Source organism: Balaenoptera borealis, assembly GCF_965194805.1.
Source record: "Balaenoptera borealis genome assembly, chromosome: 1".
NCBI classification, from domain to species: domain Eukaryota; kingdom Metazoa; phylum Chordata; class Mammalia; order Artiodactyla; family Balaenopteridae; genus Balaenoptera; species Balaenoptera borealis.
In genome coordinates, this window is record NC_138860.1 from 109484238 (window position 1) to 109556326 (window position 72089).

Below are 72089 nucleotides of genomic sequence, written 5' to 3' on the forward strand. Positions count from 1 at the left end.
GGCTAGTTCCTTTCCTTCATAAAACCACCTTTTCTTTGTCAGTAAATCCAATAAATTTTGAGGCAGCAGGACTTTTCATTGGTTAGGTACTACAATAAAATAAGAAAAACAAAGTCATTTTAAGACACTTTTGGTACAAGACTATCTTTTGCTAAATTCAGAAAATCTAGTCTATCCAAACCATAATTTGATAATATTAGCCCCCAGGGATTATGTGTAGTTGTATCAGTATAATTTCAGCTTTTGAGGTTTGTATGTGCAAAAGCATAAGAGAAAGCAAAACAAACAGCAGACGAATGCAGTTGATTTGTTACTGAAAGGCTGAAGGGAATTCCAACATGAAGTCAAAATGCTGTTTAATAAGGAGCAGATACAGAGAAATACATCTTGGAAGTTTAAAAAATAGTGAGGTTGACTTTAAAAGTGCAACCTGAAGCCATGTTTTAGAAGATGACTCAGCTAGCAATTGGTCTCTGCAGTGGTGGCTGAGGACCGCATTCAGCGTGTTCCTGTCTGTGAATGCGTGATTTCTTCTCAGGTTAGCGACTAAAGTTAATTAAAAACAATCCTGGGTCTGACTGAGGAAAAACAAAATCAAAACCAAAAACAACTTTTTGCTTTCTCCATTGGAAGCCTGAAAATGAAGTTCATTAAAAAAGTTGTTTTGAGAGTGAACAAGTTTGGGATTCTTCCCAAAGTCTCCTGCAAATGTGAATGTCTAAGTATATATTTGTAATGTGTATGCAAAATTCTGGGCAACAGATTTTGAGATTTATTGCAAGTCCCCAAACATGCCTGATAAATGATCTAACCACACACAACTAGAAATATAATTAAAATCAAAATTTATACAAATGCTTTGTGGACTCCTGCCTGATAAAAATAAAAATACCAGTGACTATTCAACTGGAGTTTCAGTTTGTAGAAGGGTTCTTCATTCATCACATGATATGATTCCTAGTAGAGTCCTGTGAAATAGATAGGGCAGGTTATATAATCTCTACTGTGATGAGAGGGTAAAAATAGCTGAGATTTACTGAAGATCAATTATAAGCCAGATATTGTTTAAACATTTTGCACATATTAACTCATTTATTCCTCTCCAATGCCTTCTGAAATAGATACTACTGGGCCATTTTGCAGATAAAGAAATGAATACACAGAGACCTTGAGCATCTTACCCAAGATTATATGGCCAGCAGTGGTAGAGCTGGGATTCAAGTTGAGGAAAAATTACTACCCCATTTTGCAGATGAGAAACCTGAGGCTTAGGAAGGCTAAAAGCTAAAAAAAAGTTCCCCAAAGTAAAAAACCTGGTAGATGACAGAGCAGAAATTTAAACAAGGTCAGTTTTACTCTAAAATCTTAGCTTTTAATCACTTTATTACAAAGTTTACTTTAAACCCTGGTTTCTCACTTTTTGATTTGTTGCCAGGATATTTAAGCTAATGGGTTCCTTAATCCTGGCCACTATATACAAAAGATATATTGGCTTCTTTCTCCTACTACATGATTTTAATGTCTATTTTTATTTTGCAGCTTTAATATATGCAGATAAATGGCTTTTAATTAGGATATTTTGAAAAGGTTGAGGAGGCTATAGGCATGGATGGAGGAGTATAAGATGCAAGTATATAGAAATGTACCAGAATCACTGGGGAAACATTTTCAAAATGCAGTGTCAGCTGAAGCCTCTGAACAGATCTACTATATCAGAGCAGAATGGGGTGAGGGCTTTCAGTAGGAAGAAGCCTAGGCCTGTGCAATTACAGAAAGCTTCCATAACTGAATATGATATTGTCTCTAATCTGGTTGAAAACTGCAAGACGTCCCCTCTCCACACCTCCACAAGCTGTGTCATGTTTTTCTTGGAAAAATTTTCATACTGTAGATATTACCTGATGATTACCTCTATGTGGATAATGCACTTTACCTCTAATTTGTGGGCAGCATTATCATGCTCTCTTTGGTCTTTTATAATCTGTAGGATATTTTTTTTCTTACTGTGACCAAGATTAAGATAGGTCTTCTCCTTTACACTTCTCTCTATTAACTGTATCTACTTTGGGTTCATTATTTCTGTGTGTTGAGCTCTTTTCATTATGGATTTGGTAATCAATATATTAACTATCTATTCCCCTATTTGTGTCATATGTAAATTTGAAAAGCAGATCTTAATAAGCTGATGATTAAACAAAAAATGAACCAAGTAGGACAAATGTGAAAATTTGTGGACAAAGCCTTCTCTCTGGAAGAATACCAACTAGCAACATCTATCCATAGTCTATGGATGTGGTTGTTTAATCACCTATTAAAATTTCTGACCATCCTATTACCTAGTAATGTTTAATCACACAGGTTTTGAGTCAGACAGACACAGGTTCAAATCCTGGCCCACTGTTTTGGCTATGGACAAGTTATACAACATTTTTGAAACTTTGTTTCCCCCACTGAAAAGTGAGGATAATAATACTAATCTCAAAAAATTGAGATTTTTACATATATGTTACCTATATGTTTAAAACATATATGTAAAATCTCTCCCCTAGAGTAGTGCTTGGCATATAGTAATTATTCAACAAATGATAGCTATTATTATTGATATTATTATCTATGAGACTACTGTGAGAGAATTTGATCAATATACATGTCTTTCTATACCAGACGAAGATCTCATCAAAAAAATAGTGAGGTGTGTTTGGTTTAGTGTACTCGGTGGACCACTGATGATCTATTAACATTTATGTCTCTTATTCTTGAATTAATCTACTATACAGTTTTAATCTCTTCATGTTTCTCAGTTTGTAAAACTGTTGTCTGAGTTTCTTATGTTTCCGTATACACTGAAGTCGAATGAAAGCTAGCTTTTCTTAATCCTAGTGTTCGGTACACCCCAAGGACTGTTTTCTCTTGCTGAGAACCCAGAAGTAAATAAGTTGAGGAGGTGGGCTTTCATTCATGCCTTTATGTGTGAAACGTCAACTTGGCTTTAGTTATCTTTAGCCGCCACTTTCTAAAAGTTCTCCAAAAGTTTGTTTCCTCACTGAGTTAAATAAAATGAGCTAGAAAGTTTTAAATGCTGGTACAGAGTCAAAAGGAATAAACTGAAAGATTTTGTGGCGGGTAAGAAAGGGAATTATGAGATATGATTGATATTTTTTATTCAATAACTGATTTTGCACAGTTATGTTTTGTTGTGGATGACAGGTTAGAGTGATATTAAAGATTTATTTTAGATTAAATAAGATTTTGTTGCTTCTGACTAAAGAGTAGACATAGTGAAGGGTGTTCATGTGATCCCCAGAGGAAGTTTGAATGGGTTTCGGAGACTGACAAGAGAGAACTTTCCAGATGTAAGTTTATAAGCAGGAATCCTTGACTAACAGTTTTATTTCTCTTTTGTAGTTTCTCAAATAACCTTAGCTCTAAGATGTCTAATAACCCCAAGAAAATATGTCCTGGTTTGTTCTGTGCACTCTGTCACATTTTAGGCACTTCAGACTTCAGGAGCAAGGTTCAGTAATTTTAAAACTCAATGCCGTGACATAGAAAACCACTGGCATTATTAACTTTCAAATCAATGAATAGAGGAGAAGAATGTTTTAACAAAAGAGCTAATGGCTATTTTCTTTAACCTATGGTTGGAATAATTAAATAGTATGGCCTTTTCCTGGGACACTAAAAGTAAAATGGAGGGCCTGACTTTTTATATCTGAGTTCTGTAGAGGATCTCGTTGGCCAATTGGTAATAGATGTCAGTTTTATTCTTTTCTTAAATAGTTGTTCTTCATGGCAGGAATGTTATGACCCTTATTATTTAACATTTATGTAGCACTGGCAATAGACTCGGCTTTGCACTGAATATCATAGAGCAGGAATTATCCCTTCCCAGTGGGCATAGTATAAAAACAAGGTAAGCAAAACCCCAATATTAAGAGATAATTATCTATGACAGGAGGCAAAGGTAGACTACTACACAAGTACTCTGCTCTTTCCCAAGGCATCTTAATAAACAAAAATGGGTAGGAGAGGGCCCATGCCTGGTGCTGTCATCAAGAATGCTGGTAAGCCAGCCCCCTAAAGCTTAGTTAAAAAACACAGCTGAATTAAACACAAAGAGAAACCCACGGACTTGTGGATGTAACTGTGCCTTCAGTGAAGCTTTATCTCAGTAACACGATGATTTAAAAGCAGATATGATTTTCCTAACATGGCTATGGTTCCGACCACCCAGCTCTTTTGCTCCTCTGTGATTTTGAATGAATTGTTGATAAGGAATACTTCAAAGGTGTGCAAAAAATTCTTTTACACTTAACATTTATAAAACAATGACGTTGATGGAGGGAGAAAGAAAACCCCTGTCAATATTTTTCTGAGACTAAACAATAACAAAGTGCCTTGAGGATTCATTTTAATGAGAAAAACTAGGGTGGCTCCATGGAAGTCTTGAGACAGGTCGTGTACACTAGGAAATTAATTATTGCTTGGCAGCGAGGCAAATGTATGCGGCTTATGGTGGCATTGCGGAAAATACATATTCTCTTAATCAGCAATGCTGGCTTGTTTCCTCAACGGTAACATCAAACTTGAAATGCATGAAGTCTCATATTTTTAAGAAAGGATTTCAAAACAAAGGGCTCGCTTGGCTTTTCTGAATATGGTTTTCAGGTTACTGTTTGCACAAGGTTTTCTCCAGGTAAGGTACAGCTGATCCCTGAGTCTTGTCCACACTCAGAGAACAGGGCTATGATTACCGACAGCATTTTCCCTAAGCCTGACTCTGATCTGTGCTGGAGGAGACGTTGACTTTCGTGATGGTTTTATGGATCGACGGTTCAGGTGGTTCTCCAGATAGCTCTGCTGGGTTCCTGGGCCATGTTTGCAAGTCAAAGCTGCGTCTCCTCCCCTAGGTGGAATTTCTCAGCTCAAAGGTTCACTTCTTAGCTGTCTCCAGCGCATGCAGTTGGCAGCTGACGGGGCAGCGCTACTAATGAAACCGAGTCTTCTAGGAGGCAGGTGATAAGAGACGCTGGGATTTTAACAGGGTAATGAATTAATTCACAAACTCACTGAGCACAAATGATAACTTTGGTACAATTTCCAGTTACAATTAGGAGGCGATTGCATTGTTTTACGGGATAAAGGTATTAGTTTTGATTCTTGTAATGTAATGTGTACCATACTGGTATCTTTGAGGAAAAGCCAGGCTCTGGATGTGTGAATTTGCCCGTGACCAACTCCTAAAATGGATGCAAATTAAAATGAGTGATTTCTGTGATAGCAAAGTGTGCTGTAGCATAGCTTCTGTACCCAGATCCCTAACAGGGGGCTGGCAGAGGCTCAGAATTTCATTTTGCCTGAACTTTTTATCCAAAAGCAGCATAACCAACCCTTCTCCAAGTGTATCCCAAACTTTTATTATATTTTGAATGAATTCAGGGTGAACATACAATCTTTATTTTGTACTTCAACCTTGTAACTATTTCAGTGACTCCCTTCAAAATCGACAGATTTGAGACAACTTCTAACTCCTGAGTTCATTATGAAAAGGGAATCATCCATATTTTCTCTATTGTTTCTGGTGTTTCCCCCCAGAATGTTTCTAGTAGAAAAAAGAAAATTTTAAATCTCAGAGACAATTCTCAGAAAAACAAGTTCTCCTTTTTTCAGGGTTTGATTGGCATTATCAATAGTATTTTCAAAAAAGGAAATTGTGAGTTTGCTCGTTAACAAATGAGTATGTATGCTAATTTCTGTTTTAGAATTATTTTCTTTGATTTTTCTCTTTCAGATTGTTAAACTACTAAAGGTAATCGATAAAAATCTATTGTTTGTACCTGTAGAATGCTCAGATAAGTACTAGGTATACATGCTAATTAAAAAATATCAGTTGATGATAATAGAGGTGATAGATATAATGATAAAATTTTCTTTCAGATGACTGACTTACACGGAAATGATATATTCATTCAATACAATGAATATGCAATGTGATTTAATAAATATTCATTGGACACCTGTGCTAAGCCCTAGAGATATTAAGATGAGAAAGCTTCAGTATTGGTTACTTACCGTGGTAGATTGTATTGTTCTCAAATATTCACTCCCCTTCCCGTAAGGGGTTTAGACATCCCCAGGTGGGGAGGTATGTACCTCGTAGCATGTCCCCTGGGAGAGGAATATACTTCTCTATCCCTTGGCTGTGCGACTGATTAGCCAATGGTGCTTGAGTGGACACCATGCAAGCTACACCTGAGAGGAAGATTTAAGAAGCATTGTATTTTTCCGTCGTCACCCTTGCCCTTTTCTCTTTGCTGCGAGAATGGCAGGTCTCAACAAAGAGCTTCTCCTAACTTGAAACATAACCCTAACCCTAATCTGAGTCCTGGAATGAGAAGACTGAACAAAGCCACAACAGCTGACCTGCAGCTGCCAACATGTAACATGTTTGTTTGTTGTTGTAAGTCACTGAGATTTTGGAAGTTCTTTATTCACCACAGTGAAACAAGCTGAAACACCTTGCATGGAGTTCAACTACAGTACGTTAATTCTAAGGCATGAAAAGTTCACATTGTCTGCTTAGCAATTCAGGACCAAAAGCAGAGACTAATTCTAGTCCAAGAACCCTGCAAGCTGTAGTTATGTGTAACAGCCTTAGGATGGATTGTGGGCAGATTACATCTGGGTTAATCCAACCAAGTTTGCCTCCTGTTAAATTTTAGTACAATAATTGTGCAGCTCTCCTCATTGAGTTTAGTTCATTGAAAGAGATAACTCTGTCATAATTTAATTGTCCTAGATGTACTGACCTGGTCCAAGTCAATTGGTAGCTCAAGGTCAAAGCTTCCATGTTTATCCAGTGGAATGAAAATGAAGGCTTTCTCAGGACAATTAACATGTCAAGGTTCTCCATCCCTGATATGCTGTTGCCTCTCAGTATGTGTTAGAGATCAACAAACACTTGTAACTATTTTTCTTCTCCTTGGATCTAGGTTAACATGGGTAGAGAGAATTCTTATCTAACCTACAGTAAGAGAAGGCATGTGTGTTTGTTGGGAGCAAGGGTGAGAGAGGGAGTGAGAGCAAGAGAGAAAGAGAGAGAGAATTAAGAGTTTCACCAAGGATCTTGCCTATGTACCTGCACGTACCAGCTACCAAGTGAAAATCTCATGATATTAAGAAGAAAAAAAAAAAAAAACCCCAAGGTCATTTAACATTTATTTTTGTTGATTCTTTTCAGGATATATTTTCCTACATGTCCTTTGCCAACTGCCTTTCTTTAGAAAGTGCCAGGACCCACGCTCGGGTGGGCATCACCGTGCTGCCCCGTGTTCGGTTCTCCTCCCCTCCCATGACTCATGCACATTCTATTCCCACCCCCTTGCAGCTGAGTGGCTCATGTAATTGGTTCCAGCCCCAGGACCCGAACAGGGTGATGCCCGTCAGTCACAGGCTGAGGCTCGGCTCCCTGGCTCTCTCTTCTCTGCCACGGTCATCCTGGGAGACACATGCTGAGAGGCCAGTGCCACCAGATGGCATCTGAACAGATCCTTGACTCACTGCTTGGACCTGCAAGGGAATTTTGTGAGCAAGAAATAAGGTTATATAATTTATATGTTATTACAGCATACTCTGGGCCAACATACGTTTTCTGAACACTTCTCATTCTTTGCCTTGGAACTAGATTTTTTTTTTTAATCATCTTCCAAAGTCTGACCTTCCTCCCTTTTTTCCTCTCTATCTTCCTTTCTTATTGCCTACATTCCAAAACTATTTATGGAACATGAACCCTATGCCAGGATCTGTCCTGGAATTATGATGATAAACAGTTGAGGCATAGATCCTGCCTTGTGGAATTAGAGGGGAGTGAGAATTTTTTTGTTCCTTTACCTGTACCAGGCACTCTACCAAACTATCTCATTTAATCCGTATAACCACACTACAAGCTAGAAACTATTACTATGCCTAATCTATTGATAAAGAAACTGACCTTCAGAGAAGTCAGTCACAGGGCCCAAATCAGACAGACAGTGAAGGGCTGAGTTGGGCTACAACCTTGAGCTGCTTGTTGCCAAAGCCTTGGTGATGAAATACGGGACTATCGCAAGGGATAACTTTTGCTTCTCTGGAGAGTTTGGTGCACACTCGTTATAATTGTTAATACATAGATCTGTCAGAAGTAGAGATTTCTCCCCTCTTTGGGCAAGAGTATGTGCTTTAATGTTTTGATCATAATGAAAAGGGTGTCAAGAGACTGAAGCAGTCAGAGCTCCACCTCCCTCCCTGGCTGGCTGAACAATGCCAGATATTCTGATATTACCCTCAGTGCATTTATCCCTCTGCTGAAGGCGGGAGTCCTCACCCGAGTGGACGGCCTCAGGACCCACTGCTGGTGTAGCTTGTGAGATGATGTGCGTGGACACAAAGGGGGTTCTCTCACAGTCTATTCAAGCCCCTGTGAGGACAACTGGGCAATACTGCCAACAAAGGAAGGGGCAGTAAGAATCCCCTTTCCTGGGGAAGACCTGTGGACCAATGACAACAGCTAATCACAACTTTACAAACATACTATTTGGAACGAAAGGGAGAGTTTTCCTTCAATTCATTTATTGTTTTGTTTTCCCAAAGGAGCTAGCAGGATTTTGAAAGAAATCAAGTTTAAGTAAGGATTTGTGAGGTCACTGCCTGTGCCTCACTGCTGACAGATAGCTTATCTTGTTGGAAGAGGCAAGGAAACTTTGGCATCTTGCTTAAGAACACTTGACATGAAGGAGTGTCTGTTAATCTCATTTGCTTCCCCTGAGCAGTGGCATCAGAGGTGGTCCCTCTCGGGTACGCAGGACGCCCGAGTCGCTGAGAGCTGGTTTCTCAAAGTGTGGGCGGTTGAACACACACGTGGGACACACCTGGAGTCATTACTACAGAGACAGGTTCCAAATCCCACTGCAGACCCACTGAATCCGAAGCTCGGAGGGGGGATGGAACTCTGAGCGCTGCAGCAAGTGCCCAGGGGATCGTCCCACGCACACCAACGCTGGGCAGCAGTGGGCTGGAGCTCACAGCTGCCTCCCGGCTGGTGCTAAGCGCAGGCCTTGCTGACATTTACCCTTTTATTCCTGTCCCCTCCCCCCACCATTTTTAATAGCCTTATGGAGCTCCGAACAATAACTTCTCTATTAAAGATGACCCACTCAGGATGGAATAAATGCTTTCTTTTTAGGGCAGATTACAGAAATACAACCTTCGAGAAACCACAGCTTTCTCTATTGCTCTGCATTATGCGTTTTGGAATAAAATTTCTCTCCTTGAGAGAAATTTCACTTTCACCCTAAAAAAGCTTCCTTTAAACATTAAAAAAATAAGATCTGCTGCTTTGTGCCTCAGTAGTACCTCCTGCAGCACCTGTGCAGACACCCCGAAAGCCCACTAGAGGAAAGTGAAATTGGGGCCCATTTTACCCACCCTTCATTGCTGTTTCATTACTATGGTTCCTTTTTTCAGGTTTCCTTTCCCTGCATCATTTTTATTCTTTCTTTCAATCACCTTCCTACACTCTCTTTCTACATTTATTTTAAGCAAATATTTAGGTTTTGGGGCTGAAAGTCTCCTCAGACCATTTACAGTGAACCCCATGACACAGAAGGATTAGTAAGAAGGAGGAGGAAGGGAAAGCAAGGCTCTCCCTGGTGAATTTGAGGAAGACTGGGTTTGCTAGAAGAAATGTAATGATTGGAACTCACATTCCTGTGGGACGCTTGGCAAGAAAACATCATGTCAAATGTGTAGCGGGTGACTTACCCAACGTTACAGGAAGAAGAGAGCACAAAGAACCCCCAAACCCAACACCCTCTTACATAGCAGCGAGCTACGTAGGCTTTGAATTATTTTATTGAACAGCATTAAGTGCTTTCCTGTTGGAAAATGAGGAACTTATTAATTATTTTAAGTTTGAAGTAATTAAGCCAGGCGCTGTCAGGCTGACACAGTTTTCTCAGCAGGCGGCTGGATTCTACTAGCACAGTGAAAGATTTTTCTAGTCCTATATGCTGAGCTAGAGGTGAGCCAGTTGGTAAATATGTGACACCTTTTAATTATACCTTGTTGCAAGCTGGAGCTTGTCTTGTGAATTATTTGATCATTTGTGGCTCTCTCATGAAAGAGAAGCTATTGGTGAATCTTCCTAGGAAAAGGGTGGGGATAAGAATGGAGGAGTGTCTGGGTGCATGGAAAGGAGGAAAAGCAACACTGTACTAGGGCCTTTAAGAGATTATTTCAGGACCTGCCGATGACCTTCTAGCATACGTTCTGGAAAGGTCGTTGTCTCAGTTGGCAGATCACGCTACTATATATAAAACAGATAACTAATAAGGACCTACTGTATAGCACAGGGAACTTTACTCAATACTCTGTAATGGCCTATATGGGAAAAGAATCTAAAAAAGAGTGGATATACGTATATGTATAGCTGATTCACTTTGCTGTACACCGGAAACTAATACAACATTGTGAATCAACTATAGTCCAATAAATATAAAAAAAAAAAAAGAACGCTGATAGTGCTGAGTAAATAGGTTTTGTAGCTGGTCCAGTCAGGCCTGGGTGGTAGGAAAGACTGAAAAACATTTTCTCTTCACCTTCTCTCTAGGCTTTTCCTATAAGCTTTATTGGCCACCAGATGCCCAGCTAGATTCCAGGCGCATGATGGAGAGCTTTGGAGCTCACATTTGCTCCAAAGAAGAGTAGGAAAATGGAAGATGGAAAAAACGGGCCGAGAAGGAAATGTTGGCAGTGGTAGAGATAGACTCTTGCATACCTGCAAAAGTTTTCCAAGTTATTTTTTTTTTAAGGCTAAAATTCAAAGTTTTCCTTTCATAGCAATATGCTTCCAACCCTTCCTTGCATTACTTTGTTAACAGTCTGAACAAATTGGTCTTTAACGGTCCTACCCAGTGCCTCCCAAAACTGGCATCTCCGTATCCAACACCAAGTTCAAACCAGTGCCTGCCTGTCCATCAGCCCTCTGTGTAACAGAGCACGTTTGTAGCCTAGGGTTGCAATATGTTGCCCATTTATCTCCTGTCCTCCAAAGTTCAGGAAATTTTATTTTCTGGCCTCAAAGCTTATTTGTTCTTACTCTGCACCTCCTGCTGGATAACTGGCTGATTTAATAATGACATTTGTACTAATGTGTTGATCCAGTCACTCATTTATTTAATCACCATTAATTGACTGCCTACTTTATACCACTGAGGAAACTGCACAAGACAAACATGGCCTTTCCCTCCTGGAACTTATCAATTCATGTGAGAGAAATCCTTCCTGGTTCCCATATGTAGAGAGCTTGAAGCTCAATCCTCAAATTCATGAGGGAGAGAAATATTATATATTTTTTTCATATTTTAATGCTCCTCTCTCTCTTTTTATTATTGAAGTATAGTCGATGTATAATATATACATCGTGCACAATATAGTGATACTGTACACAATATAGTGACAGGTGTACAATATAGTGATTCACAATTTTTAAAGGTTATACTCCATTTACAGTTATTATAAAATATTTGCTATATTCTCCCTGTTGTACAACATATATTGTAGCTTATTTTATACATAATAGTTTGTACATCTTAAACCTCTACCCCTATATTTCCCCTCCCCCCTTCCTTCTCCTCACCGATAACCATTGGTTTGTTCTCTAGATCTGTGAGTCTGCTTCTTTTCTGTTCTATTCACTAGTTTGTTGTATTTTTTAGATTCCATGAATAAATAATCTCATACAGTATTTGTCTTTCTCGGTCTGACTTATTTCTCTTAGCATAATGTCCTCCAAGGCCATCCATGTTGCTGCAAATGGCAAAATTTCATCCTTTTTTATGGTTGAGTAGCATTAAGTTTTAAAAAAAGCCATTTAAGTTCAAATTCAAGCCTCTGTGTTGCTGGCCTAGTGGAAAATTCAGTCTATTATAAGTGAATTTTTTCTAACGGTCTATACCGTTTCTACACAGAGAGAGGAACCTAGACTGGCCCCCCTGCATTCCCTGTGATCCAGAGCTTTCTCTACAGAATGGAGCCCCCATAGTAGCTAGTATGGTGGGAAGATGGGGAGGGCACAGCCGTGGAAGCAAAAGATTCAATCTCTTGCCACCATTTGGTTGGGAACAGGGGGCGGGTGGGGGGGAAGAGGGCACAAAGGCAACCTCAGCAGTGAGCGGGTGAGGGTTACAGTGAGGGCCTATAATGGGGTGACTGCAGGCTGGGGGTGCACTGTTGGGGACACCCACGTAGAACCTCTAAGTTCAGTGTCTGTGAAGATTGGGGTGCACTAGCCCTGGAGTCTTATAAACAGGGCCAGGGCAAGGGAGTGGCGCTTCCTGAGAACACTTTCTGAGGGAACTCACAGGGGGCCCTGAGGGCTGAGGAGCCCAGCTCAGAGGCAGGGCAGGAATGGGGTGCAGGAGGAGGGCATCCGGAGGAGAGACGGGGGCTGAGAGGCCCTGGGAGCCCTGTTCTCTCACAGGCTGGGGCCTCCGAGGCTCAGAGACTAGCAGGGCAGGCTGAGGGAGGGAAGTGGCCAGCTGGCAGGGGTCTGAGGGTGGGGGAGGCGGCTGCTGGAGGACCAGTACTCTACAATCAGTGCTCCAAAGACATAGACCAAGAAAGATGCACGCACGTGCACACACACACACACACACACACAGGGTCTCTTGGAACCCCCCATGCCCATCCTTTTCCTCAATGGGGACACGTAGCAAACAGTTTTACCCAATTCCCAGGAAAAGAGCCCCAGCTGCAGCTCCGGCCTGGTCATCTAAGCACATACCAAGCTCCCTGTCCTCTACTCAGGCACAGCTTGAAGGCCACTGTCCAGCTTGTTCAATTCCTGCCTTTCTCCCAGGCGCTTTAAGGCCTGCCCTTGGTCCCCTGGGCTGCCCAGCCCCGCCCCCTGGAGAAAGCAGGAGTTGGGGGGAGTGATAAAACCGCAGAGAAGGGGATGGTCATGGTCTTCAGCAAGGCACTTGGGTAGGGGTGGCGGAGGCATGGCTGAGGTGGGGAGAAGAGCGGTGCAGCCTCTGCGGAGGCCCCACCTCCTCGGGCCGGTCAGTCCTCAGCCCCTGGCCCAGCAGCCTCCTTCTAGGCCCAGCAGGGCCTCCTTCCTTTTCACACCATCAGCGAGATGACGACATGGTGGTACCGGAACAAAGGAGAGGAGGCAGCACCTGGTAAAGGCCGAGGAGCAGAGGCAGAGGCCCAAGTGCGTGACGCAGAGCAGGTTAGAGCGCCTGAAAGAGCAGCAAGGGGCTGACGACAAGAAGATGAAGATCGTGGAACTGAGCCACAAAAGGATGGTAATCGAATGACAATCCAAGAACTCTTAACCGAAGGCACGCAGCACGAATCGCCAAACAGCTCTGGAGTGTCCGATTCGTTATCAGTGACTACTACGTCATTTTCATTTCTGCATTATGTACAGAAAAAAGAACACTCACTACCACTGAAGCAGAAAGTCCTGCATTGTTCAATGCAGCAAAATAAATGTAGCCATCATACTTACAATCAAAATTTGTGAACGCCAAAACTCTGGTGTTATAGCTCTATTTCAGCTGAAGAAAAAGTACCCTTATATTTTGGAAGGCAATATTAACAAACAGCATTTTTTAAACAGCAAAATTTAGTTACCTTTTCTTTGTTACTTTTTACAAAGAGTTTAAATTAAGAAATTTTTTAAAATTAAGCATACTTTCACAGAATAATTTGCTTAAACTATATGCATATAAAAAAGTTAAACATGCTTTTTATTCTGCCTAAAATACAAATGCAACTGCCAATGTATATTTTGAATGGAACCCTATTTTATAACGTTAGCATGCTGAATGTGTTTTATGAGTGATCATTAATATAGCATTTAGGTCAAGATTTCAACTCAAACCCACCAAACTCTTTGGTCAAAAATTTAATACTCATAACCAGACCAGCAGTGTTCAGAGTTGGGCTATACATATAAGCATTTTTATTGTTAAGTTTCCTAAGAGAGTGTAAAAGTTTTAACAGAAAGTGAAATATTGTGCAGCTTTATGGAAGTTTAAAGCCTATTTGCAAGCATTGCTGCCTGTTGGAAGAATTTGTATGTATAGGAAATACATACAAATATTGTGGATAGAGACAGTTTATGTCTCATTGCGGTAAACCTTTGCTTTACAGATTTGAAGGTACAGACTTTTACAAGCAAGTTCACGAAGTCATGTTTGATTATAAACATCAAGCAAAATGAAGTTAAATTATTTTCCATTTGATATGTTTTATGGTGATTCCTCATTTTGTAGCAGTGCCTGTAAAATAAACACCTCTTGCAACGTTAAAATTGAAAAAAATTTAATCCATGATGGGTTTGCTTTCTTGACCCTGTGGAGATGCCCACAGCTATTGGGCATCCTAGGTGAATTTGACCTTGGTTGGGCTCTGCCAAAGACTAATGAACTGAAGGAAGAGATAGCCCCTTGCCCTATACTCTTGCCTTTCCATTAGAGCATCCTTTGTTATTATTAAAATTTTTTTTGAAGTCTATTTGAAAAATTACTTATTACATAAAACAAAGATGCAACGTATGTAAAATATTAAAAGGAAGCTATGCTAAAAAGAAACTTAGAATAATGACTTTTCTGATATAAACATATATTTTGGAAATGTGAAACACAGAACTTTATGAACAAAGCCAGTCACCAAATAACAAGTTTATTTTAATGTAGTACTTTTGGAATCAGTTTAGTACTGAATAAACAGTGTATGTGTATAACAATACGTAAATTGAACAATTAGCACAGGGAATCCTAGTATTAAGGAAACTTTAAAAGGCCAAAATGTTAACTAATGCCTTGTCAAAGAAAATTTGTTCCTCTCAAAACTTTTTTTATGGTGTGTGTGTGTGTGTGTGTGTGTGTGTATGTGTGTGTGTTTGTCTTCAATAAAGACCAGAAATAGAACTAGACAAAAAAATATGTTCTTATATGTAGAATTTTACACAATTCACATGTTGATATTTTGCCTTTTCCTAGGGCAAAAACAGATTCTCCCCAGAAACCTCTTGCACAAACATACTGATCATCCAAAGTCAAGGATGTTTGAGAATCTATCTGGTAAAGATGGAAATTTAAACAATAGTACATGAAAATACATTAGGTGTTGCTTCATATAATAAAATGCACTCATTTTTCCCTGAAAAGGAGAAGGAATCTGAACTTTTTTAAAATTATAAATTTCATAGTTGTAAAATGGGTGTATTTTGTCACCCATTTTACAAGAAGTGCTCTCAGGAGCCAGAGGGAAAGGGATTTTGTAAGATTCCAAGTTCCATGGAGCTGCTCTCTGGGCAACAGTCTGAAGTGGTACCATGAAGATGGCTCTCATCTCATCCACCTGATCTCTTCTTCAATCACATGGTTTACTGTGCATCTACTACATGCCAGCCCTGTGAGGTGCCTGATTTATAGGGTAGAAATTTGCTAAGATAAGTGGTGGAAGGTGGCGAATGACTCAGATTGATACAAGTGTAAGATGACTGTTTACTATGATGTTGCAGAGGTGTAGGAGGAATAAAATTAAGAAGATGTGATGAAGCCTGTCAGGGACATTCTAAAATGGTCAGACTCCGTCCACCCCACCCCACATAAGCCCTGCAATGGAAGAACCTCTGGCAAGTGTGAGTAAAAGACAAACAAGATCAGAGTTGTGTTGAGGAAGACAGCTCTACTGGAATGAACAGAGACAAGAATTCCTGTGGGAGAATACAATAAGCCCAGAGGAGGAATTCAAGTCAGTTCTGAAAGCCTCAAGAGAGAAATTATTGGGTTCTTCCCAAATCAGAGTCCATAAATTGATATCCATTCTGCCTCTGCCCCAGACTAGCCTGTGCTTATGGAATTTGCACACTTAAGAAAATATATCTGAACTCATGGCAGGAAGAAGCCGCTTTCTCTGAAGGAAAAAATCATGCTGCATGAACCCAAGATGCTGAATAGGGCATATATTAAACTCTATAGAAAATCCTATATGAATTTCAAAGATATTTATTTCTGTATTATCTGTGTAAAACATCGTACTGGGTATTTTTCTTTGTTGTTTATCTCTATTTGGGGTCCGTATTTCCTTTTAACAAACTAAATTACTAGAACATAAGCAGTGTAGAAGGGGTAGAAAAAGTCAATTTGTAGGAAAAGCCATTTTCTCTTAAATCTGAATTTTGTGCGCTGCAGAACATTGGTAACTAGTAATCTATATTTCATTCAACACGTTAAGTCCCAATTTCTCCGGAAACTATTAATGCGGATTTATAGAACCTTCAAGATAGAACCACCCCAACCTTACAAATGCCCTTAAATCCAGGCATGTATTGGTCACCCCTCAGGGGCAACATTTACAACCTTTCCACACTTTTCACTAACAAGGTAGCATCCTAGCATATTTTATATTTCCAAACTGTTAGAAATAAATAGACTTTTGGCTCAGCATTGTTTGTTGAAAACTGACCTAGGCACCCATCAATTTCAGTACAATCGCCTTTGCTAGAAAAGTGGGCAGGATAGCTGTGAACATTGTGAAGCTAACTTTGGTTTACATTTTGAAAGTCTTTTGAAGGCGCAGTTGTCTGAAGAGCAACATCTCTTTCCGTTTTTGTCTCAGGGAGGCTGTCACTGAGTGTACTACCTGCCTTTCTGCGGGTGGATGCATTCGTGTCTTTCATAAGGACTCCACATTCGTATCACTGAACTGTGTGTTTCTGTCTCAGCCAGAGAGCTCAAGGACAGCTTTGAATTGGGTGCATCATGTAATAGACTAAAAAGCAAGAACAACAATAAAAAGACCTTTGTAATTTCAACTGGGAGAAAATAGGCATTTGCAATGAAATTAAATGTTTGGTTTAGCTTGGCCCCTAGGGGATAGTAATGTTCATTTTCATGTTGAATTGGTAGGCTTTGCTTAAAGGAGGGGCAGAACCACATGACCCTGGAGACTAAATTACCTCTTAGCTTTGGAAATGGAGTTTACCTCGAGCCAGAATTGAGATGAATTTGTGGTGAGTTGACAAAAAATCTGGAAACATTTGCTCACTTGGTACCAGGAGTACAGATAGGCAGAGGAGCCAAATTCAGATGAATTATCTCCCATTCCTAGTAAATTCAGAAAAAAAATCATTATTTAATTAGCATGAGTTCAATGCAAGGGTTTGCTATTCCTTTGATGCCTAAAACTAAAGAATAATTTCCTTTTCTTTTATAAACAAGAACAACGTTAAACAAACAAACAAACAGGTGTCCACCTAGGAACACCAAGGCAGGCAGAAGAGAAAGGGCACCATTTGGCCCTGTGTGCAACAGCTCTGTACAAGCTCTGTGTTGCCTGCCGTCTTTCACCCCAATGGAAATGATTCCGTTTGCTTGCGATTATAGACTCCTATTGATTTCCAATTTTCACCAGGCATGTTCAAGTCTCTTGGGCTCTGGGTGCTTGTAGATTCTTATTAGTCTTGCAGTGAGGAAACAATGTGGTAATGTAATTGGCACCGTGTAGCAATATGAGATTCCTATTCTACTTTCAATTTTGTCCTTTATTGCAGTATCTTAATTATATATCTTGCCATATATATTTAGAATTACATATGTACATAAAATTCTATTGGTTATGATTCCTTGGAAAACCCTGTATATACACACACGTATTTAGCACCAGTGGACTCAGTGAATTCTCAAAGAGCAGACTATATTTTAATAGAAGCCTGTGCTTATCTATGGAATCCCCCCAAATCAACATAGTATCCTGAATAGATTGGGTTGTATCATCTTACTGTTTTAGCTTGCTTTGACTTCCATCTCTAGAGTAATAATGGATTCACGATTACACTGCAGCTGCTGTCTCAAGAGCTACTTATATGGGGGAATCTGCATTCAGCAAGTGTTTATTTTATGTAGTGGAGTGCCACCCAAACAGTTCTGAGCTCTTACCAAAAAGTCATCCAGAAAGCACACTTCACAAACTCTAGTGTGTAACATGCAATTACTTTCTTTTTATCATAAAATATCCGAGTAATACTTTTATTTGATCTGGGGAAAGGACTTTCTACCAATTCTAATTTTTCCTTTAGGATGTGTGTTCGTGTTCTAAATCTTAACTTACCAGTACAGATTGTGAGGTTTGATGAGTGTTAAACTGTAGAGCCATAATAAAAGTCAAAGTGATTTGTCAAAATTTGGAGGAAGTGTAGATGGCTACGTTTCAATTTGTGTCTGCAAAGAGTAGGTAGTAGTAATTGCTTTAGCGGGATGACCAGGATGAAAGACAGTAAAAAAAAAAAATCGTAATTTCTTCTTTATGAGATTGTTACAGAGTCAGTGCTTTGAGTGGCACCTCCCCACACAATCGCTGGTGTATTGTGCTGAAGCTTCACTAGAGAAAGTGCATGCTTTCATCTGGCCTCTGCAGGGCACATGCTCTGTTACATGAAGAGCATGACAAATCTGTATAGTTTCCAATCTCTTCTTCTATTTTCATTTCCACAATCTTAGAGGAAAAAAGCTCTGATAAAAATAAATGTAGCTGTATTGTAATCTTCATGTAGTCTTGCGGTTAAAGAAAGAAAAGTAAATATAAAAAAACCTCTGTGTTTTAGTTGGGAACACAAATAAAATGATTTATTTGCTTCTGCATATACCCTTTATTTTTACTTTCTAATCATTCTACTGAGACTGGATTTCACTAGAGTCCCCAAGGTAATGGGGCCTGGTGACTAATCCACTGAGCCGTACAAACCCCATCTGCTTACTCACTTTGACATTTTAATAATATCCCATTTGGACCTTTGTTCAATTTTGCTTTGTGTGCTACATCTTTGTGTTAACATTATATCTGAAATAATTTACTATAATGAATACTATCAAAGCTCCCTAATTAAAACACACGGAAAGTTTGTGTTTTTTTTGTATGTCAACTATGTATACTTTCCACAGGAAATGTACCCACTAAAATTTGTCATATAGACCATCAAATTGTCCTCTTAATTATTGTTCATTGTGTATTTTACCTGGAATAAAGGAAAAATATGTCATTAAGAAAGCAACATCCTATTTTATTTCCATCTTACTCAGAAATTCCTGTATGGAGTGTTTTTCTCTGTAAATACCATAATAGATTATTCTAATGGTACAACAGAGTAGGATAGCTTCAGACAACATTGCTGATGACAGAAGTAATGTTAAATGCTGACTTGTTTTGTTTTATAAATATGTGATTTCTTCAAATGAAGATTGATTATGACCTAGTATTTACATACATAAATCATACATATTGTGACAGACTTGTAACATGCTGTATGTGTTGCCCTCCAGGAGCTTGATTGTATTCAGCATATGCCACAGTCAAAAGCTTATTAATTATTATTGATTAATTCATATACTCCCTTTCACTCATACCAAAATATTGAGGAATATTATAGAAGGAAGAAGGAAGACTTAAACACGCATTAGAAGATCCCCCAAATATTTACGCAAATCTTCATAGGACACTAAACACACAAAAATCCTATAATTTAACCTAGATTTTGTAGCAGGCACAGATGGTAAAGCAAGTGATAAATCATTTGCAGGATGTTAAGCTGCAAACAGAAAGTTAAGCATGATCCAGACTGTAAAGCAATGTAGGAGTCCAAGTGTGAAAAGATTTAAATAATAGAACAGTAACACGCAACACATTTTCTCTCTTTTCCAAGTAATCTCAGTAGCATCAGAGTTTACCAATGACTGCTGCTCTAATAAAATAATTATATTTATAGAGTGCTCTTCAGAAGGTAATACCATTTTACACATGTTATATCTCATTTAATCTTCTTGAAAACACTATGAGATCAGTATAGAAGTTCAGAGAGGTTAAGTGGGTTGTGCAATATTACACATCCAGTAAGTAGTGGAGCAGAGTCTCAATTCAAGCGTGTGACCCCAAACCTAGTGCTCTAAGTTTCATCTCCATGGAAAGCTGGGAAACACCGCGTGCTGTGCCTTCATCCCGGAGCTGATTCATTCATTTCAGCCATCTTTTACAATGTATATTAACAGCCATGGTGTTAATGACCATCCAGTGATCTATATCAGTCACTTAGAGAGTAAATAAATATATTTACTCTGCGAAGTTCATTGGTTCTGCCACATATTAATAATCTATACAGGAAAAATGAGGTAGAGAGTTGAGATACTAATCAGACATCATAATAACTGAAGAGATGGCTCACCTGTACCATGGAGAGGTAATGCTGTAGAGAGAAAAGGACGCAGGCTTTAGAGTTGCAAAAATCCAGGTTCTTACCATGAATTTTCCATATATGAGCACAATTTGAGCAAAGTAATTAATTTCTACAAGTTTTAGCTGCCTTAAAAACAATTTTTTTAAAGGATTAAAAATATGTAGGGTTACTGTCACATAATGGGCATTCCATAAGAGTTATCATTACCATGAGTATAATTTAGACAGTGTATCTAAGCACCACATTGACTTCAACTAGGAACTTCCAGGGGACATAATTTTAAGAATTAAATAAAGAATGAAACCACTGGTATCAATTTGCTAAATATTTAAAATACTTGAAGACTGGCTATTAATCACATTGTTTTCTAGTTAATATGAGTAAACATTTATGATTCATATCTAAAATTATACTTAAAGGAGAAGGAAAATTACTAAGAATTTAAAGGTCAGGAGTAAAATATGGTCAGTTCCACAGAATATATCATTTCATAATATCTGAGTACAAAAAGATGTGATGGCTTTTACCTCTGGAAAAAGGGGGAGATCAATTTATATTTGACATTATCAGCATATCAATGATAAATAAAATCTAAAAAATTAAAAAACATCAGTGGGTACCCAAATATCTAAAAGGTGCCAACTCATAATATTGAAAAATCCTAACACAAGATCATAGAACAGGAGAACTCAAATAAGCAAAGAAGAGAAAAACAGCTATTAGAACCGTAAGAGCTGCTTTATTTATATATATTTAATTTTGAAATTTAAGGGTGGCCAATTGATAGCAAAACATCCTACTATGATGAAAGTTTTAGTTCCCTCAAGAGAAGACTCCAGATGGTTAACTATTGATAAATCATTCAACTTTGTGACTATATTTTCACCAGATGTTTTTAATGGTATAACTTCTGAATGAGTTTTACTCTATCTGGGTTGAACTGTGTCCACCAAATTGTGAGTATGTAAGCAGAGAAAAATTGGGCTCCACAGTTTGAATCTAATATGTAAAGATTGACTGGGCCAGTAGGTGATCTTCCCTAGTTAAATTCTTCATTAACTTTTTTCATATAATAGAGGCAACCAATGGGCAATTTAAATTAGATGAAAAAATCCAAGATATCAGGGAATATGAGATATTGTTTGCTATTAGATAAGAAAAGAAAGAGAAAGAAGTCTATGAATAAAACCCAATGGGAAAAGTTCAGAGAGACCAGATGTCTGTCTGACCTCAACAATAAGAGCAAAGACAGTATCCTCAGAGAGCACAGGAAAATAACAAATGAAAAAGATGAAAAAGACAAAGAACCAGAAATGTAACTCTGGAATCACAACAGGAGAAATTATCCAGAGTTTCATCAGTATATCTGTTCCAATGCAGAAAATTCACCAGGCAAATAGACTGGTAGAGATAAAAGAAATACTCCTAAATTCCAAAGATGATTTAAGCTTAACCAAATTTTGAAAAAAATTGTTGTGAGTACAGCTGAAAGCTTCAATAAAAGAACCAACAGAATGTTTCTCCTTTGCAAAGATGGTTATAAACTAAAAAGAGATTTGAAGAGTATTCAAGTCAACACAAGTCTAGACTGTCAATAACCCCCAGATCCCAAAAGATGATTTCCAGTCTGGCATGCAAGAAGCTTGGAAGTTGCCATTTCATCCTAACAACAAGTAAAAGCTAAACATAATGAAAATTCAACTCTTCTTAGATCCATAAGATAAGTAAAGTCACAGGGCAAACTGCTGTCCCCCTCCAGTTGAGAGACTGAAAGGCAAGCACATAGAATCAGAACTTACCAACACAGAAACTTACGAGCAGCAACCTCACGGGAACTAGTACCACCAGGGTAGGGAAACCTAAAATGTAATCAATGAATTGCTGAAGGCTCAGTGTGGACAACTTCTGAGAGTTAAAAACTCCAGGAGGATTCAGTCATAAGGGGGTCCCCACACTTCTGTGAGTTTTACCTTTACAAGCTTGACCTTTTGTGAGTTTTACCTTTAGAAGTTCTCACAGTGAATATCGGAGAAAAATATCCTTGTGCTTCTGGCAGGGGGAGGGGTAAAGGAACCATCTTGAGATATGTCAGAGCATTCTGTTCTTCATAACAAGATCTGTCCTTAGATGGCGGGGGGCGAGGCTGGTGTGACTCTGGGGCAGCAACATCTTTCTTGCCAAGATCTCACCACACTGGATGTTACCAGGTTGACTCCACTCTCGCACGAAGTTATCAGCAGACAAGCCACAATTAATATAGGTACACTTGGTCACATTGCCCATGGAAAATCTACCATTGTAAAAGCTATTTCTGGAGTTCACACTGTCAGATTCAAAAATGAACTAGAAAGAAATATTATGATCAAGCTTGGATAGGCTAATGCCAAGATTTACAAACTTAATGAGGCAAACTGTCTTCATCAGAATGTTACAGATCTTGTGGAAGTAGTATACCTGATGAGTTTCCTATCGACATTCCAGGGACCAAAGGGAACTTCAGACTAGTCAGACATGTTTCCTTTGTTGATTGTCCTGGCCATGATATTTTGATGGCTACTGTGCTGAATGTTGCAGCAGTGATGGATGCAGCTCTTCTGTTAGTAGCTGGTAATGAATCCTGTCCTCAACCTCAGACTTCTGAACACCTGGCTGCCATAGAAATTATGAAGCTGAAACATATTTTGATTCTGCAGAATGAAATTGATTTGGTAAAAGAAAGTCAGGCTACAGAACAGTATGAACAGATCCTTGCATTTGTACAAGGTACAGTAGCAGGAGGACCTCCTATTATTCCAATTTCTGCTCAGCTGAAATATAATACTGAAGTTGTCTGTGAGTATATCATTAAGAAAATTCCAGTACCTCTAAGAGACTTTACTTCAGAACCCCGACTTACTGTTATTAGGTCCTTTGATGTCACCAAACCTGGCTGTGAGTTTGATGACCTTAAAGGTGGTGTGGCTAGTAGTAGTATTTTAAAAGGAGTATTAAAGGTGGGCCAGGAGATAGAAGTCAGACCTGGTATTGTTTCCAAAGATAGCAAAGGAAAACTCATGTGTAAACCAATCTTTTCCAAAATTGTATTACTTTAGAGGAACAAAATGATCTTCAGTATGCTGCTCCAGGGGGTCTTATTGGAGTTGGAAGAAAATTTCACCCTACTTTGTGTTGGGCTGACAGAATGGTGGGGCAGGTACTTGGTGCAGTTGGAGCTTTACCAGAGATCGTCACAGAATTGGAAATTTCCTATTTCCTATTTAGACGACTTCTTGGTGTACACATGGAAGGAGACAAAAAAACAGCAAAGGGTCAAAAGCTGTCTAAGAATGAAGTGCTTATGGTGAACATAGGATCCCTTTCAACAGGAGGAAGAGTTGGGGCAGTCAAGGCTGATTTGGGTAAAATCGTTCTCACCAATCCTGTGTGCACAGAAGTGGGAGAAAAAAATAGCCCTTAGCCAGAGAGTTGAGAAACACTGGCGTTTAATTGGTTGGGGTCAGATAAGAAGAGGAGTAACAATCAAGCCACCAGTAGATGATGACTGAAGATTATCAGTCAAATAATACGTTTGGATGAAGTCAGAATTTCTCTTAACAACCTAGGGGTATAATTTCAAAGCAATACTGGGGATACAGCTCATTTCCTTAGTAGAAGCCATAAGGTTGTTTTCATTTTCTTCTGACGAAAATTAGCCTCTTCTACTAAAATAAAAAATAGGGTCTATAATAAATGTCAGAATTGGCACATTGAGGGATTTAATCCACATTTTAGCAGTAATTGATCATTAAACAGTGTCACATTTGTGCATCAATTCATGTTTGAAATGAAACTGCTATTACAACCAGACTTTGCTATAGCATACATACCACTGAACCTGTTTGAAATAAAGTTTTTCTCTTATTTTTTCATGAAAAAAAAAAAAAAAAAAAGGAAAATTATTTAGCCAGAGCCTAACCTGCTGGGGTTTTATTAGTGCCTAACTGACTTGGGAAAAGGAAAATACACAACTCCAGCCTTCTTTAGCCATCCTGTCTCACTTAAGAAGTGGAAGGAGGAGGAGAACTGAAAAATATGCAAGCAGAGAGATAGAAGTTTAAGAAAAAAAGCCAAAAATGAATGCTACAGATAAAAAATAATGTAACAGATGTGAATAATGCTTTTGATAGGTTTACTAGTAGACTGGACATGACTGAGGAAAGACTCTGAGCTTGAAGCTATCTCAGTAAAAACTTCCAAAACTGAAAAGCAAAGATGAAAAAAAAGACTGAAAAAAATCAGAACAGAATATCCAAGGACTCTGGGACGACTACAAAAGGTGTAACATAGGCATAATGGGAATTCCAAAAGGAGAAGAAAGAAAAATAAAACCAGAAGAAACATTTGAAACAATAATAGCCGAGAAGTACCCTAGATTAATGTCAGATACCAAACCACAGATCCAGGAAGCTCAGAGAACACCAAGCAGAAAAATTACCAGAAATACTACACCTGGGCAAAACATTTTCCAATGACAGAAAATCAAAGGTAAAGAAAAAGTCCTTAAAGAAGACAGATGGGGGACAAAAACCTTACCTGTAGAGGAGAAAAGATAAGAATTACATCTAACTTATCCTCAGAAACCACACAAGCAAAGAGTGTGGAGTGAAATATTTAAAGTGTTGAGAAAAGACACCACCAACCTAAGATTCTGTACCCTGCAAAATTACCCTACAAAAGTGAAGGAGCAATAAAACCTTTCTCAGACAAACAATCCTCAGATGCCTAGGTTAATTTGTCACATAGCAAGGTCAAATAATTGAAACATGAGTAGTGAAGTAATGTCCTAAAAAAGTCTAAGAAGATGAAAGATGGATAATCTTAGCCCAGTTTCTCAAAATGTTAGCTGCATTGGCAATATTTCAAAGTATAGTAAAATCTTAATTGAGCAATAGGTTCAGTTAACAAAAGTCACCTATCAACTTTTACAAGAAGAAAGGAACTTTCAAGCAAATAAGCTCCTATAGGAATATATACATACTTATATATAGAATCTGATTTCAGTATGCATTTGGACCAATCAGCTTGTTCTACTTTATCTTGGGGTAGGCAGCCCCAGACTGTCAAGTTCCAATGTTCATCTCTTAGTTGATTGTTTGAAAGTCAGAATGTATTTTTCAATAGCATCAGTATGATAAATGATAGCTTGTATATCAAGCCCACAAAAGACCAGGACAGATTTGATATGCTATACATTTATAGTAAAAAGAAAATTATAGAGTTGCAATACCAATAGTTAAAATATAAATTAAGGGGCTTCCCTGGTGGTGCAGTGGTTGAGGGTCTGCCTGCCAATGCAGGGGACACGGGTTCGAGCCCTGGTCTGGGAGGATCCCACATGCCGCGGAGCAACTGGGCCTGTGAGCCACAACTACTGAGCCTGCGCGTCTGGAGCCTGTGCTCCGCAACAAGAGAGGTCGCGATAGTGAGAGGCCCACGCACCGCGATGAGGAGTGGCCCCCGCTCGCCACAACTGGAGAAAGCCCTCACGCAGAAACACAGCCAAAAATAAAAATAATAAATAAGTAATAAATTAAAAAATATATATATAAATTAAGTAAAGGCAATAGTCATCATCTATGAGTTGCCATATTAACACACTTGTCCCCTTTAAGAGTTTCCACCAATGTCCAAAGTCCTTCTAACATCCTAGAAATCAACAACACTTTGAAAGTTTAGTCATATTTATTATGGCAGAATACTAGTTTCAGATAAAATGTATGAGACAGCAGGATTGCATATTTCATGAGATGTGAATTCTCTTTATAGTACAATGGTGTCTATTCAATAATCAATAATCAAATATGCAGTCTATTTGTACCATTTTAGTATTTTAAAATTCTATGAAATCTTATTTTGGTACCTTTGCTTTATAGAAAGATTATTGTTCATATTTATAATTTATTTGATTGTAAGTCCTTCATTAAGAATATGGCATCCAAATCACAACATTATTCCTAAGCTTCTTTATAACTCAGTTTCCAGAAATGCATTGTGGCAAATAAGATAAAATAAAATAAAAAGGAAGTTCCATGTAGTTAATTTGGAGTTTAAAGAGATAGTTGACCAGGAAGCTGTTGATATACATAAAGAGGTTTTTGTTTTTTTTGAAGTACTCTTTAGAGTTCTTGATATGTTATTGTACATATAGATCTATAAAAAGGAGGCTATAATAGTCATCATTTCCAAGAATGAATTGACTCCAGAACATCCCCTCACTTTATTTTTCATGAAAACACTTTGGAAAATTACCATTTTGAAACAGAAGGAAGAAAGGTAGATATTATAAAAGACTATGGAGGAAGAAAAGATTAGTTAGGGAGGAAGGAATGAATTGTGAAAGACTAGTTGGTTTTAGGGAACAGAAAAGACAGAGTCAGTTGAGGCAGGATGGCTTTAGAGTTAGGCCTGAGTTTGAAACACACTTCTAGCCCTTTCTAGGTGTGTAAACTTTATCAGGTTACATAATCTTTCCAGGCCTCAGTTTCCTCATCTACAAAACAGAGAAATAACAATAATAACGACCTTACAGGATATTTTTTTTTTTAAAGCTCCTGAGGACAGGAATTGTACCTTTTTTTAAAAATTAATTAATTAATTTCTTTTTATATTTATTTTTGGCTGTGTTGGGTCTTCGTTTCTGTGCGAGGGCTTTCTCTAGTTGTGGCAGGTGGGGGCCACTCTTCATCGCGGTGCGCGGGCCTCTCACTATCGCGGCCTCTCTTGTTGCGGAGCACAGGCTCCAGTCACGCAGGCTCAGTAGTTGTGGCTCACAGGCCTAGTTGCTCTGCGGCATGTGGGATCTTCCCAGACCAGGGCTCGAACCCGTGTCCCCTGCATTGGCAGGCAGATTCTCAACCACTGCATCACCAGGGAAGCCCTTAGAGGATATTTTTGAAGACTAAAGTTTAAATGATTGGAAACCAAAAAAGGAGAGTCTTGATCTGGAGTTGAATTATTTGGAATGTTTATTAATGAGGAGCTAGGAGAAGCAAAAGAAGCCCAGCATATATCTTGGGTATACACAGTGGGTCCCCCGTGAAAGCAAGATCTGCAGTAGTGGGGAGGAGAGAGCAAAGACAGTTCCATTTGTTAGATAGACAGATCCTCCTGAAAAACACAAGAAAAACGTTGGACTGTATATGTATATTGCTATGGGCTGTTTAATATTTAACAGCTGGCTTTCTAGAAAAAAAGCACCCTAATTTATTGTATTTGTCAAATTTCATGGTGTTAACACTCCCATCATAGCTGCTTTCAAAGTACCAACGTGATGTCACTGAATGCATACCTGGGAAGAGATGTTAAGAGATGTTAAGAATTCAATCTTGAGAGCAGTAGAAGTCAGCTCCAGCATACCACTGTGTGTGTGTGTGTGTGTGTGTGTGTGTGTGTGTGTGTGTGTGTGTAACATATATATGTGACATTAAATACATGGAAGTACTGATAAAATGGTATAAATGATCAGACTAAAATATAAATAAAATTAAGCACTGTTGCTGCTTTGAGGTCATTTGCTGAAAGTGGTGACTTTGAGCTTTGAACTATGTGGTCGCCTGAGCTTGGGAAATAACAGAATAAGCCTTAGGCTCATACAAGGTGGGGAGTCTAATTAAAGAGCATATCTACATAAAGGGACTCTAAGAGCTAGATCTTCACTGTAATCAGAAGTAATTCCACCTTCCTCCAGCCTCTGGGGACTGAATGGAAATTTGTCATCCAACTAATCAGATCAGGAGAAAAAAAAATTGCTTCTGAGAAGTTTTAACCACTAGCTAGCTCTCAAATGTATTGGTAGCCCACACAAGTGGTTCTGTAAATCTAAACACTCTGTAAGTCTAAAGTACCCTTACAAATGTGGCACCAAAAATGCAGATTATCTCTGGGGGAGTGCACCTTCATCCCAGAAACAATTTTGAAAGAAAAATGGGCATTTTATAAAAAAACATTAAGTTCAGAAGGAAATACGCACTGTGCATGAAACCCATGGAAAAAGCATAAAGCAGAAACAGGTCCCCAGAAACTTCAAATATTAGAATAGAAAACTAATATGGTTATTATGTTTAAGGAAGTAAAAGACAGGGACTTCTCTGGTGGCACAATGGTCAAGGGCCAGTGCAGGGGACAGGGGTTCAAGCCCTGGTCTGGGAAGATCACACATGCCACGGAGCAACTAGGCCTGTGTGCCACAACTGCTGAGCCCGCGTGGCGCACCACAATGAAGAGTAGCCCCCACTCGTCACAACTAGAGAAAGCCTGCACACAGCAATGAAGACCCAATGAAGCCAAAAATAAATAAATAAAAATAAATAAATTTATAAAAAAAAAAAAGAAGTAAAAGACAAATTTAAAGAAATGTTCCAGGAAACAGAAAACAAGGAATTACCAACCACATTTTAAAATCAATCAAATAGAATTTATAAAATTAAAAAAATATATTATAAATGACTGCATATTATAGTTTAACATGTATAAAAATTCACTGGGTTGCATGTCAAAACAGTTTCCTGGACCCTACTCTCATAGATTCTGACTTAGTTGGTTTGAAGTCAGGCCCAAGAACTGTCATATCTAACAAGCTCCCAGGTGATACCAGTGCTGCTTCTCTGAAAACTACACTTTGAGTAACACTGCAGTGAATACAAACACCCAGTGGATGCATTTGATAGCAGCTTGTATTAGCTAAAGAGAGAATTAATAAGTTGGAATGTAGATCAGAAGAAATATCCAGACTGCTTCCAGGAAATATATACAGATGGAAAACATAAAAGAAAGATAAAGAACCATGGAGAATAGAATGTGAGAAAAATAAAATGTAACAGAGGCCATATCTGAAGAGAATAATGATAGAAGATTTTTCAGAAGTGTTGAAAGATACAATTCACAAATTCAAGGAGTCAAATAAATCTCAAGTAAGATAAATTTAATAATAAATAAATAAAAAAGGAAAGGGAACAAGGTTTGTCCCTCAGCCAGCAAAGTGATTGGTTGGCTCCCTTGCTTGTGAGGGCTGTAAATGAAAAGAGACAAAGTGCAGCAATATGGGAACACTTCTCAGGAGCTGGTCCAGGATTCCTTCAGGTGCAGCTTTGCATCATGAGACAGTTCAAGAATCTCAGAGAGCTGGGGTATTGCTTTTCCTCTGATCTTAGCAGAAACAGGGAAAGGAACTGTGTGTTCCTTCAATTTGTTCTACAGAATCTGGGGTTGGAGATTGTGTCTTGTTTATAAAAGATGTTGTGAGAAGATATTCATTTGTCTCTGGAATCACACTTGAACCTGGTAGTAGAGTGTTATTCATTTTCCGAAAGGTCCTATGTTGTGTATGATCAGAATTTGGTGAAGCCATAATTTAGGGGAGCTGCCTGGATATTTTCTTCCTTCTGTGAACTTGTTCCAGGTCTGGACTGGCCAGTATGGATTGGCATTCAGAGGCACTGAAGGAAGATCTGTCTTAAATTTGCTGTATGTTAAAAGGCTGCGTCGTCTAAAGGAAAGTGAATTGCTTTATTTCATAGACATTTTCAATAATAAGTAACAAAACAGAAGGATTTTCTGTTAACCCTCACTAGGTGGGAAAATTACATTAATAGAAAATTCCATTCTCTGAGGCACTCCTGTTAACCTAGATTTTCACTATAATTTGCCTGAGTATTTATCTATTTATCATCAAAGGACTAGAAAATTGTGTTAGTTATAAATAAATGGAAGCAACTGGAAACTCCCAGAGAAAATTCTCTCCTCATCCCTTATTAATTTTAGTAAATTAATTTTATATCAGAATAAAATCTATTTTGGAGATCTCATAGGATAATAAAAATATTACTTAACTGGATTATTATAACTCATTGAAAAGTATCAGTCTGTCAATCTTTTGTTAAATAAAGATTTATTGGTTGTTGGAGACTAACTATTTGCTGGATAGAGTTGACCCTTGAACAACAGGGGTTTGAAAGGTGTGGGCCCACTTATACGTGGATTTTTTTCAATATACGTAGTATAGTACTATACAATCCACAGTTGGTTGTATCCTGGAGGTGGAACCACAGATAACAGAAGGCCAACCATAAAGTTATACGAAGATTTTCAAATATGTGGAGAGTGGGCACCACTAAGCTCCATGTGTTTCAAGGGTCAACTGTGGGAAGTGCTGGGGATATAAAGATAAAGAAAAGAGTAGATTTCTGCATCTACTGTGTACAGTTATAACTGTGTTGTTATAATGGATCCCAGACTACTCCTTCTGCCATCATCAACTATAAAACTGACAGAACATATGAGGCAACTATTTCCAGGCGTTGGATAACAGCAGGCACAACACTGTAACCCTGGAGGACAAAGGAAATAAGAGATGAAACTCACCACTGTCCAGACAATTTTCTGATAATGGTGCAGAGAGCTGGTATCTGAGAAAATTGTGGTGGCAAGTCACTGAGCTAAAGAGGTTGAGATCAAAGTTTGAGTCAACTTAAGTGGCTGGATTCTGCAGAATGAGGCATCAAAGTTAGGGAACTATGCAGAATGGAGGCTCCAGAATTCTCTGTGTGGTGTCCCCTATGAATTTGTGGCTGAGGATTGGGCTATAGATGTGTAGGGTGAAACTACTTAACAACTTAAGACTCATTTAGAGAGTAGAGCAGGGACACTAGATGACGGGCATCTGTGGGAAGAACAGTGCCAGGGAACATTGAAATTCTGGCCTGTCAGAGTGGAAAAATCATCTTAACACCTTGATAACACTTTCACATGATGTTGAGACACAGGAAAGGCCAGACCTTAGGGGTAAGGGCCACAACCTAAAGTAAGGCTCACCCTAAACCCTCCCTAACAAAGTCTAAAGATTAAATCCAAGAGATCTGCATAGAAGACAGAGTTTGGATATTGATACATTTGGGAAACACATTGAACTTTGCATAGATCTCGATAACAAAACATAAAACCCAATCACTCCAGTACACAGGGACCAGCCAGCAATTGAACTGTCTGGTGACACAAGAATTTATACTCATCCTAAGAAGACGACAGAAGAGAGTCTCTGCAATGTATTAGCAACAATGTCCAGTATTCAATAAAGAAATGACTAGACATACAAAGAAATAGGAAATTATGATTCATATTCGAGAAGCAATGCAGTGGGTAGAAAGTAACCCTGAGATGTGCCAGTTATTGGGCATATAAGACAAGGATTTAAAGGTAAACAATCCAAGTTCCTGCTCCCGAAGTCATTATAATTTGGCAAGGGAAGCAGATATGTAAAGAAAACAGTGAAGTGTGAGATGAGCAATACTAAAATTTTGTGGTTGGTAGTATAGTTCCAGCACAAAAAAGGTAATGATCGAACCTTTGCAGTGGATTCGAAGAGTTCACAAAGCATCTGAAATGGATATTAAAGGTTAAGTAGAAGGTTGCAAGGCTGTGGAGGAGGAATAAGTGCAGTACTGACTGAAAAACAGAAGAAAAGTATGTGAAGGCATGCTGGCTTGAAACAGCGGCCCTGCAAGCATAGCAGTGGTTAAGAACATGGTATAAGAAGAAGAATAATACCTACTTCTTGGGGTTGTTGTGAAGATGAAATGATAAGAACTTAATAACATTAGTTGTTATCTTGGGAAATTGCTTAGTGAGTTTTGGAAGAAGCCATGTACATCAGTATGGCTATAGTATACATATAGGAAGAAAAGACTTAAAGCCTACTATGGGGCCAAAGCTAAATGAAATAGAAGATGTGAAGGCTTCAGCAGTGTTAGTGCTCAATTAGCTCAGGGCAAATCAGCTTTTATGGGTTCACTCTGGAGAGGCAAAGCCAGAACAAAAAATGAATCGAGTACATTGTATGAGGCCCACAGGAATGACTATGGGCAGAGGGCAGTTATCCTTTCCCCAATGCAATAATGTCGATTCTTCTCTACGTGAAAGACTAATAGACAAAATCGGGGTCACTATCCAAAGAGCTTAACGTTCAAAGAGATAGTCGCAAATAGCAGTTGCATATGAGAAATAAGGTCAACACGAGTAAAACTGCCAATTAGCTCAATATAAACCAGATTAAATGTACCCTTGAGGATATAAACTGGATGCTACATTAAGAAATATAAGTATGATCAAGAAAGTAATGACTGTTAAAAATTGAAGTACAAGTGTCACCAAATTCCCCTGGTGGGTGAAATAGCAATGTATCCTCCTTTCTCCTAGAAAAAGTTTTTAGATAATTTCCTAAAGTGACACTTCGGTATTAAGATTTTTATTTTTACTTAGTTGCTTTAATGCCTAAGCCACAGAACTTGACTAACAGTAACATAACATTCAATTACAAGTGTTCCTATTCCAAACATATACTCAGCTTCTCCCCATCCATCAAACCTTGATTGAATGCCAGGGCACGGCATCATGTCCTGAGACATTTGATATTTGTCAAACAGGAGAGAAAATGAATCCCTGAGATATGGGCTTCCCTTAAAAAATGACTTGTTCAAATTTAGAGACCATCTGGAGAAGGACTAGCCTTTTTATCTACACCCCCACTTGTTCATTCATCAACTCCTCTCCCTGTGCTGTGAGGGATTAAAATAAGTAAATAAATGAAAGGAGTTCTAGCCTCTGTCCTTAAAGAACGCCTGGTCTTCAGTTAAGCTCCTGACAGTACAAGGTAGAAATGAACAGTTTGATTGATGGTTAATAGTTAGTGTACTCCAAAATATACCAACATCTCAATTAAAAACAGCTGAATCTATTATATTAGTCATGAAATAATAACCTCAAAACCAAAACTATTTATTCATGTTGAACAACGGCCAGCTCATTGCTGATAACAACAGATATATGTATATCTATATATACATATATATGCAAATAGGAGAGGAATGGTAAGGTTACAGATTTAACAGCTTAATCTACGTATGCTAGAAATAGTTAAATAGCAAAACCTTAGTCTCCGTAAGGCAAGGAGTTCTTTGATATGGTTACACAGGAAGTATCACAGAATCAATGACTTTTGCACAATGAGAAAACAATTTCAGGTAGAATTCAGCTTGGAAAGTTTTCTCTATCCATCCAAAAGCCAGGACTGGTTATAAAGCCCTTTCTGTTGCCACAATACTCTGAGAGAGACAGTAAGAAGTGCAACACAGAAAGAAAGAGATGTTGCTCTAAAGTGCTAGGGTAGAATTCAAAATCATGTCAGATTCATTCCAAGCTCATACTCTTCCTCTGTACTTTCCTTTGGGGAAAAGACCATGGGCTCAGAAAGGCATGAGGTTGAATCCTGGGCTTTGAGCAAATTCCCTAATCTTTCTGCCTTTCATTTCCTTCATCTTTAAAATTTTACTCTTCAGCAAAGTACTAGGTATGTGGATGCACTTAATAAATATTTGTTGAATGAATGAATAAAACAAATAATAGCTAATTGTGAAGTTGTGACAATTAAAAGAAATACTATTTCATTTTTATTTACATAATGCTTTGCACATAGCAGGTGCCAAATAATTGCTCCTTTCTCTTATTCCTTAGGGGAGGAAGCCACACCTTATACTTCTTTTGATTAATCATAGTAGCTAGCATAGTAGTAGAACAATAAAATATATCTTTACGGGTTATTTAATAGTACTCATTTTCTGTAACAGTAATTAGAACCTGAGGATTTATGTCAGGCTAATGTACGTCAAGAATATTATAGTAATCTAGGCAAGCAGTCAGCAAACCGCAGACCTGCAGGCGATATCTGCAGATGTGTTTGATTTGGTCACGCACAGAAAAATGGTACATATTTAAATATCTTTAGAAGGAATATGTATTCCAGTTCTGCTGTAGCCCCTATAATTTCCTACTATCTTACAGACTAAGTTCATGAGCAGTTCATTTCTCTCACCTTTCTGGCTGTCTTAGGCATTTATGTATCTCAGTTTAAGCCTAAAGTAAAAGTATTAAAAATTGCACTAGAGAAATGGAGATATCTCCTTTAAATAAAGCACAGATGGAGAAAAGTTTCTTTTTTTTTAAATTTAATTTTATTTATATTTTTATACAGCAGGTTCTTATTAGTCACCCATTTTATACACATCAGTGTATACATGTCAATCTCAATCGCCCAATTCATCACACCACCACCCCCACCCCCCACCGCTTTCCCCCCCTTGGTGTCCATACGTTTGTTCTCTACATCTGTGTCTCTATTTCTGCCCTGTAAACCGGTTCATCGGTACCATTTTCTAGGTCTTACATATATGCGTTAATATATGATATTTGTTTTTCTCTTTCTGACTTACTTCACTCTGTATGACCATCTCTAGATGCATCCACGTCTCTACAAATGACCCAATTTCGCTCCTTTTTATGGCTGAGTAATATTCCATTGTATATATGTACCACATCTTCTTTATTCATTCGTCTGTCAATGGGCATTTAGGTTGCTTCTATGACCTAGCTATTGTAAATGGTGCTGTAATGAACATTAGGGTGCATGTGTCTTTTGAGTTATGGTTTTCTCTGGGTATATGCCCAGTAGTGGGATTGCTGGGTCATATGGTAATTCTATTTTTAGTTTTTTAAGGAACCTCCATACTATTCTCCATAGTGGCTGTATCAATTTACATTCCCACTAACAGTGCAAGAGGGTTCCCTTTTCTCCACACCCTCTCCAGCATTTGTTGTTTGTAGATTTTCTGATGATACCCATTCTAACCGGTGTGAGGTAATACCTCATTGTAGTTTTGATTTGCCTTTCTCTAACAATTAGTGATGTTGAGCAGCTTTTCATGTGCTTCTTGGCCATCTGTATGTCTTCTTTGGAGAAATGTCTATTTAGGTCTTCTGCCCATCTTTGGATTGGGTTGTTTGTTTTTTTAATATTGAGCTGCACAAGCTGTTTATATATTTTGAAGATTAATCCTTTGTCCGTTGATTCAGTTGTAAATATTTTCTCCCATTCTGAGGGTTGTCTTTTTGTCTTGTTTATGGATTCCTTTGTTGTGCAAAAGCTTTTAAGTTTCATTAGGTCCCATTTGTTTATGTTTGTTTTTATTTCTATTACTCTAGGAGATGGATCAAAAAATATCTTGCTGTGATTTATGTCAAAGAGTGTTCTTCCTATATTTTCCTCTAAGAGTTTTATAGTGCTCAGTCTTACATTCAGGTCTCTAATCCATTTTGAGTTTATTTTTGTGCATGGTGTTAGGGAGTGTTCTAATTTCATTCTTTTACATGTAGCTGTCCAATTTTCCCAGCATCACTTATTGAAGAGACTGTCTTTTCTCCATTGCATATCCTTGCCTCCTTTGTCATAGATTAGTTGACCATAGGTGCATGGGTTTATCTCTGGGCTTTCTATCCTGTTGCATTGATCTATATTTCTGTTTTGGTGCCAGTACCATATTGTCTTGATTACTGTAGCTTTGTAGTATAGTCTGAAGTCAGGGAGTCTGATTCCTCCAGCTCCGTTTTTTTCACTCAAGACTGCTTTGGCTATTCGGGGTCTTTTGTGTCTCCATACAAATTTTAAGATTTTTTGTTCTAGTTCCGTAAAAAATGCCATTGGTAATTTGATAGGGATTGCATTGAATCTGTAGATTGCTTTGGGTAGTATAGTCATTTTCACGGTATTGATTCTTCCAATCTAAGAATGTGGTATATCTCTCCATCTGTTGGTATCATCTTTAATTTCTTTATCAATGTCTTATAGCTTTCTGCATACAGGTCTTTTGTCTCCTTAGGTAGGTTTATTCCTAGGTATTTTATTCTTTTTGTTGCAGTGGTAAATGAGTGTTTCCTTAATTTCTCTTTCAGATTTTTCATCATTAGTGTATTGGAATGCAAGAGATTTCTGTGCATTAATTTTGTATCCTGCAACTTTACCAGATTCATTGATTAGCTCTATTAGTTTTCTGGTGGCATCTATAGGATTCTCTAAGTATAGTATCATGTCATCTGCAAACAGTGACAGTTTTACTTCTTCTTTTCCAATTGGTATTCCTTTTGTTTCTTTTTCTTCTCTGATTGCCGTGGCTAGGACTTCCAAAACTATGTTGAATAATAGTGCCAAGAGTGGACATCCTTGTCTTGTTCCTGATCTTAGAGGAAATGCTTTCAGTTTTACACCATTGAGAATGATGTTTGCTGTGGGTTTGTCATATATGGCCTTCATTATGTTGCGGTAGTTTCCCTCTATGCCCACTTTCTGGAGAGTTTTTGTGTTGAAATTTGTCAAAAGCTTTTTCTGCATCTGTTGAGATGATCATATGGTTTTTATTCTTCAGTTTGTAAATATGGTGTATCACATTAATTGATTTGCATATATTGAAGAATCCTTGCATCCCTGGGATAAGTCTCACTTGATCATGGTGTATGATCCTTTTAATGTGTTGTTGGATTCTATTTGTTAGTATTTTGTTGAGGAGTTTTGCATCTATGTTCATCAGTTACTTTGGTCTGTAATCTTTTTTTGTAGTATCTTTGCCTGGTTTTGGTATCAGGGTGATGGCGGCCTCATAGAATGAGTTTGGGAGTTTTCCTTCCTCTGCAATTTTTTGGGAGAGTTTGAGAAGGATGGGTGGTAGCTCTTCTCTAAATGTTTGAAAGAATTCACCTGTGAAGTCACCTGGTCCTGGACTTTTGCTTGTTGGAAGATTTTTAATCACAGTTTCAATTTCATTACTTGTGATTTGTCTGTTCATATTTTCTATTTCTTCCTGATTCAGTCCTGTAAGTTTATACCTTTCTAAGAATTTGTCCATTTCTTACAGGTTGTCCATTTTATTGGCATAGAAGTTGCTTGTAGTAGTCTCTTAAGATGCTTTGTATTTCTGCGGTGTCTGTTGTAACTTCTCCTTTTTCATTCCTAATTTTATTGATTTGAGTCCTCTCCCTCTTTTTTTTAATCAGTCTGGCTAATGGCTTATCAATTTGGTTAATCTTCTCAAAGAACCAGCTTTTAGTTTTATTGATCTTTGCTATTGTTTTCTTTGTTTCTATCTCATTTATTTCTGCTCTGTTCTTTATGATTTCTTTCCTTCTGCTAACTTTGGGTTTGGTTTGTTCTTCTTTCTCTAGTTCCTTTACGTGTAATGTTAAATTGTTTATTTGAGATTTTTCTTGTTTCTTGAGGTAGGCTTGTATAGCTATAAACTTCCCTCCTAGAACTGCTTTTGCTGCATCCCATAGGTCTTGGATCATCGTGTTTTCATTGTCATTTGTCTCTAGGTATTTTTTGATTTCCTCTTTGATTTCTTCAGTGATCTCTTGGTTATTTAGTAATGTATTGTTTAACCTCCATGTATTTGTGTTTTTTACGTTTTTTTCCCTGTAATTGATTTCTAATCTCATAGCGTTGTGGTCAGAAAAGATGCTTGATATGATTTCAATTTTCTTAAATTTACTGAGGCTTGATTTGTGACCCAAGATATGACCTATCCTTGAGAATGTTCCATGCACACTTGAGAAGAAAGTGTAATCTGCTGTTATTGGATGGAATGTCCTATAACAATTAAATCTATCTGGTCTTTTGTGTCATTTAAAGCTTCTGTTTCCTTATTAACTTTCATTTTGGATGATCTGTCCACTGGTGTAAGTGAGGTGTTACAGTCCCCCACTATTATTGTGTTACTGTCGATTTCCTCTTTTAGAACTGTTAGCAGTTGCCTTATGTATTGAGGTGCTCCTATGTTGGGTGCATATATATTTATAATTGTTATAGCTTCTTCTTGGATTGATCCCTTCATCATTATGTAGTGTCTGTCCTTGTCTCTTGTAACATTCTTTATTTTAAAGTCTATTTTATCTGACATGAGTATTGCTACTCCAGCTTTTCTTTGATTTCCATTTGCATGGAATATCTTTTTCCATCCCCTTACTTTCAGTCTGTATGTGTCCCTAGGTCTGAATTGGGTCTCTTGTAGACAGCATATATATGGGTCTTGTTTTTGTATCCATTCAGCAAGCCTGTGCCTTTTGGTTGGAGCATTTAATCATTTCACATTTAAGGTAATTATCAATATGTATGTTCCTATGACCATTTTCTTAATTGTTTTGGGTTTGTTTGTGTAGGTCCTTTTCTTCTCTTGTGTTTCCCACTGAGAAAAGTTCCTTTAGCATTTGTTGTAGAGCTGGTTTGGTGGTGCTGAATTCTCTTAGCTTTTGCTTGTCTGTAAAGCTTTTGATTTCTCCATTGACTCTGAATGAGATCCTTGCTGGGTAGAGTAATCTTGGCTGTAGGTTCTTCCCTTTCATCACTTTAAGTATATCATGCCACTCCCTCTGGCTTGTAGAGTTTCTGCTGAGAAATTAGCTGTTAACCTTATGGGAGTTCCCTAGTATGTTGTTTGTCGTTTTTTACTTGCTGTTTTCAGCAATTTTTCTTTGTCTTTAATTTTTGCCAATTTGATTTCTATGTGTCTTGGCATGGTTCTCCTTGGGTTTATCCTGTATGGGGTTCTCTGTGCTTCCTGGACTTGGGTGGCTATTTCCTTTCCCAAGTTAGGGAATTTTTCGACTATAATCTCTTCAAATATTTTCTTGGGTCCTTTCTCTCTCTCTTCTCCTTCTGGGACCCGTATAATGTGAATGTTGTTGCGTCTAATGTTGTCCCAGAGGTCTCTTAGGCTGTCTTCATTTCTTTTCATTCTTTTTTCTTTATTCTGTTCCACGGCAGTGAATTTCACCATTCTGTCTTCCAGGTCACTTATCCATTCTTCTGCGTCAGTTATTCTGCTATTGATTCCTTCTAGTGTATTTTTCATTTCAGTTATTGTATTGGTCATCTCTGTTTGTTTGTTCTTTAATTCTTGTAGATCTTTGTTAAACATTTCTTGCATCTTCTCAATCTTTGCCTCCATTCTTTTTCCGAGGACTTGGATCATCTTCACTATCATTATTCTGAATTCTCTTTCTGGAAGATTGCCTATCTCCATTTCATTTAGTTCTTTTTCTGGGGTTTTATCTTGTTCCTTTATCTGGTACATAGCCCTCTGCCTTTTCATCTTGTCTACCTTTCTGTGAATGTGGTTTTTGTTCCACAGGCTGCAGGATTATAGTTCTTCTTGCTTCTGTTGTCTGCCCTCTCAGAAAAGCTTTCTTGATGACAAGTGTAAGGTGAGAACTCAAGGGTTGCTAAACATCTAGATGTATTCTTCACTCATACCACACAACAGTTAATGGAAAATACATAAATTTTAGGGAACCTAAGGAAATTCTGATAGATGTATTTTAACAGAGTTTGTAAGTCTGATCCAATAATTTTTAGACAAGGTATAAGTTGATGCAAGATTACTTGTAAAACTGAAATCTATATGAAAATAATCAGATAATATTAACCTAGAAAACTGGCATGACTTAAAAAATAAGGTTCCAATTTGACCAAAGGATGAAGTAATAATAATAATTATGAAAAAATATATTTTGATAGACCATCAGAAAGTGACCTATCCCAGGTCCAATAGAAATACTAATAACAATTGAGTCATTAAAACTGCTCAGCCAGAAATATGCATGTTAACTATAAAAGGATGTGAAAACAATCCAGATTTTAATCATAAAAATAAACTTCAGTTTTTATGTTCAATCAATTGAATGTTGTTTGCTGTCTTCAGCTTTAAATTTACTGCTTAAGTTGGAATAATTCAGTTTCCTTTTAAGTAGACCCTTTGTGTTTTACAAATATGGAGCAGGTTTGTCTCATTTGAGGTCTGCATTTATTTTTAGTAGAAAATTTTGTGGTTCAATGTGAAAAGCAAATTTTGTATTTCAGGCTAAATTAATCATCATGAACTTTATGTTTCATAATTTAGAATGAGGGCAATAACTTTTATTTTGTTCACAGATGTACTCCAAATGCCTAAAGTAGTTCCTGAAACATGATAGGCATATTTATTGTGTAAGTGAAACTGCATCATTCCCATGACAACATAGTAGGCTTTCCCAAAATGAGAAAACAATTCATCCATTGAAAGGACTGTTTTTAATTTTATAATTGTCATTGCCTGAATGTTTGCATCCCCCCCAAATTAATATGTTGAAATGTTAATCCCAAAGGTCATGTTTTGGTAGGTGGGGCCTTTGGGAGGAGCTTAGGTTATGTGGGTGGAGCCCTCATGATTGGGATTAGTGCCCTTATAAAAGATCTCCCACAAAACTCCCTAGTCTCCTTCCACCAAGTGAGGATGCAAAGAGAAGTCTGCAGCCTGGAATAGGATCCTCATCTGACCATGTTGGCATGCTGATCTCAGACTTCCAGCCTCCAGAGCTTTGAGAAATAAAGTTCTGTTGTTTCTAAGCAACCCAGTCTGTGGTATTTTGTTACAGCAGTCCAAATGGCCTAAGACATAAATTATGTACTTCTTCTAATTAAATTTGGTAATAGACTATGGTAGGATTTAGTTGTCTGTTAGTTTAATGATTTTATTTGGAAAGTAAAAATTGGCCATCATGTAAAATTTGGGAGGGGAATTTCATTGGTTTATTAAATCGCAAAGTCTGACCATGTCAAAGAGTGCAGTATGAGGTACTCTGTTATCAGACAACATTGTCCTTGACATGTTTTGTTCTTTGCACAACATTTACTATTAGCTTTTAAATTTTTTCCTCACCTATAACTTCATGTGGTTTTAGGGTCTACTTTGTTGTTTGAAATGTCCTCTTGAATGAAACACCTTTCATTTCTACTGAAGAATTTATGTTTTTTCCCTTAGCTTATATACTGTGTGAAAAAGAATGACTTGGCATGTTTGAGAGTTCCTGAGTTCTCAACAGTTTTTTTCACATTGTAGGTGCAGAATGAATATTTGTTTATTGAATGAATGAATGAGTGAATCAATGGGATGGACTGAACAAAGTCAGGAAATAATGAGAAGATGGAGATTGGCTTGTTTGGTGCTTTTACAACAAATTTCCTTTTTTAAATTGTTTTAATGCCCCAGCAACCCTGTTAGAAATGACATTATTTCCGTATTATGCTTGTCAAAACTGAGGCACCTAAACATAACACAAGAATATGAATAGCTAAGTAAATAATCCACAAAGTGGTAAACTCTAAGGCTGGAATCCAAGTTTTCTTACTGGTCATCTAGTCAAACCTTGAGCCTTGGTATCCACCCAATACTGATGGACTTGAAGCAATGCAGGAAGCTGTGGTAGGGATGTAAAGAAAATATAATCACTGTTGGTTCAGTAAAAAAACAATGAATTTAGAGGCAGAAATTTGCAACAACTAAAACAAACACAAAAAGAGGTCCTTGGTTCTGGAGGGAAGAGAGCTCTGAAGAGGAGAAAATTACTGTTGTTCAGTTATGAGAAGGACAGAAATGGCCTTATCTGTCTGGACCTATGGATTGATTTGCAAAATTCCCAAAGAAAGTATTATTTTCTGTATTTACCTATATTTGCTAAAATTTGCCTTGGCAATTCAAAATAGACCAACACATGAATGCTGAGGAAAAATTTTATACCTTAAAAATTATGTGGAAAATAAAATAAAAATAAAATGTTTTAGATATTAGAAAGATATAGAGAATATTTGAATAATCACATGTGTACCCACTACCCAGACTCAGCATATGTTAACATTTTACCACATTTGCTTCACTTCTCTTTTTAAAATAAAAAAAATCCCTATTTTAGTTGAAGACCCTTTAAGCCCTAACCTAATCTCATTTTCCCCTTCTTTCCCCAGTAAATTAAATGTTTATTCTTTCCCTACTTATAATGCATACAATGCATAGAGTTGTGTATATTAAAAATATTTCTTCTGCAAGTGCCTTTTAAATTTAACATAATATTTTTGAGGTTAAAGTGTATTGACACGTGGATCTAGTCCATTTAATGAGTTGTGTAGTATTCCACTGTATGGAAATATCACAATTTATACTCCTACTCCAAGGAATATTTTGGCTACTACCAAAAAATAGTGTTGTTAGAAATATTTTAGCATATCTCTTTGTGCATATGTGTGAGAGTTTTTTAGAGATAGAATTGCTTGGTCAGAAGACAAGTGTAGCTTCAATCTTGGTCAATATAGTTAAATTGTTCCCTAATGTGGTTTTATTCTAAACAGGGGTTCCTGCTATTCTATATTCTTTCCAACATTCAATGCTATGAGAATTTAAAAATTCTGACAGTATTTCCAATGTGAAATGATTACTCATTGTGGTTTTAATTTGAATTTCCCTGAACACTGATCGATTGTCTCATGGTAAGTCTATTAGCCATTTTATGTAAAGTTGCCTTCTTTATATCTTAACATTTTTTTCCAGTTGGGTTTTCTTTGTCTTATTGATTTGGAGGAGTCCTTTTTATGATCTGGATCTTATTCTAAAAAATATTTTTATATGTTAATATTTGAAAGAAAAAACTTTACAAAAAAGTCAATATGCCAAAACCTTGACATCCATACTGTTTGGAGTTTTTTTTTTAAATCCACATTTGACAGTAAGACCACATGAGACCACCACTTTGATGATGGGATTTTTAAAATGACATTTACTAAAGGATGTCTTTGGATACAGAGAATAGCCTGTAAAATTTCAGATAATATTAACGTTACATTTGTAAGTTTAAATTTTGTACACTCTTTGGTATGGATCTCCCTCATGTAACAGAAAGAAAACTTTGGTAAATAAAAAATGCCAGAGGGGAGGACATATCACCAAATCACCCACTGTGGCTGTGCAGGTGCTTTACTACTGAGTGATTCAGATTTTGCAGATTATAAATTAGAAATAAGCATAAGTGGCTGTGATGGTTAATTTTATGTGTCAAATTTACTGGGCCATGGTTCCCAGATATTTGGTCAGATGTTCTAGATGTGTTCTGTGAGGGTGGTTTTTGACAAGATTAACATTTAAATCAGTGGACTTTGAGGAAAGCAGATTCCCCTCCATAATGTGGGTGGCGCTCATCTGACAGTTAAAAACCTTAATAGAACAAAGACTGACTTCCCTTGAGCAAGAAGGAATTCTGCCAGCAGGTGACCTTAGGACTTGAACTGCAGCACTGACTTTTCCCTGGGTCTGCAGCCTGCCAGCCCACCCTGCAGATATTGCACTTGCCGGCCTCCAAAATCACAGGCGTCAACTTCGTAAAATAAATCTCTCTCTCTCGCTCTATACACATCCTATTTTTTTCCTTTTCTCTGGAGAACCCTAATACGGTGCCCTTTAATACATCATTACTTGAGTAAACAGCTTTCCCATCATCAGAGTACATCATGTATTTCTTGTCTCAGCTGGCACATTGGACTGAGACCATACTCATGTCTTCCACTTCTATTTGGAAATGAAGATCTTCCACAATTAAGTGTCTGTAATTATTACTGATTTGAGCTCGTTAGAATCATAAAGATGGAAGGCATCCTAAGAATTTATTAGGACATGGTGGAGGCTTTACCCTGTATCCAGGCTCTGATATGAGTTAACACATGCTGGGACCTGAGGTAAGGCTGACAAACAGGTATCAGTTTTCAATGCTAATTTCTGATTGGTGGTGATGGCCACTAGGAGGACTGAACTGAGAAAAATTCACTGAGAAAAAGGCTGTGATCTAGTATTTATTTTAGGAGGCAGAGGAATACACATGCTCTGTATTTGTCATCTCTGGCTTGGGCCGTCGGCTAGCGATGTAAAAGAAATCCTTCTGGCTCACATGTGAGGTAGCCTTAACTCTCCAGGGCTAGGCATGCAAAAGTTCTAGTTAATATTAATCAGTCTGTCTTTGTATGAATGTCCCTTCAGAATGTGTAATAACGATAAGATTCTGGTCAAATATTTTACTACTGTACCCCAACTATTAGAAGAGATAATCACCTAATTTATTTTATTATATTCCATTTATTGAATAATTATACATTACCATTACTATAACCTAGCAATATATTTGCTTTAAAATAATAGTACTGAGATTTTTTTGAATTTCTATATTTGCAATCTAATCTATGATAATTAGCAATATATTGCATTGTTTATTATTTAAGGTATTCATCAATTTATGTCTTCAGGAAGATTGTAGCTACTTGAGGACAAAACTGAGCCTTTTCCTTCTTTTGTGTCCTCTCTAAGAGTTCAATAAATAGTGGCTGGATTGAACTGCTTCTAAGGGACCATGGAGTCTCAGGTCTTGAAGACTCTGTATGTAGCTGCAGAAAAAAAGGCCAGAGTATTCTTGGCATCACCAAGAAGTGTATTAGAATGAAAATAGAAAGTATAATGTTACCCTTGAGGAAAAACATGTTCTGGTCACTACACTTCCAAAGCTATAACTGACCGGGAAAAGGGCCAGAGAGGGGCAGTTTTGGGTTGATAAAGGTGCTGGAAAAGCTTTAATGAGAACAAACAAAAATGATCAGTATCATGGCTCCTTAGAAGCCTTTGCTACTAAAGAAACATCTATAACAGGGTATAAAGAAAGAAGATTCTGTTAAATGGAATATGAGGACTCCAAGGGGGTGGCCTCTGTTAAACTGGATTCCTGAGAGATCCTCGGGTCTGGCTGGCAAAGGATCCCTGGGTCTAGTTGGCTCATGTAGCTTTATCCACAGATATAGTCACCAGTGATCCTGAATGAATGAGGAGATCACTTCTGCCTTTAAAGACTCAGGCTTACAGTAACAGACTCTGGTTTCGTAAGATGGAAAAGACTTAGGTTGTCTCCAAATAATCGAGTCTATTTTGCTTTCCATCTTTGTTAGAGAAACCAGATGACTTTAAAGTTTTCAACCCAGATTCTTTTAATCTACCCAGCTTGCTAAACCAGGCTTAATTCTGAAATGTACTTGCGTCTAGACTCAATGTCTCCTCAGCTGTTATTCCTACTGTAAGCATTTCCTGGGTCTTCACACCCATGTCAATGTTGATGTCATTTTTGATCCCAGGAAGTCATCCATGTCTTTCCTACGACATTGCCTTGCCTTGATCTGCTTTGTTCCATCGGTGTCTTTGGTCACTCAATGCTGTCTTTACATTCAAGATAGAGAAATTAGCACTCTTTTCCTTGCAAAGAGAAAGGGAGAGTAAGTTATGGATAAGTCTATAAAATTGGGATTCATTCAGCAAGTTTCTAAAGTTTAAGAACTAGGGTAGTAAAAATTATGCCCCTTTCATAGCAGGTGGGCAGGCCCAAGGAATATTATTATCCCAGAGTTTATAGAGCGGAAATATGGAGAGCCCCCCAAAGAGTTAAGAAAGGATTAAGTTAAGAAAGTTAAGAAAAGATTGCTCCATTAATTCACTGAAAGATATTTATCAATACATAGTGTTTATAACATTAGAAAATGATACTGAGGGACAACCATGCTTGTTCACTAAATGCAACTGTTAACATTAGGCTGAATAAACAATTGCTTTCAATGAGACATTTTTGTTGTTGTTTTCATGTTCATTACATTGTTGAAGCAGTGTGTTTTTTAGGTCCTTTTAATGTTTTCATCAGCCCATTCCAAAAGAAAAGTTATTAGCTCTGCATCTTCATAACTTCACCATAATAATAATGATTCATATTTATTGCATATGTATTGTGAGCTGAGTGCTTGATGGAGATTTTTCTCATTTAATCCTAATAATCCTATGTGGTTGATAATATTGTTATATGCATTGTGCAGCCTCTGGAAACAGGCATGCAGAGGCTAAGGAACCTGCAAAAGTTCCCAGGGCAGAAAATGGCACTCCAGGATGTGAACACTGCCCATCTGATTGCAGAGCCTGTACATTTAGCCACTTAGTGATACTATCTCTATGGCCTGCACGCCCCGCTTCCTGACATGTGCCTTTTGTGGATGCTGTCGCCCATCTACACTCCAGGCCTTACTTCAGGCCTAGTATTGTCAATATCTAAACCCATCTCCTGATGGGATTATTCCTACTGGAACCAGAAACCCAGAAATTAAAGTTAATAAATCTCCTCCTCATGCCCAGGAACTTAGTAGACGGAATGTGAAAGAGGCTGAAGCAGATTTAAAGTGATTGAAATGACAAAAGGTGAAATGTGAATGAAGTGAATGAATTACAAAAGCATGTATGAATAGTATTACACAAGTGAAGCAAATTCAATATCAATTCAATTTCTGACCGCGTTCAGAGGGAAAACAAGGGTAAGGGAGCAGAAGAGTCAAGGGTAATGAACAGCTTTATTACTTTTTTTCATTGTGCGACTACATATGGTTTTCTGCTGCTATTTATTCACATGCAGAGGTTAAAGTTTGTCTAAAGTGCCAATCATAACATCATGGAAGGCTAAGTGCCACCCTGCAGTGGAGAATGCAGTTTGATGTCAGATTATAAAAAAATATCCCAGCTTCTTTCCAGTATTGTCATATGCTGAGTTTATTTTAGAAATTAAGAATAAAGCCTTTTTAACAACCAGGCTGGGTCCTGGTGGGTGAGTCAATTGCTCCTGTCTATAGGGGAATCTCTTCTGGGTTATGTAAGGGAAAATGGTGCTCAGATTCATACTAAACTATCTCTTCTGTACAAGGTGTAAAATATTCATCTTTGAGCAATGTAGAGAGACTTAGCAATCTAAGCAAATAGTACACCATTCTCCTGAAAGATAATGACATTTAAACTTAGACCGGCCCGGGTTTGAGCTTTGGTATGCCATTTTCAAGGTGGGTCTGTAGGCCACTTGTGTAGCTTCCTGAACTATAAGCTTCTTGACTCTAAGATGGGGATAATCACTGCCTTGGAGGATTAAAAATAATAGAATATCTGGAAATGGATTGGTGCTGTACACAGTAGGCCGTCTGTGAACGATAGTAAATATAATTACGTAAAGTGCACAGTTCTGTGCCAAGCACATAGAGTAGCTTAGTACATGTTGGTTGAACAAGTTCAGACGTGCTAATAGTGGCCATTGCATCTGTGTCATTGGTGCTGAGGAAGTGAGGGTAAGGCATGACCCAGCTGTTCAGGAGATTCTTGCTGAATAAGGCCAACTTTTATCAGTTCTTAAGTCTTAATGTATAGTAGCTATTTATTTGAAGTATTTCTAGAGCCAGACTTGGTGGCAAGTGCCCCATCAATCTTTCAGGTGAAGGGCTGAATCAAGAAAACTGTAAATGGGTAACATGGAGAGTGTATTAGAAATATCGACAATTATACATTTTACTTATTCAACATGTAAGACTATTCTTCCCTTACACATGTACCTATATACACACATAGCCACAGTAGTCTGTCTTGTATATTTCTTCAAATATATGAACTTCTCTATCTTTTTTTCATTTTCTTGCTTTCGATAGTGACAGGGACATGGAGAAATTGTTCTCTACTACTAGAAAATCATCAGTGCCAGGGTAATATTAAATCACCTTTGTGTCACAGGGAACACTGAACACTGTCATGCACTGGGGGATGCGTGTCCTTGGGGCAGCCACTGCACAGCTCCTATCGATTGTCACCATGAGGAAATTGGAGCCAATACTGTGAGAGCTTCTCACTTCTCAGAAAAACTGGAAATTGGGGTTTTGTGTTAGATTTATGAAATTTCAAGATTGACACAAATATTATTAAGATGGATGAAAAGATATCTGTTTGCCACGTGAGGGTGACCCAGTGGTTTGTGTGATCTCTCCTCTAGGTCTGGCTTCTCCGAGATATCCCATTGCCTTCATCAGCTGAGACTGATTCTCCAACACCCAGGTTGGAATCTGAGGGACTCTGTTGGAATCTGTATTCTGAGCTCAGTGGGCAGTGGACAGACTAGATATTGGGGCTGAGAGCTAGAAACTAGGCACCGTCCCGAAGGTGAGGCAATGGGTCTGTGCAAACTGAGCAGCAGTGGGGGGCAAAAGTTCCAGAGGGAGTCATTCAGGGCCTGTCAGGAGTTTCTAGCAGATGGGAGAGGAGGCGTGTGGGAGCAGACAGTGCGCAGAGAGCCTTGCAGTGGGAGAAGGGAGTACACGTCAGTCTCTAAGACCTGTTCACACTTGCTTAGCAGCAGGGTTCTGGAGGGAAAAGGGGATTGAGAGGAGGGAGGCAGATGCGGACTAGAGCCGCAAGGTGGGGACTTGTTTCAGACGTGGAATACACGTGGTTATAGAATGGATATGGCATGATGCAGAGCCTCTTGGGTTACTGAATGAAGGCTCTCTCCTCACTCAACAATAAGAGCAGGCTGGGCTTTCCTGGTGGCGCAGTGGTTGAGAATCCGCCTGCCAAGGCAGGGGACACAGGTTCAAGCCCTGGTCTGGGAAGATCCCGCATGCCGCGGAGCAACTGGACCCGTGAGCCACAACTACTGAGCCTGCGCGTCTGGAGCCTGTGCTCTGCAACGAGAGGCCGCGACAGGGAGAGGCCCGCGCACCGCGATGAAGAGTGGCCCCCGCTCGCTGCAACTGGAGAAAGCCCTCGCACAGAAACAAAGACCCAACACAACCAAAAATAAATATAAAATAAATAAATAAATAAATAAATTAAAAAAAAAAAAAAAGAGCAGGCTGAGCCCTAAAGCCTAAAACAGGGATGAACCTGCAAGTTTGGGAAAGCCCTAGAACTAGCTACAACTCTGCCTAGTGTTAAGCTGTGAGCAAGGGATCAGGAAGGCCAATAGGTCAAGCGTTCAGGATGACTCAGGAGGCCACTGGTCCATCTTTTCAGAGAGAGATGAATATATTCACGTTGAGAAGATCCAGAACTGTGTCCACAATCCACTTTAGTGATGGTGAGAGGCCGGGGGAAGGGCCTGAAGGAACCATCCCAGGGCTGCTCCTGAGAAAAAGTCCTCTCCGAAAATGACTCAAAAGTCCTTGGGCCTTTGACAAGCAATAGATGTTCCAACCACTTTGTAGTTGACCCCTACCTAGCATCATACCAGCATGTAGTGTGTCTGGTGAACCGGTAGCATGGACCTGCCAGATACCTCTTTGTAAGAGGGACCAATGAGCTTTTTGAGAAAGAACTCATTCCAAATGGAGAGGTGCCGGACAAGGCTAGGTTGTCTCAGTAAGAGAATCTGAATGTCAGCAGGGACAGGAAGATACAATATAGCGAATGCCACTGGGAATTTATCACATCGATTAGTACTGGCCCAGGTCTCACTGGAATCATGTAGGAGTCCCATGGAAAGCCGAGGTATTTAAAAAAAAAACCCCTTAACAATGGTTTCACCGAAGATTCTGGCCACAAATAACACTGTTGAGAATGTCCCAGAGGAGAAAAATGCTAGCAAGGAGACTAGTTCCCATCTTGTGATGGACACTGGCGAAGCTTTCCCACTTTGAAGCCCTAACCCGTTGGCAGCAGTGCCTGGTGGCAGACCCAGTGTCTTGCGGTGAAGGAGGGCAGAGCATCAAAAGACACCATTGGCAGTATAGCTGAGTGGAGTTTTCCTGAGCACATGAATGAGGCATACTCTGCAGACACCCAGAAATATTCAGGAGGCAAGAAGGACGTGGAGGAAAATCTGAGGTCTTGCTTGAGTAAGGAACATAAACTATGTCTATGAACTCGACCCCCTCCCTGTGTGCTTATAATTTGCTCAGGCTTAGTACAAACATGTGTTCCATTTTTAAGTCAGAACGTGAATCGCCTGTGCTTTTCTTCTATTAGTTAAGTGTAGTCACTAGATCCTGTTACCTGTGAAAAGACCTCAGCGGTTCTGACAGCGTTAGGCATCATCTCAAAATGTAGTATCCTGAGGTTCTTTGACCCTAGAATACTATTTCCAAGAAGCCACTCTGGATTCTGACAGTCTTTATTACCTGGGAAATAATCTATTTTATTTAAAGACATGGATAGATAGATACATGTGGGTGCATGCACACAAGGTCACACACACACACAGATACAGAAAAACAAAGAAGTATGTAGAAAGAGAAGTAAGTATATAGAACTGCTTGTCATGAAATTCATTGTTTGAAACACCAGTTCACATTTATCTCCCTGATGGTCTTTATTTGAAAAGGGACTCGGCAGGACCAGAGATGGAAAGGAAAAGGTGTAGAAAGTGAAACAATTGTTTCTTGTTCCACTTTTAAGACTATGCCTGAAATTAAGTGGCTTGTTAAAAGGTTAATGTCAGGAAAATGTGCTAGCTTTATAAGAAAACACGAAAACACTGCATACGAAGTATATTAATTTTGTTTCTGCAAATCTTTTCTGGAATGTAATTTAGATCATGAAAACAGCCAAAGAAGGAATGGTAAGCATTGTTAGGTAATTATATTGTAAATCATTATGCCATATATAGGGTCTCTTTGGCAGACACTTGCCATCCCATGTTTTTCATTGCAAGAGGCTTACATCGGTACTGACATCTTCCAGATGTTAGTAGTTTTGATTTTTTTCCCCCGTGTTGCAAACGAGTTGGCATGGAAACAACTCTTTGCTGGCAACATGACATATGATTCAAGGCAAAATGCATTTTAACACAGATGAATAGTTCAGGAATCTGCCTTTAACAAAAGTAATTTTGAGAGCTGTTTTGAATTTGTTGGTGTTTTGTGACAACTTTTTCAACGAAGATGGGAGAAATCAAAGCTTTCTGTGTTATGCAACGTAGCCATTGCTAAAATGTGATTTGGCTCTCTCATTGAATAAAATCTTCAAGTTTAGAAATGGACTTTATGTGTAAGGAACCTAAACAAAAAACCTTGCTGACTGGAAATTACCCAGTCATTTTAAAGAACGAGCCCTCTAAAACAAACCAAATATGGGGCTCGTAGTCTGCTCATCTGGACCAAGAACTAGTGCTGTGATTATTTCTGATGGTCTGGATTTTTTCCCTTAAGTAGATGTGGCAAGATGGAGAAGAAAAACAGATTCTCCTCACTTTGCCATGCTAGCTAGCACTGTTCACCCACTCTGCTATCTCTCCACCAGAAAGGCTAGGGGCACAGAATGTTCTTCCAGATACCCGGATGGAGCTTCTTCTGCTTTCCCCAGATATTGGAGACTTTAAGTGCTTGTTCTTTTCTCCTTCGGGGCACAGGGAAGCACTGCACCTTTCCCGCCCCCCTTGCAGGAAAGTGGCTGCGTGACTGACTAGGGACAGGGGCTGAGAGAGGAAATGATGGATGCCACTTCTAAGCTCAGGTGATTCATTGTCTGTGCAAAACCCTTCTGCGTCCTCTTGCTCTGTTTTGGTGATGGAAGGCCACATGTTCCAGACGGTACAGCTACAAACCACGGAGTCTCTGTTAGCCTGGGTTCCAGAGACTATGTTGAACAGAATCTTCAAAGACTACCCATGAGGGACATGTAGCTGAGTATGAGAAAGAAACTTTTCTGTGTGTTTGTTAAGGCACTAAGATTTTGAAATTGCTCATTACCGTAGCGTAAGTTGGAGACTATTCAAGTTATTATATACTTTAGAGATACTAGATTGTGACTTCCAAGGGCAGGAGCCATGCCAAATGCATCTTTGCAGCCCCAGGGTCTTGGTCAGGGTTCAGTGCATAGTTGAAGAAAGGAATGACTAAAATATAAACACAATGGTTATGTTTATTTATTTTTTCCTATTGCAGTGCAATTTGAGTCACTTTGTTGAGTCTTTTCTAAATGCCAAGTACTACTTTCTAGGCTAAGGAGATGCCTCAGACACTGCCTCTTCTCCCTCGAACTTACCATTTTATCTCATTTACATATTTTAAATAAAGGCTTCTTCTAGGGAACTTGTTTCTTTAATAACATAGCAAATTTCTATTGAATATACCTGGCCTCATTTACAAAGTCAGTTGGCCCTAAACAATTATAATAATGTAGTCATTATTTATGTCTGATATATTAGCATTTAATACTCTTTAAAATTTAATACTCTTTATGTGTGATATATTAGCATTTAATACTCTTTAAGATAGTCTCAATAAGCCATATTACATATGACCATGTAGTTCATATACTGTATATAATCTCTGATCCTTAAAAGAGCCATGGTAGGAAAGGGATTTAGTTGTAATTTAGTTGTAACCCCAAGATCTGGAGTCAGAATATATGAGTTAGAACATCCGTTGTGGCATTTCTTAGCCATATCACCCCAGACAAATCATTTCAGCTTTCTGAAACTCAGGTTTATCATTTGGAGTTATTAATACAATTACTCTGAGGATTAAATGAATTTGTATGTTGAAAGGGGTTTAGAAAACTATTTCATTCATAGTAAGTGCTCAATGAATTTTGGCTATTACTAGTACTTCACAAATGAAGAGATGATGACCAGAAAAGTTAACTCTCTTCCCAAAGATCACACAGCCAGAGACAACCTCAGTTCAGAATGACACCAAAGTCCTTGTCCTTGTCACTACAATGCCTCTTTCTCTCTCTCTCTCTCTCTCTCTCTCTCTCTCTCTCCAGACTGGCTCCAAACAGGTGGTGTATTCAAACTGGGGCCTGGTTAGACACAAACTAATGACGTGCACTTTTCTCTTCTGCTTCCTCTATTTTCTCATATGCAGAAATAAAATGACCCAAATGTTCATTAGACTATTATCAGCATTTAAACATTTTCTGTAGGCAGGGATCAGTAAGCACAGAGGAAGTATATGTAGTAGAAAGACTTTGGTATCTGATGCTGAACCTCAGTTTCCCCATCTGTAAGATGGGAACAATACCCCAGGCAGGATTGTTGTAAGGATTAGGACTAATGCTTGCATACAGCAGGTGCTGTATAAGCGACAGCCAACATCATCATTACTGTCATCAGCACCAGTTAGTCTAGAACAGTTCTCAGTTCACTCATAGGGAAAAGTGGGGCTTTCCACGTGCCTGAGGCCACAGCTCAGCGAGCCACTGCTTAGCCTGTTTATTTATGAAAGTTCTTTATCCCATTTAGTGGCTGAATTGTGGCCTTAGGGCAACTGCAGTGCTGCTTCTCAGTGTTAATTTCAGAGCAATGCGGCTCAGGCCACCAGCTGTACAAAGTGATTCCCTCTGCCATCTGACTGTGATCTCAGCACCCGGAATTCACATGAGGAGAGAGAGTGTGAGGGGGCTGGTCTTCTGCTCTGTGCTTGAGAGATGTGTTTCCTGCCACAGAAGAGGAAATTGTCATGAGCCATTGGGGTCCACATTGCTAAGGCAAAACAGAAAATGATTTCTTATTAGTAGTAGTTGTTCCATTAATAATAATAATAGCCACAAAGTAAGAAAACAGTCTCTGTCTCTGAAATATAGGGGGGAAATAATTGGCCTAGAAAGACATTATCAGTTGGAATGTTCCATATTTGCTTGATTTACCATCTTCAAGCAGTTCAAACAGCTTTGCCCAATAAACTTAAATGCCTAAAATGTCCTGCTTGTGCACTGAAGCATTTTTATATACTTGTTTCCATAACTTGGAACACTCTTGCTGTAGAAATAAGAAATCAGAATAGACCCAATTTATTTTACTGATATTTGAAAGTAATTTTTCCCTTAATGAATGCATCTGTTTGGATGATAAATTGTCCATTAGACAATGCTCAAGTGTTTTTATGCTCTCTGTTTTGATTACGGAGCTTTTAATGTAGTGTTGCATCCACTCTTTGAATTTTCTCTGCAATTCAGTCATCCACCAAAGAGAATAGACTGGAGAAAATGCCAGACTGACTTTCCCTCCTTAAGTATTTTAATCTATTAATTAAATGACCTAATAGATGGCATCAAGATGTATTTCTCTGCTTTGTGCTGACCTTATTGAGAGTTAATCAGTTTCGTAATGCTAATTAGGTGTCAGCATTAGCGTCCTGTGCAGAAATGGAGATAATGGCTCCAGCGCCCTGCACACTCCACGTCCAAGACTGGACTCTTTCTTGTGCCCAAAACAATCACAGGGATTTCTGAATTCGTCCCACTTTTCAAAGGGGTGGTGTGTTGCATGCTTCCTTTTAGACTCATGAGGGAGTACGTTCAATGTAGTGTGAGCAGGGGACGCACACAATGTGGGGAATTAGTTACACGGTTGCTGTTTCTATCATACTGTTAATGGGAATTATGCATCTAAATTTCTCTGTAGCAGTAGTTAACAGTGGGCACTAGGAGGATGTAAAAATGCATGAATAATGAATAATTTGGTATTTTAGTTCGGTCGAGTTTAAAACTACCTTTGGAAATGAACACATCTTTATCTTACATAAACACTCTATATATTTAGGCTCCCTGTCAAAATTGGTATATATATTTTATTTCAATGTGGACTTGGGTTTTGGTGCTAGGAAACGGTATTTGACAGTGATGTCCAGTTTCGTTGGATCTTCTTGGAGAAAACTACTTAACGATATTAAGTTGTTTTGACAAGTAGCTTTGCATTTCCAGAATGTGTATTCCATGCTATCACTTAGCACTCTGACCTACTAGAGGATTAATCTTCATGACACTAACTTGCATAAAGGCCCCCCCAAAAAAACCCCACAAAGAACTTTCCCTTGCATCCTGTACTGTACATTATTGAAATTCAATATGCTTCTTGAACAGAAATAAATACAAATCATGTGTGTATATTGCAGTTTTTTCAGTTTTAAGTCATTGGTTATATACTGTATAAAGCTACAGGATCCTCTGTCCCTCTTCCCCTCGATAAATCACATCCTGCTGGACTTTGAAATTAAAAAAAAAAAGAAATAAAACATGAAGTGGAGCTTCTCAAGTAGAAGTGGGAATGGAGAAACAGGGGAAACCCTTAGATATTTCCTTAAGGCCACCAGCTACCATACAGGGTCCCTGGGGGCAGATTCACATAATCTTAGGGCTTCCAGGAACAGAGTTCAAATATTACAATTTAAAACAATCATATGTTGGAATAACATTTTAACAATTTCCCCACAATAAAAGAGAGAACAACCAGTAAAACTGACATCTTGGATAGACTAATGTTAACAATAAACACTCATTTCCCAATCAAGTTATTGGTGGGACTATCCTCTACCATGTGATGGACAGTAGAGAACACTCTTTCCTCAATAGGTTGGCCAAGAAAAGTCTTGAGCGTTGAGGGTCAAGGGCACTTGTTCTGTTCCACTGCTGCCATTGCCTATGTGCACCAATTAGAGTAGCATAGCCCTAAGAGCAACTCACTAAACTTAGTCCTAAAAGGGCAGAGATCTCATCTTGATCTTCCTTGCAGCCTGGTGCCAAGCACAGCACCTTGCTGAACAAAAAAATGAATTTTCTGAGGTCTAATCTCTGGCTTATAACTTTCCCTTATCACGTTTCTATAGTTTTTCCATTGGACTATGAATATTCCTCATTTTCTATTTTCCTTTAGGTGCTCTTCATTGGTACTGTGACATGTATAGCTTTTTTGTTTCCATTTAATGTTGAAATGTGTTGAAATTCCAGGAGTGGGATTTAATAGGATGAGGTGGAAATAAGGTTCCCCCATTTTTATTTTTATGGTTTGTAAAAAATAATTCATTCAATCAGGGGGAACTCCTGCTGATGTACTATGGCTGCAGCAGGTGTCTTCAGAATGGTTTTTGAACAGAAGTCCAGAATAAAAAATCTGCAAGATAAGTAGCATTTTCCTCGTGTGCAAGGCACGCTGCCTCTGTGACACAATGAGGTCTTAGTCAAGGTCCCTGTCCTCCAGGTGTTTATAATCTCTTTAGGCAGACAAAACAGATGTATAAATTACAACTAGCACTCCAGGTAACATGTAAGATATTCCAAATTAATGATACAGAAAGTAAGTTAGAGGAATTTAAGCATAATGATGCCATTTCACTTGGTACCTGAAGCCTCATGTTCACTGAGGAACTTAGGCAACTATGCCTGCCAAAGACGCTAAGCAAAGAGAAACTGAATTCTACTTTGGAGTAGAGCCCTCAGGAAGAAAATATACTTTTTTTTTTTTGCCCACTGCTAAATCTCTGGCACCTATTACAGTGCTTGGTACATAGTAGATGCTCCTTAAATATTTGTTGAGTGAAAGAATAAATGAATGAAATGCTATGGTACTGAAATCTGTTATCTGTTCTTGCAACCCCTAGATGGGAATTAGTAAATTTCAAACGATACCTACTTTGACAGACAGCTAGGAAGTGTTAGGTCATATTCAATAATGATCGATTAACAATGATAATCCAACGATAAGGAAGGAAGTGTCTTAATGTCAAATGGTGGGAAGAGTTTATTCAGGAATGTAAGTTACTATAAAAATTATAAACTACATTCAGCATTTGTGCTTTTGGAGTGCAGATTCTGATGCAATCTGGTTTTGAAGCAGAGGAAAGGTTACGGCAGTTCATAAAAGCTTCCTCCAATCTTAATTCAGTCTTTACAAAACTCTCTGGACTTGCAGAAACATAGAGAGGAAAATTATTCTCATGTGTGCACCGTGTGGCTTGTGGGATTTTAGTTCTCCAACCAGGGATCGAACACGGGACCTCCACGGTGAGAATGCAGAGTCCTAACCACTGGACCACCAGGGAATTCCCTCTCACGTGTGTTTTAACTTAAGAGTAAATATATTTCATTTGGGAGGTGGCCTTAATGAGAAATAAAGAATCAGGAAGACAAGAAGAATGAAGGACAAGTGTTTGTGTGGGAGCCTGAGATGAGTACCTGGCTAAGTTTTCTGATCCGCTATTACATGTGGCAAATCCACAAAGGTGTGTATTATGTTAAGAATTACTGTTTTCAGGCTTACAGTTTATCAACTGCCATTATGAGGAGCTCTTACCATTCTAAAAGTATATTCAAACCACGGTAGTTAGCCTTAGAGGCAAATGAGTAAACCGATGAATTAGTGTACGTGAACACCTATAATTAGTATACAGAACATCATATATGTATTTAAGCATTTTTTCTGTTTCCATAACTAGATCATTTGTGCCTTGAAGTCAGTAAATCTTGCATTTATTTATTCAACAAATATTTACTGAGTGTCTACCACGGAACAAGTAAGCACTGGGGCTAAATGCTGCCTAAGTCAGATGGGAGCCCCAGCCTCACGGCGCGTTCAGCCTGGAGGGAAGCTTAGCAAAGGAGCTCTTGCATAAAGTGGCTCACCGTGTTAAGTGGTATACTATGGGGGAGCGTGGGTTACTGTAGCGACACGCTGAAGGAGCATCTAATCTGTACTTAGAGTTGGGGAACCTACCAAGAAAAAGGTAGTGTATATAAACGGAGGCTGGAAAGATGAGAAGGAGTTGGCCAGGCTGATACGTCCTTAACGAATCCTTATAGCACCCAGCATGGCATTATACATAGACTAGATGCCAAGTGATTTTATTTTCTTTAAGTTTTTTTTATTTTTGAGAGCTTGCCATAGATCCAGCTTTGCACTAGGCATTGGAAGAGATTCATGGGAGTGTAAGACTTCATCTCTATAATCAAGGATTCTACAAATTAGTTGAGGAGAAAAAAGTACATACATTGTTCTTTAATTGTTTTATACACAAGAGAATATAATCAATAGCTGCTTGTATAGTAGAAGTAGTGAGTACTGTGCCACATCAGGAAAATGAGAGATTGAAATACGGGTGAAGTGAAAAAGTGGATATGGGAGAAAACGTAGGGGAAAAGAGACTTGAGCTGAACTATGGGAGAGGTAGAATTGGTGGTGTAGGATTTGGTGTTGGCAATGAATCTGGCCATGGAGGGAAATGGTCAGGGAGGAGACTGAAGATTCAGTTTAGCAGAAGGTATATATTGAGATGGTTTGGACTGAATTTTATAGACCATGGAGCCTGGTTATAGGTTCCTGAGTCGGAGAACGGCAAAGATGTCTTAATAAGTTGCCAACAAGGCAAATCATCCTTTCTCCTCAACCCACAGCCTTATCTCAGTACCTTCTTCATCTTGATGGGCATTTTGATTGATTGACATTTTACACAACAGTGGACTTTCAGGGGGCCTCTGATACAAAAGTAAGCTGTTAATTCCCCTCTAATAGCAAAAAGAGAGAGAGACCTTAAAATATGAAGGCTGGCTGTCCTTCCCATGAAGGGGAGAGAGGGAGCTAGAAGCTCTGCCTTGTTAAAGTTGCTCTGACGTTCTCTCCAAGTCCCCACGTGCCCTGCCTCTACCACCTTTCTAGTCCTTCTAGTTTTCTTTAGCAGTGAGTCCAAGTCACATATTCATACCCCAACAGATTGTCCTGTCTCATTATCACTGTTACTAAAAATGATATATACATTTTTGAAGGAATGAGGATGAGGCCAGAGGAAGGAGCCCAAAGATTCTGGTTAATAAGTACCGAGAAGCCAAAGAAAGTGAGAGGGGCAAGATTTATAATAAATCCCTATTTATAATAAATTAGATGCTTTAGATTTTAAAGTAAAGATGGTCTTCATTGAATTTGCATGATCTCAGTTGTCTAAGGAAACAGGTCACATCAACGTGCTGTTCCCTTTAATCTGCCACAGGGTCTCACCATATGCAGTGTCCTCTGCCTAGAATGTTTCCAGAACACTCACCCAGCCCTGTCTTTTGCCTGGCCTTCTCCTATTCAAGCTTCACATTTCAACTTAAATATAACTTCCCCAGAGAGACCTTCCATGACGCCTTTAGATTCCTTTCATTATTCTCTTCTGTGCAATGGATCTTTCAGATCAAAATGTGTATTTTACATTCAATGTCTCTGACTTCTGCCGGACTGTGAACTCCAGGCAGACAGAGAACATTTTTGTTTTGTCCACCACTGTATCTTTGGAGCTAATACCATGCCTGGCACAGAAGATGTCCCAACCAAGTGTTATTGAATGTGTACATCCATGCAGCTGCTGCCCATAAGGGTGGTGAATTTGGGGAGAGAAATAATTGTGCATTGCCATAGCTTGCGAGCCAGCCAGTCAATGGACAATGATTGAAAGAATTTTCTGCAGTCATCAGAAAGCATGGGTTTGTATTGAATCAGCATTCTGAATCCTGAGAGCAGGGCTCAAGAAAGCTGGCTGGACCATATTTCAGGGTTGTTTTCTTCCCAGCATGAATCCCAAGATAGGATCCTCATTTCCTAGATTCTAACCATTTTAATGTTTCTACAAGTTCTTGTCCTTTTCTCTACTAATACCATTAACATATGACAAGTTGGAAAATACTCTGAATTAAGCATTTCAGATTTGGAAAATTCCCAAATTACCAACCAATCAGTAAATCAAGGAGGATTTTATTACCAATTAATGTGTCTTTGCTTTTATAGTCTCTTCCAACAGAATGGGAAAAGTGATCCTGACAGGGGTTTCTGCCATAGATCAAGTCAAGATATCAGAGCTATTAACTTGCTTGTGTGGAGTCCTAGGATTTGTGTTTAGAGGATTCCTCCTCACACCGTTGTCATGGCTTCTCGTTTTCAGCAGACATTACACAACACTCATCACTCACTCTCCGTGTCAGAACCTTATCAGCATCCTGAGCAGTGGCTGCCTCTAGTGGATGGAGAGTTTCCCAGCTTACCTCAAAGAACATCAATCATTCTTCATTCTTAGTGTTCAGACTTGCTCATCAGTTAGTAACAACACTTCCTGCAGCCTCGAAAATTATTTCTGAATAAACACAGGGCTGAGAACAGCTGAAATGATTGACAGCTCATAACTCCTCCAGTGCTTTATGTTTCGAAACCAGGGTGTATGCAGATGTCTCCTCATTACCAGCGTTTGGATGTCACTTAGTGTAGCTGCTACTGAGAGAGAAACTGCATGGGTTAGATTGTCAAGCATCTTAATGGGACTTTTGTGCCTGTAGCAGACATTTTAGAGAGCTCTGAACCAGCGTTGAGATTTGAGTAGGAGAAGAGCTATCACTTGCCTATCAGGAAGCTCATACAATTGTGATGTGGGGAAAATATGTTTTCAGCAATTCTTTCCCTTTCTTTGCATTTTCTTTACAGATACCCCTAACCAAAGCAAGAGTCCCCACTGAGACATGTATAAGCACTCTGAAATAAACAGATGTCCTTCTCCCACCAAGGATTAATCACGGCCACCAGACTCCAATCCCCAGTTTTGGACTTAGAGCTACTTGAGCAGAAATGGAAGTGGGAATGGGTGGGGATGAGGGTAGGAAGTTAGGAGAAGAGAGGGTAATGGATTAATTAAGTAAGCTAATTCCTGATAATGGGTAAGATTGATCATGGATTTTCTTTCCAGCATCTGATGACTTAATACGGTAAAAGTGTCTTTCCTGGAGGGACATTAAGAATTTTGTGGCTGGCAAGGGGGAGGGTGGGTGGGAGAGGGATGGATTGGGAGTTTGGGATTAGCAGATGCAAACTATTATATATAGAATGGATAAACAACAAGGTCCTACTGTATAGCACAAGAAAGTATATTCAATATCCTGTGATAAACCATAATGGAAAAGAATATGAAAAGGAATGTATTTATATGTATAACTGATACCCTTTGCTGTACAGCAGAAATTATACAACATTGTAAATCAATTATACTTGAAAAAAATTAAAAAAAGAATTTTGTGGTTGGTTTGAAGGGGATATGTATTTTTAATTTTTAAAATTGAAGTATAGTTGCTGTACAGTGTTATATAAGTTACAGTGTACAATAGAGTGATTCATAATTTTTAAAGCTTATACTCCATTTATAGCTCTTATAAAATATTGGCATGGGATTGACATGTATACACTGATGTGTATAAAATTGATGCCTAATAAGAACCTGCAGTATAAAAAAAAAACAAACAAAACAAAACAAAAACAAAAACAAAAACAAAACAAAACAAAAATATTGGCAATATTCTTCATGTTTTACAATATATCCTTGTAGCTTATTTTCTACCTAATAGTTTGAAGGGGATATTTTTAGGACAGGATGGGCTTTGAGGGCCCTTCAGTCATTTGATGGAGGTGTCAGTCTTCTTTGCCTATGAAGGCCAACCACCGTATTTGTATAATTTGGAAAGAAAATGATGACTGCCAACTGCTTTTAACTGATCCTGTGTTGGATTTCATCAGATTCTGCCACTGCCTAAGCAGTATATTCAGGATTCACTTGGGCAGTGACAGCAAGCCTATTGGCATGGAAGAATTATCATAGAGTTCAACAATGCATGACTAACAGTCAAGCTCATGGCTCAAGTTCTGGGAGATTTCATTCATTATCCGTTATCCTCCACACCAGGAGAAAGCTTGGGGCTTAATAACCATGTATGGTATGATTTTCAGGGCAGTGGAATCAGTAAGCCTACCAGGCTCACATACAACAGCGTGCACTAGATTTTTAACTCTTGGAGAACAGAGACTATGCTCTACTTACCAGTGCATTGCAAGAGAATAGCACAGTACTGGGTCTAGAGTAAGGAAATGATAAACAGTGATTGAACGAACAACAAGACTTTTTCACCGTCTTTGATTCTCATCATCCCACCCTCCTCCTTTTTATCATTTGCAACTTTTTGTTCTACCCCTACTCCCAGTGTATGCATTCACATTAAGTGCCAGCAGAATTTGCGTGGCACAGAGTTTCAGATTTAGCAGATATTCATGAAGGAATGAAATCCAAAGGTTCTCTTTACTGACAGCACAGTGAATTGAGTAGGTGCCTTCTTACGGCTACTTGGGACACAGTGCTCATGGAAAATTCCAAGACCATCACTTATAGGGTCTTGCACTTTGAGTAACGAGGTGCACCCAGAAGGCCAAAACGCTATGGGTGTTAAAGTTTTAGTGTTTGCATCTGAATAAGGTGGTTCTACAGTTCTTACATCAAAAAAGGTGAGTTGTTCATTCATTCATTTATTTCAAAGTATTAAAATCTTTATAAATGCTAGGCACCATCTTAGGCATTAATGATATGAAATGAATAAAACCAGATTTGCATCCACGTGTCGCTCATCATCTTGGACAGCCATATAGGCAGTGCATTCACAAAACAATGGCCCAGGGGAAAAAGGCGTTGCTATAACATCATTTATTTTTTGACTTCATAATCTTGTGGGGCAAACACTGAGCCAAGACCAAGCCTCCTTACTCAATCAGACCATCGGTTTGGGTGGTGTGGCTGTGGAATCTTCTTCTAGTTGCGTGGTCAAGATCACGAGTCTTCGAAGGCTGTACGTGAATTGAGAACATGGACCTGTCCTATTAGTGAGTAGATAGCAATTGGAGCAAACCTGCTTTTCCAAAATCGAGAGTGAAAACTTCCCCAAAGTTAATTTTGGTCAGTTTGGGTAAGTTCATGGGATTAGATAAATCACAGAATGGAAGACTCAGCAAGAGATCGTAGGGACAAACAACAAAAGAAGACATCCACTAGGGACAAATACAAAGAACATATAAAGTGAAATGAAAGGAAACAAACCCCTAGACATAAAAAGTGAGCCTCACCATGAACACTTGACATATCTGACAGGACTATATCAACAAGCTGTGCTGTATTTTCTTTTGGCTGTTCCTGGTCTATTTTTCTCTCTAGACATCTTTTTTTTAAAAGAAAATCCAGATTTCCAGGGTTGGGCAGAGCATTGGGAAGAAATGACAGGAGGCAGGCCCTGTCAAGGAAAGACGTTCTCTCTGGAAGGAAGTGAGGGGCCAGAAGGGAAGGCTGGCTGCTGTAAGCAGGCTTCCTCATCGCCCCTCCATGTGTCTTTTCCCTCCCACTCCTGTGGGCACTTTCTTTCTTGGCTCTGTGAGGATTTAGGAAAGTCACGACAAAAATCCTGTCATGTGCTGGAAAAGGAGAAAAAGTTTTAGATCTCTGCCTTTTCACAAATGGAGAGTTTCTTGGAAGCCGATGTGCAATTTAAGAGCTGCTGTGTCTTGTTAAAGCTACTTTAACATTCTCTCCAAGTCCTCACACACCTCCACCACCTTAACAAACAAAAATACCACCCCCACCCCGACCCCGAACACACACTCACACAAAATCTAACTTAGTTGGCAGCCAGCATCATCTATCCCAGGGCTACCTCTAAGCACTGTTGATTTATCTTGGACTGACTTGAGACATTTCCCCTCTGATCTTCCACTGGCAACGTTTCTCTCCAATGTTTCCTCACTGCCTCCCTCCGCTCTCATTAATTAACCACTCCTCCCTCTGTGACTAAACGTGAGCCCTTGTGTTTGGCTGTAGAGAGGATTATGACATTTTGCAAACACACACGCACCACTAGGGAAAATATCTTGAGTAACACATGGGCAAAGGAAGTTAACTCAGAAAACCCATTTTTAAAAACCTGTTGAAGCAAGTAACCTAAAAGGAAAAGAGAGGAAAATAGACTGATGATTTGGTGACATTTACTTATTCCCGACATGATATTTGAAAAGGCAGATACAGAGACTGGCACTTGCTATTTAATTGAGGTTCAGGTATTTCAAAGCTCGCTTATCTCCCCAGCCCGTCTGGTGTTTCCATGGTGTTCCTTTTCTGCTTCTATTAGTCTGGAACGTGGGTAGCAAGTTGATGAACATTTTTAATGAGTAAATCCTTTTCTACACCAAATTTTATAGATAATTAAGTCTGATTTATAGGGCAGGTTTCAGTGACAGTGAAAGAACGAGAAAAGAAATGCAGAGGAGGGGGCCCAATTATTGGAGCTCTGAGTGGGCTCTGCTTTGTTTGTATAACCTTCTCAGCAGGCACTTTGCAGGGCTTGCAGTGAGGTTTCTGATGCAGAATGAGACTCCATGATGGCTTTGCCATAGGTTTCTGGTTTAGTTTGTTTGGTTTTGGTTTTTAGGCAAAGAACTTCTCTAGTCCAAGAAACAGAGCCTGGGCTTTATTCACTGCTCCTCACTTTTACTCTGAGTTATGCTGAACGAAAAACCACACATAAAAAGCCTTAGAGTGCACCACTAAAGAATTTGCCCTTTCAACATATATTTGTTAAGCATCTTCTATGTAGCAAACACCATTCTAGATGCTGGAGATACAGCAATCAGCAGTGCAGGCAGTTCAGACTCATTGTGATGTGAAATGGACTCAGTGGAAGAAAATGTACACAAAAGGCAGTGTAATGCTGATAAGGAAACTGAGACCAGAGAGGGAAAGCTGATTGGTCAGCATCACACAGCTGGCTTATCACTGGTGGAGCTGGGTCTAGAGTTCAGGTCTTCCAACTTCCAGGCCAGACTCTTCTTAATGCACTGTTCCTCTTGGTCATTTGTGGAATATGTTAAATGCAACAAACCCAGCAGCAGCTTACATGTTGAAATGGCTCACACGGTGCTAGTAACTGTATCAACCGACCTTGAAACACTATGTCAAGTAGTTGTTTGATTAAGTCCAGTCTCATTTTGAATGGCCATATATATTTCTAACAGCTCTTCTATCCCTTTATCTGTTTGTGTTCATTAATGGACTGAAAAATTTGGGATTGGTTTGAGTTATGGGTCCTGAAATATTTTTGGTACTGCTGAAGTTTAATCACATATAAGATTTTATCAATCACCGTTCCCTATCTTAACTCCCCTCTGAAGGAATGTGTTCAAATAGGTTTTTAAAAGCCAAGATCACACTCATCATCAATCATCATCATCATCAAGAGATTACTGAGTGATACATGTGTTAGATACCTTATATAACAATTTTAAAAATAATTAGTCCTCTGAAATGACTTAAATGGCACACTGCCAAACTCTGCTCTAGTGCTTAACTTAGATTAAGATGTCAAGAAGCATATATGTCTATGGGTAGCCTGCTTGCATCTTATTTATCCTTTGAATTTTTTCTGATTAGAATAGTAATATAAAGTTGTATCTAATTTGCACATAGCAAAATATATCATATAGAAAATGAAAGCTCTATCCCCAGAGGGAACTATTAACAGCATGACACATACTGTTCTAAATTTTTTATATGTATACTGACATGGGAACACACGTATGTGCTGCAATATTTCAGTCACTTAATCTTGTATTTTGGTTGTCTGTGCAAGTCCAGACACATTAAATCCATGTCTATACTTTTCAACAGCTATATAGTACTTGCGGTAAGGCTGAACAATATTTTATTTAAACAATCTATACTTAATTAATATTTAGGTTATTAACAGTTACTCCCTATCAAAATGAGTGCTACAAAGTTCATTTTTGTATATATTTATTTGTGAACTGTACTCATTAACCCAGAATTCCCTGTTTTGCTTTTAGATCTCAAAGTCAAAGCACATGGTCTGATAGACACACACACATAATGTATTATATTAACATAATTAATATATTATAGTATATATAATTTAGTAATAATATAATATAATTATATATTTATATTTTAAAATAATATATTACTATATTTATTATTAATATATATTAATACATATTCTATGTATGTATGCATATATTTTTTCCCATAGTCAAAGAACTATCCCATTTGAATTTGAAGGTAGTTAGCAAACCCAAAGAAATTCCCAAATTATCTACTCATCTTCCTCAACAAATTATGCAATTGTAAAATAAATAAATCCACATTCTGTATCACTTGGCTGGGCTATGTTATTTAAAGCTGGGTAAGCGAGGTGGTGGCTCTTAGTAAAACTAATTTAAAATTTAAAATTTAAAACTAATTTAATTTAAAAGAAATTCTTCATAAATCAAGCTGCTATTACTCTAAGTCAATTAAACCAGTCTCCCTCAAAGAAAAACCTATGGACCCGAATTCCTTTATTAGAAGGATGTTATTAAAATGTCTCTGCGGTTCATTGATTTATTTAGTTCTGCTCCTTTAAGAATATGGTGATTGCAGAGCTGAGACTGATACCAAATGCTTGGAAATCCCCATCATAATTGTATTTACAGACAATAAAAGTAGTGTGTCAATATGAAAGAGTTAATTAAAAACCTTTCTTTTAGGATGTTTCTCATTCTAACCAGGCATGTCCGTTACTTCCATCTGTCATCCTGTTAGCCCTCATTAAGGATTCATCTTTTATACAATTTTAAAAATAAATGTATTTATTGATTTATATTTATTTTTGGCTGCATTGGGTCTTTGTTGCTGCACGAGGGCTTTCTCTAGTTGCAGTGAGCGGGGGCTACTCTTCGTTGCGGTGCTCACGTTTCTCATTGCAATGGCTTCTCTTTGTTGCGGAGCACGCGTTTTAGGCATGCGGGCTTCAGTAGTTGTGGCTCGCGGCCTCTAGAGCGCAGGCTCAGTAGTTGTGGCGCACGGGATTAGTCGCTGCGCGGCATGTGGGATCTTCCAGGACCAGAGGTCGAACCAGTGGCCCCTGCATTGGCCGGCAGATTCTTAACCACTGCGCCACCAGAGAAGTCCCAAGGATTAATTTTTAAGTTTCTTGGAGAAGAAAGCTGGGGATAAAACTTTAGCGGATTGTTCCTTATATCCTTCTTACTGCTGGTATCTTATCACTGTTATGCTAGATTTTGCCTGGATTTTGGCTTCCTCTTTTGTTTGATTCCTTGGCCTGGAACAACGGGGCTTTGATGTTTTCTCTTTGCTCTTTGCTGTGATGCAAGTCTGAACTTCAGCACAGCCTTCTCTGTGCCCCAACTCTGAACTCTTTCCTAGCTCCACTTTGTTGAACACAGACTTCAAAGCATAAAACAGTCTGCAGGAAACCTTACAGACAGTTGATGTAAGACCCTTATTTAAGAGATGAGGAAACTAAGCCCAGAGAGGTTAAGTGACTTGTCTAGAATCTTACACAAATAAGGATTAGAACCAGAATTCATACCACCTGATTCTCAGTTTTGTGTCATTTCAGCAGTACATTGGTCAACCTCTCAGGGTTTCATGCCTTCCTCATAGACTTGGCCCCAAATTTTGACCTTCATACCGAGAATTATTGCTGCCTGTATAATCTGACCAAGAATTAGTGATTACTCCTCACTGTGGGTTGAAGTGGACATAAGCAATAGGTTTTCAAGGCATCTATTTTAGTGTCAGCACTGGTCCTGTGAGTAAAACACTTCTGATCTTCTGGCTGATGACCTCTATTTCTGTGGAGCTCTAATGCTCTCGTGGGAAGATAAGCCCTGGGCGTTATTTTCTGTTTTAATATCTGTGTAAATGCTCGGCACCCTTAATTTGGCTAATCAGGAAACATTGTATATTTTTACAGTAGTGGGTCTCAAATTAACATTTTTAATGGTAGAGTTACATGCTTTCTCTTTATGATCGAAGTGTGAATACACAATAGCATGTATGGGGTGGTGATAGCATGGCGTTTACAGTCAAATGGGTAACAGTTCGAAACCAGCTTTCACCACTTGCTAGCTGCATGACCTCCAACTACTCAACATGAGTAAATAAAGCTCAGATTTTTCATCAGTAAAATGGGGATTATGATTCCTGCTCTGAAAGGTTGCTATGGGAATTAAATGAGATATGTGTTAGTTCAGGGCCAAATATGGAGCCTGGGCCATTTGGAGTTCCCCATAAATTCCACTTTGCTTTCTGTCCCACCTTTCTCTTTCCACTCTTGCCACTCAAAGGCCCCTGCTCAAGAGAAGAAGTGGAAGAGAGTTGAAAAAGTCTAAAGATATTAATTTTAGTTTTTCTTCTTTTTTTTGAAAACGAGACTTTTTGCTGAAGGTGTCGCATTATAAATGGACTTCTCAGAAGCCACTTGTATCAGTAGTCTGATCATTTATTCCTTGATGAGAAATATTTTGGTCTATTAGCAAGAAGGAAGATTAACTGCACATTAATCAAAACCTTCATGATGAGTAAAGTGTGCATACATCACAGAAACTCCCGGAGAGGTGCCACCGTCACGACTGGTAAAGTGTGTTTTGTGTCTTTGACTGCAGTCTCAGACGACTGAAGAAGAGCCTGACTACTCAGTTAACTGGGAAAGCTGAAAACGTTCTTAAAAATCCATATGTGGTGAGTTTTTGAAGAGAAGTTTGATTTTATTTTACTTATATTCCCCCTCCCCCAACCCAGGCAATTAATTTCTTGCTGGTCCTCTGCCTGGAAACAGTAGGAGAAAATGAGTTTCTAGAAGTATATTTCTAAATTAGCAATCATCTCAGTGATGTGCCACACTTAGTCAATTTAGTTTATTTTGTAGTTATTGTCTGTTTTCTAAAAATATCTAGAGAAGGCTATGTGTGTCTTGGTAATTCCCTGGAAGCTGAACCAGAGCATGATAAAGACTGTCAGAGTGCCATTTGGGGTTCTTAACCATTGTTTCTGGCGTGAGGCAAGGGGTAGGTCTTATCAAAAGAAAATTATTCTGTCTCCAACTGGAAATTCTCCTCTGGATAACGTAAGTATTTAATCCAAAACTTCGGGTAAAAAGTCTAGTTAGATTCAGGGTATCACCACCAAAAAAAATTTACTATCTTTGAAAGCTGTGAAGGGAAGCCCCACTGAAAGCTCAGTAGTCACAAAAATAAAGAAGGCTTCACAGGGTGTAAATTCACTGTCAGAGGTGGAGAGCTGTTATTTAGCTATTTACTAGTATGCCGTTATCTCAGCATATAATGGGACAGAGTAATTCAGGAAACAGTGATGCAGGGCTGGAGCTGTGTTTGTGTGTGTGTGTATGTGTGTGTACGCACGCATGTTTAATAAGGTCCACTAAGCTCTCAACCACCCATAAACAGAATTGTCTTCCTTATTTTTGCCTTTTCCCCAAGGCATGCACTGCTACACTGCATGTATATGGAGTAGCTTTAGAGATGCAGTAGTGTATCAGGAAAAGGGGAAGTATAAGTTATGAGTCTCCAAGGAGAGTTGTATTGGGTTTATGACCCATTTGGAAATGTAACCACAATTTCATTTCATCCTAGAGACCCCCATGGAGCAGTAACAAGGGAGAGTAGGATGATTCGCCTAATTTCTTTGATGTAAATTTAAAATTTCTCCTGACAGTTTATGTTGGAAGACTGGGGCTTGAATGCATCATCCTGAAGAATTTTTGCCATTGCCCATAAATGTGGGGCTAGAGAGAGCAGATGCTTGAAAATGCCGTTGACATTTCCAAGTTTTTATAGCCCTGGTACATAGCCCAGTAACTCTAGCATGCTTCACACATGGAGAAGGATCATTTGTCATTTTGATGCCAAAATGATACTCACAAATCTAAATGAAATGGATTACTTCTTTCTGTCTGCTGCTTGGACAAAGTAGAGGCATTTCAGGCATTTATCGGTCACCTTGTGTATACTTGAATGGCAGTATGGTATCAGTATTTGCTCTGTGGCAGTGGAAATGAGGGTCTCCAAAACTGATCATGAGGGCAGAAAGTGCAAGTTTCTGCCATGCTCAATTAGGGCATGATTTATTTGGCAGAAATGACTTTACAGAGAAACATACAAATAAGAGTCATTAAAAGTGCATTTAATTCTGAAATAATTAACATTCAAATAGTTGGTACACACTTATACACACCATTCTTTGTATTTAAATAAAAGCATTTACCTGGGTAACTCAGCAACTTGCCAGCACTGAAAATCTGGACAATTTCCCAGACAGTAGATATTTGGCATTTTGAGTTGTAGACATTGCAATCAGAAAACCTCTATGACAGTCTCCCTGCTTTCAGGGAATTATTCCTTTATGTAAAACTCAACCCTTGAATATTACCAAAGAATATACTGAGGTCAAGATTACTATATTTTGCTACTGGATAAATGACAGTGGCCAGGGACCCGGTTAGAATCAAGTTTCTACTTCTCTGGAAACCTAAAGATAATGGCAAGATCAATCAATCTCCAAACATTTATTGAGTGTCCACACTGACCACAAGGCATTCTGGAAGTCCCGTTGCTTTCTCTGGCCTGCATACCTAAAGGGTCCGTAAATTTAACTTACCTGTCAAATGCATGTGAGATGATCCTGCCAGGGCAAATTTTGTTTGCTTCCAATGCCTATACAGAAGTTGTTGTCCTATGCCTTGGATTTATGGATTTGTAGAGCAGGTGGCCCTGGGACACATCCCATGGGCAGGGAGGCAGGTCTCCACTGGGAGGCTGGAGTCTGTGCCAGACAAACTCTTCTAAGAGCTAAGGATTTTGAGGTGATCCTGGGGTCCCAGAAGATGCCCGTGCTGCCGCTATAACCCCTTTCATAACCTTCCACCCCCTGCTTCACCAGGTAACTGTCTGATGGGCTCATTTGCCTTGAACTGGAGAGCTGAGCTGCTTGGCTCCCGCCTGGAAGTTGGATTCCATTTTCAACCCTTGGGCAGGTGGAATTGAGGGGAAGGCAGTGATTCAGTTGTTCATCAGGCTTGTTGACTTTCCACCCTAGCTATCACCTTCCTTGTGAATAAAATCCTGTCTTGAATCTCAATTCCAATAACTGGGATAAATCTTTGGTACCCCTATGTTTACCGTCTGCCTCTGCTTGGAATCCTATATCCTCCACCGCTATGATCCTGTCCTGCCACGGGAGTCATTTTATGGACCTGCACTTTAGTGTTTGTGGTTGGCTCCTTTTACCTGTTGCCAGATTTCCCCAACATCAACTCTGCCTGCTGCCAACCTGGCTCTTGATGCTGCATTTGCCTTCTTTGCCAGCACACCTGTTGCTCACTCCTGACGCTCCCTTGATGCACATTTGCCATCTGCCTGGACTTTCTCTTGTCTATTTCCTGCCGTTGGGGATGTGCCCTGCCCTCTGTGTCTGTAACTATGCTTAGAACATAGTCTGATAACAATGAATATGAAAAACTTTCAAAAACCAAGATAGAAGTTTAATTTGTCCTATTCTCTAGCAAGCCCTGGCTATGGAATATATTGCTTATGAGACATTGTAACACTGAAAATATTTGTATAAAAAGTTCAAGCTTGTGAGATAATTGCCCCAAACAAATGAATCAGCATTGATTTCCAAAAAGTGAGTGTGGATTAAAGTTCTGGAAACGGGAAGTAAATTTCATCAAATATAAATGATTTTTTTGTTTTGTTTTGTTTTTTTTTAATTTTTATTTATTTATGGCTGTGTTGGGTCTTCGTTTCTGTGTGAGGGCTTTCTCTAGTTGTGGCAAGTGGGGGCCACTCTTCATTGCGGTGCGCGGGCCTCTCATTATCGCGGCCTCTCTTGTTGCGGAGCACAGGCTCCAGACGCGCAGGCTCAGTAATTGTGGCTCACGGGCCCAGTTGCTCCGCGGCATGTGGGATCTTCCCAGACCAGGGCTCGAACCCGTGTCCCCTGCATTGGCAGGCAGATTCTCAACCACTGCGCCACCAGGGAAGCCCATAAATGATTTTAATATTTCTAAGGATGTGCGCTGATGGACTTTACCAGAGCCAGATGGTGGCTGTCTTTCAACATGCCAAGGGGTGTTTTTTAAGTGACAGGAAACCTTGAAAGGGAGATGTGATTGCCCCTGCTGGGGGGACAGGGGAGAGGGATGGAATACCTGTCTGGTCAGGTGTCGGGGGTGTTGCTGAAGCAGAGGCAGAAAGGAAAGTGCACTTTCAGTGAACCTGTGTGTTGACAGAAAGAAGTGAGAAAGAGGCTTAACGGAGCAGAGAGGAATTGAGCCCGGGTTAAGGGCCTAAAAAACAGCAGTTTGAAAAGGATTAGGAGGAAGGAAAGGAGAGACAACATAGAAAGGAAATAAGATTAGGTGGTGACAGGGAGGGCAGGAGGGTGGGGTGCAGGAAGGGGAGAGAGACAACAGAAACCAGGAAGAGCTGATTATATTGGAATTCAGTTTAGGCAGAGTGAATCACAGATGAGGCTTCACAGTTAAAAGAAATAGTGGGTTGAACCAGGAGGGTCTCCAGTTAAGTTCATGAAGCAGCCATCACTAACAAAGGCTCTCCCAAAGTCAAAAGGGTCTGGGCCCAGACAGGAAAAGATGTCTCTATTCATAGATCTTGGGATCAGGAGGAGGGACCTTGACAATGCCTGGCAGAGATACCAGGGAAGACTTAGAGGAAGGCCAAGGCTATGTCTTAGGAGGGGCTGATGGATGAGAGAGAGAAGCAGTAAGAGCACACACCAGGGACAGATTGCTGATTTCAAACCCATGTCAAAGGGACCAAGAAATGGAAGCCCTTGTTTGTAACTGGCCCT

General features: G+C 38.9%; 1 pseudogene across 1 annotated transcript; it reads left to right on the forward strand.

Moving 5' to 3' along the window:
- The first annotated feature begins 13532 nt into the window (after positions 1–13532).
- Positions 13533–25564, forward strand: LOC309625621 (eukaryotic translation initiation factor 2 subunit 3 pseudogene; annotated as a pseudogene). The gene has a single exon. The product of its transcript is annotated as a eukaryotic translation initiation factor 2 subunit 3 pseudogene (transcript).
- The last annotated feature ends 46525 nt before the right edge of the window (positions 25565–72089 follow it).